Below are 72,089 nucleotides of genomic sequence, written 5' to 3' on the forward strand. Positions count from 1 at the left end.
ATTGTATTTATTATCTAATTGTTTATTTGAATTCTTATTCTGGATTAGTTGGAGACATACACTAGGCTATATCAGCCCCACCAAAAATATTTTTCACCAGCCGCCACTGATATATACTCTCCCTGTGCAGTTCCTCAGTGCTGGTTCCGTCTTTTCCTGGCTCCTCATGTATACTTTCCCTGATGTCTCCAAGGTTCTGTTTGTTTTTTTCCTGTATTTGTTATGTTGAATTTTTGGATTCCTGCCTCAGTTGACTGTGAGTACTTAATTAAATCTAAATCACCTCTGCCTTTAGGTCCTTAAAACCTCAAGCCAAACATTATATAGAGAGTGTGTGTGGAGTTTGCAATGCCTTCATAGCAAAAATGGCAGGGGAGCATTACATCTCCTTGTGGAAGTATTTTGCTGAGTGTGGAACTGATTCTTACTCCACCAATATTTAGAACTGATGTCATGACTTATGACACAACATTAAAAAATTATGTTTTTCCGTTTTCCTAAAGGACAATAATGAAATGACACTGAGGCCAACTATTCCTGCCACTGGTTACAAAGCTGAATGAGGATCAATCTTTTTCCTCATCATGAACATGAGGAGGATGGTAAGGGATCTAAATAAATCTCCATTTTTAATGTTAGAGAACTGCAGTTTAAAGTGACATACAGCAGTAGCCATTCAAAACTTCCCCACTTTCCTTGGCTGGTTCCCTTCAATTCCTTTTTAGATCACTGGAAAAATGGTCTAGAAATAAGTAAAAATGTCTTAAATTAAGTGTATTTACCCTTAATTTGAGTAGGTAAATGAGACAGTTTGCTAATGGGATGAGTATTTTCACTCTTATAATAAGATAAATAGATAATATTCTCTTCAAATAGGACAAAGCAATTGTTTTTTCTTATCTTAAGTGTAAATTGTCTCGTTCCGTTGGCAAAATGTCTCACTTTCCTCCTCAACTCAAGAAAAAATGCTCTTATTTTAAGAAAAAATAACTTACGTAGATTTCAATTTTTTTGCAGTGTAAACATAGATATTTGTACAAAAATATTATTTCTGTCATGATTTATGGACATCAAGATCTAAAGAGAAGCGTTATCTCCTGGTCAGACTCTGTAATATGCACGCCCAGGAGAAGGCCAGTGGCTGGAAGTTGGAGGGGATTTTGCTGCCATTCGGCTGGCTTTTAACTGGGAAGGGCAATTTTGAACGGCTGCTACTTATTGTGGTCAACAAATGCTCACTATGCCTGCTGATTTTTTATTTTTTTTTATCTTTCCCTGTCTACTGTCACAAATGTATACATTTGGAGTTTTAGTATATCTACTGTGACCCTGAGAGGAACTTTAATATTTGGTCACATATAGATTTTTATCAACATTGTAGAAGGTGTATTTAAATAGAAAATGATCTGTACTTTTAAAGCCCTTTTCCAAGTCCAAGGACCTCAAAGGCGCTTTCCACTACATTCATTCATTCTTAGATCCTTCTATCTAAAACCCTGCAGAAAAACCTGAGCTGAACAGAACAGAGAGGGGGTCATTAAACCATTTAACGGTGAAGTCCAAAGTTGGCCTTAAAAGGCAGCTGTCCCGTTTCTCTAAATCTAAATACTAAGTCACTAACAGGCCTTTGGAAATCTAAGTTAGGTAATGATGTATTTTATATTATCTAAACGCTGGAGTATGATCTGGACAGACTGTGAAAACAGAAATAGTCAGTAAGATATTTATATTTACCTGCAGTGCAAAATTATGCAAATCTGCAAAAATATTCACAACATGGATTTTAATTACTGTATCAATAGTTACTCTGTTAATCCACAGAGTAAATATACTCTCATTGAGGGTTGTATTTTTTTTAACAAAATTTTTCAGTTGTGATGCTTCAATAAAAAGTAAATTCACTTTCATAGAGGCTGCACGCTGGCGCAGCTGTTAGTAAAACTGCTATGCAAAAAGAAAGTCATGAACTTAAATGGAATTTTGTTCTTTATTCTCAAAGTTTGCATGATCTCAATATTTATATGAAGGATCTCTCTGGAAATTCCAGCTTCCTCCCTCTGCCAAAAAACAGGCATGTTAGAGTAATGAGCCTCTCTCTGTACCGTTGTTAGAATGTGTGTGTAAGAGGCCAAATTTTTCGTATGTCTCTGTTGGATAGGATACCTGTTCTGCGTGAACTTGCCTCTCCCCCAATGTCTGTCTGAAAAAAAAACAAGGTATTGTTATGAGAGGCTTAAGATAACCTGATATAAGTTCAGACACAAACTTGCAAGTAAAGGTGCATAGCTTTGTGGTTTCACTGTATTCAAATATTTACACCAATAGCGCCCTCTAGTTGCATACAAAGTTTTTGACTGATTGCCACATACTCCTGGTGTATTGTTTGATTTTGTGTTTGTGTGTTTAAATCTAGTTTTTCCTCAATTTGTTATTAAAAAAAGGCCCTTTGTGTATATCTAAAATAACAATGGATATACAATACTGTGCATACGCACAGGGGTAAAAAAGGAAGTAATGTGGCTAAGCTAGTTAGCAACCGCCAACAGAGATCTGAAAGTTCAATTCAGTTTATTTCTATAGCGCCAATTCCTAACATGTCATCTCAGGTCACTTTCCAGTTCAACCAGATCATCCAGTCAGATTGATTCAAAGTTTTCTATCTAAGGAAAACCAGCTGATTGCATCGACTCATTGACTCTTCAGCAATCCCTCACACTAAGCATGCTTGTAGCGACAGTGGAGAGGAAAACTCCCTTTTAACAGGAAGAAACCTCCAGCAGAACCAGGCTCAGTGTGAGCGGCCATCTGCTGAGGCCCACTGGGGTTCAAGGAGACAGAAGCAGACATAGAAAAAGAAGCATAGATACAAAAGGCAACTGTCAACCAGCTTCACAGGCGGCCCCGTCCAGGAAACACACAGCCAGGCAGACGAGCTCCGAGCCAGCTCCCATGTCAGAGGATGAAGAGAGCACATCCAGTTAGTCACAGTCAGAGAAACAGGACTACACTGGAAAACAGGCCAAGCTCCAACATCTAGAAACAAAGGTGTTGATGGCAGCAGCACAGCTGATATTTCTCTCCAGGATGGAGTCACAGCCAAACAGGAACAGACCAGATGAAGCTACTATGAGAAAAAGCAGAGAGAGCAGAACGTTAGAGATTGAACTAACAGATTCTGCAGAGTGGGAGAATAGAGATAGAATGAAGCAGAATGATGAAAAAGGGGTCCCTATGTCCTCCAGCAGTCTAAGCCTATAGCAGCGGAACTATAGAGATAGCTCAGGATAACCTGAGCCACTCTAACTAGAAGCTTAATCGAAAAAGCTTGTAATCTGTGAGGCAGACACCCTGTCTACTTATTTTTAAGGGTAGGATTAAAACTTTATTTTTGAAAAAGCTTATCAAAAATACATAAATAAAAAAATAAGGAAGAAAATCATACAATTCAGTGTGGAAAGAAAATAGCAGATTGGAAGAGGGATAACTCTAGAATAGTACTCCGAAATTAACAGCCAGAGAAAATAAGAGTTAATTGGAGAATTTATATCCATACAGTGTAAGTGAAATATATTATGTGCATATGTAAGTGAGGTACAAATTATGACCTGAAACATCACACCAATGTGTTTTTCCATTTTATTTTGTTTCCCAGCTTTTGGAGCAGATCCTGCCTACAACCCAAGCCTCAGCGAGCTCTGAAAACACTTCATATGGTCGGTCAGATTTAACAGACACCCCAGAATGGCAGATGATCTACGCCATCGCACCTCCTTACATCCTCATCCTGTCGATCTTAGGGCTCGTCTTCAACAGCTTCGTCCTAGCAGTGTTTGTAGCCCAAAGGGACCACCTGACGGTGGCAGAAACCTACCTGAGTAACTTGGCTCTGGCAGACTTCCTCCTATTGTGTGGCCTCCCTTTCTGGGCGATGAATATCCTGAACAAGTTCAAATGGTCATACGGAGATGCTATGTGCAAACTGATCAACTCCATTATAGTCATCAATTACTACACCAGCATCTACACCCTGGTCATGATTAGCATCGATCGCTACCTAGCCCTTGTGAAAACCATGAAGGCGAGGTGGTTAAGACGGAATCGGTATGCTAAGATGATGTGCTTCATCCTGTGGCTGTTGGGGCTGTTTCTCAGTCTGCCAACCATGATTCACAGGAAGATAAAATTCATTGAGGAGCTCAATACAACTGCCTGTATACTAGATTACGCCAATGACAGTTCTTGGAAGTTTTCCAATCATATTCTGATTAACGTGGTGGGCTTCGTGCTTCCGATTCTCGTCATTGTTTTCAGCAGCTGGAAAATAATCAAGGCTTTGTCTCAGAGGACGGAAAATGCAGCTTTCCATGACTTCAAAGACACAAAGGCTATGGTGCTCATTTTTGCCGTAACGCTGTTATTTCTACTGTGTTGGTTTCCCTTCCAGGTTTTGACCCTCCTAGAGACCCTCTGTGATCTGAACGTTTTGGATGAAACGCTCTGGTCTAACACTCTCGACATTGGATCACAGGTTTCTGTATATCTGGGTTTTCTCAACAGCATGCTAAATCCCCTTCTCTATGTCTTCTCTGGGCAGTATTTTAAAAGGAAGGTTAATGCCATCTATAGAAGGGCTAGACATCAGCGCAGAGGATCAGACATGACTACATACCAGCGATCGGTGGTGTCCACATATGTCAACAGAACAGAGCAAATAAGACATGTGGTCCTTTTAAATCCTAAAGATCACATAGGACTCTAACACATTAATTGCATCATTGCTAATTAGGCAGCACTGCAACATACCTTTTGCTCTAATCTTTCGAGAAGCAATGATGTAAGACCTCTTGCCAGTAGACAGATGGAGATAGGCACAAGCACGCCTTGCGATCCCATGATGGTGATGATATGAGACAAAGTTTTACGTTTCCACAGTCTATGACGGCCTGCATCTTGGACTGTACACATGCTTTGTGTTTCTAATTGTTTCATTTGCTTGACATTTTTCTTTCCAACAAACAAATTAGCCTTCTGACCATAATGAAGTCATTAGACTTCCCTGTAGCACACTCAGCGTGGAGGATTGTTGCTGCAAAAAGGGCAGGATTTTACTCTGCTTGTACTCAGAACCCGTAATGCTTGCATTCAAGACTTTCTCTCTGATACTCTCTTGCGTTCATCAAATTTTTGTCGCTACTCTCATATTTTAACGGTTTCTTAGGGATATCTTCCTTCTCCTCATGACTAAACTTTATCACTGCTTGAGTCAGAAATTAGCTGGCAAACCTGTTGCCCCACCTGTGGAATTTTATTTTGTTTTTGTTTTTGGCAAATCCAGTGACTATTCCAGCCAATAAAATAAAAGTGATGATCTTCATGAAGAATGCACTCCCAAACATACTTTCCCTGCTTGTAATCCCTGTTTCCTCTCTCTCTGATTGAAGCGTTATCATAATCTTGCAGCTTTTTCAGCTGATAAAAGTCTTACATAGTTTGGGCGTGTTTTCTTCCACTGAGATAAACGATGGTTTTACAAAAAATATTAGAATTAGTAGCTGAAAAAAAAGGAAAAAATACAAGCAAGAGCATCTTTTTCCGTGGTTATTTAAAGAGAACTATAGCAGGAACAAAGGGAAACAAACACCTTATGTAGTGTTGTCATTCTGTTGGTTCACTGGTTGCTAGGCAACACTGCTAATCCAATCAGGGAGAGAGGAAACAGAGGTCCTTTCTCAATATACAAAGGCTGTGTCTGATCGGCTCACAGCAATAATTGTGCGTTCTCATGCACTCGTGTGACATCCTCAGCCTCAGCCCCAACACTGTTCCAACTGTTAAGAACACAAAACAGAGATGCTGTCCTCATGGAGCTCAGAGCGTTTAGTTAAAGGTTCACTTTTCTGCTGCTATGTCCTACAAAAAGTACAGTTTCAGATCTTTTAAGGTGAGAACATTATACTTTTCAATTCAATTCAGTTTATTTCTATAGCGCCAATTCACAACACATGTCATCTCAAGGCAATTTCCAGTTCACCAGATCATCCAGTGAGATTGATTCAAAGTTTTCTATCTAAGAAAAACCAGCTGATTGCATCGACTCATTGACTCTTCAGCAATCCCTCACACTAAGCATGCATGTAGGGACAGTGGAGAGGAAAAACTCCCTTTGAGGCCGACTGGGGTTCAAGGAGACAGAAGCAGACATAGAAAAAGAAGCATAGATACAAAAGGCAACTGTCAACCAGCTCCAAAGGCGGCCCCGTCCAGGAAACACACAGCCAGGCAGACGAGCTCCGAGCCAGCTCCCATGTCAGAGGACAAAGAGAGCACATCCCGCCAGTCCAGTTGTTAGTTTTTAGCCTTAACATTTGGTCCGTTTACTGATTTAGCCTGTGATAAATCAGTAAACGGACCCTACTGTTTCACAAGTGGAACAGTAGGGAAACAGTACGGCTATCGCCATAGTGTACCGCTTGTTTCATGCATATAAATAGGTTTATTATAATTATGCAGGGAGTTTCACAGATTATATGGACACTGCAATGTAAATAGAACAGAAGAGGAAAAACTGAAAAAAAGTAGAAAAGATGAAAGAAAGAGGAGATAAAAGTGAGATAATGGTAAAACATTTTCAGTCTGCTTCATCACCTGCAAAGAGATGTAAAAAGAACAGCACAACCAACGGACATGGTATGAGACATACAATAAAGCAATCACCTAGATACTATCGCTGAATTATTATTATTATAGTATTATAAAAGTTCTGATGTTGACACGACCATGACAAACTGCCTCTTGGTAACCGCTAACTCCATCCAGGGCTAACGTTAGCCCATCTACAGCAGTCTGCTATCGACCTAGTTGTGTGGGAAGTACGCATTGATGCCTATTTATTCACTGGATAGCCAATTGTCGCCATGTTGGTACTCCCTATAAATATTTTTATATATATATATATATATATATATATATATATATATATATATATATATATATTTTTATATAAAACTGTTTTCTCACCCCTCGCGGGGTGGTATGTGTCATCCTCAAGCTGGGGTCCTCTACCAGAGGCCTGGGAGTTTGAGGGTTCTGCGCAGTATCTTAGCTGTTCCTAGGACTGCGCTCTTCTGGACAGAGACCTCTGATGTTTTACCTGGAATCTGCTGTAGCCACTCTCCCAGTTTGGGGGTCACAGCCCCCAGTGCTCCAATTACCACTGGCACCACTGCTGCTCTCACTTTCCACATCTTTTCTAGCTCATCCTTCAGCCCTTGGTATTTCTCAAGCTTCTCGTGTTCTTTCTTCTTGATGTTGCTGTCGCTTGGGATTGCCACATCTATCACTACTGCCTGATATGTATATATATATATATATATATATATATATATATATATATATATATATATATATATATATATATATATATATATATACATACAACAGCAGTGAGTTTGATGGATCAGTCTAACTCACTGATCTCTATGAATAAATAGAGATCAGTGGTCTAAGTAGGGAGTACCAATATGGCTTAAGCAACATGTACTACTGACGGTCTATAAGCAATCCAGTGAATAAAAAGAGATTATGGCGTTATTTTATTTTTCTTTTTTGTACAAAACATTCATCTGATTTGCATTAATCTGACTGACTTGTTTTATTTTATGTACTTTATGTACTTGCTGAAATAACATTCTGCTAAACAATATTTTAATAATGTCTTGTATACAGCCTATTCACTATTTTTTTATTATTATTTTAATGTACATTACATTACATTTTAATCATTATTACCCTACTTAAAAAAAAAATGTAATTTATTATTAAAGGTTTAATCTGGAGACTATTAATAACAGGAGGTGAACTGCAGCTCAGCGTGTGATGATGTCACAAAAAGGCTCATGTTCCAATTCACACAGATTTATTATATGTGCTTATTTTGATGTAAGTTTTTCTACAGACCTGAAGTTTTAGGTTTATGCGTTATAGTTTCTTGTGTATATTTTGTTTGTTTGTATTCAGTCTATAGAATTGCAACAATAGAGGTTTGTTTTATTGGTAACACTGCAATAACATCATAACCACCATTTTAATAAATGGTAATTATGAACAGATTGTGTATTAATGTTTGATAATAATTTATAGACTGCATCTATACCACTTATAGAAGGTTAATAATTAATGCTTCTCTGCCAAGTTAGTTTAACCCCAACATTAGTGGCCTTAATACCTTACTAAATTATCTATTTACCGTTTATAAATTATTTAGATGCATTTTAAAATTGAACCAAATGTTAATTAACTATCTCTTAATCATTAATAAATGGTCCCTTTAGCTTTTATAAATGATGGTTCTGATGGTAATTTTAAAGTGTAGCCATTTTATTTTCTAATTCCTTTTCCCACTGTTTATTTATCTGCACTACTGGTATTATACTGTAAATGTACACAGTGTGTATATATTGATTAACAAATTAGCTGGAATAAAAAGGTGTGCTCTATTGACATCCTAAGCCCCTCTGTGAATTGATATGCTGTCTATATTAAAACAATTTAGAAATAGAGCTCTTTGATTAGAGAGGCTTTAACATAATGCTACATAATTGGGTAGTTTTAATCCACACGTTTTATGACAGTAGAAGTAATGGACTAAAGCAGTTTTTTCTGATCCTGTGGTTCCTAATAAAGTTTTATAACACTTGATTAATTTATGTGTGTATGTTTGTTTAATTGTTTTTTTTTTCATTTTGAGTCATCTTTATTTGATGTTTTACTGTAATGTAAGAATCATCCATACAATATATAAAAAAGAAGGATATTGTTGTACTTCTAACTGCTAAATAATCAGGTATGCAAAGAGAGCGAGCGGCTTTCTGCATCCTCCTGCATTTCTCATATTCTGTATACACCATCTTCTATAATTACACAGCCTCCTGATCCCCGACTTAAAGCTTCCATTAGAAATCTCATTGTTCCTTATGTTCCTAACGCAGCATTTGGCTCTCTGTCTGCAGGTTTATTAGTGGTTCCCAGAATATCTAACTGTAGAATGGGAAGCAGCCCTCTTAGTTATGTTAGGATAATTATAATTGATGATGTGTGTTTATTACGTCTTAATATTAGCTGCCTGTTGCGTGTTAGAACTGATGTTTTCCACAATAGTTTATCTAATTAAGACAGTTCCTCTGTCCGGTTATACAGTTATAATCTCCATTCTGTACGTGGCAAATATTTGGGGGTGGAAGGAGAGTGGCGTCCTTCAGCTAAGAACAAAGTGTTATTGTCACGTCTTGGTTGAGGTTTAGAGGACCCAAATGCAGAGGCAGAGAGGCTGAGGTGAATACTTGTAGTTTTAATGAAAAAATGTTTAACAAAGGCAGTCCAAAAATCCAACTTAAATGTAACAGACCAGAACCATGGAGACATCAAGGGAAAACACGTAGAAGGAGCCAGGGAGAGACGAGGGGAGACGATTGCAGCGATGACAGGACCAGCAACAACAGAGGAACCAACAAAGAGTGAGAGCAGAGGGAGAGCATATATAGCTGACAGAGACAAAGGGAGGGCTAACGAGCAGACAAGGAGCAGGTGTGAGGAGACAACGAGGGAGCCAAGGGGAAAGGAACACACACACACACACACAAGAGGGCAACAGAGAGCAGAAAAACAAGAACTAACATAAATCTAGAAATTACAACAAAATAGGAATTAAACCAATAAATCTAGAAAACAAGAAGCAAAGTAAAGCACAACATAACCAAAACCATGACAGTTATACTGTATTTTGATAAGGCTGGAGCTATGGATGTCTCCTCATCCGCTAACGTATATGATGTAATGATGTGATGATGTGGCAGACTGGAGATGTATAAAATGCCTCTTAAATTGTTTATCTGGGCCACTTTCTGAGAGGTGAGCCAAGGGGTGAGCAGCTGCCTTCTGTAAACTCTAAACAACTTCTCTGATCTCAGAGTAATATTACAATTTCTATCAAAAACTGTTGTCATGTCTAATGGTTATGTAATACATATAAGTTATGAAGAGTTATTTAAAGAGTTTGTTCCTAGTGATCTCTTTTCAGGAAAAAGAACCGGAGAAAGAAAGCTCCAAGGTGAAGAACCAGAGCCTTCTTTTACAGTTACCAGGCTCCTCTCCTGTGGACAATGTTGTGCCTGTTCATAGATGAAAATCAAATAGCTCACATTCATTGTTCACTTTTTCAAAAAATGAACTAAGTTCACAAACTTATAAATTAGATATTTAAAATTAATCTGGTAAATGAAGCCAATATCCTCCACAATAGATCTTCATGTTTTACCCTTTAAATGTCTGATCCTAATAGAGAGAAATGGAAAATACTAGATGCAGTCAAGGTTTACTGGATGTGCAGTAGAGCCTTTATTTAGCCAAATCACACAGAACTTCAGAATCATTCAGGGACATTCAGGCCATTTCTAAAATTTACGAGAACGCGAGTACGTACTTAAATGTATAATGTTATCGCCTCAAACGATTTCAAAACGTACTTTTGAAGAACAACAGCAGCAGAAAAGGGAATGTTTAACTTAACAATGCGAGCGCTGTCTGGAATCAAGCTGCGGCCGCGGGGCATTCTGGGGAAGCGGTCAGTCTGAAGAACGCACAAGTCTGCTCTGATGCATGCTCGATATAGAGGGCGGGGCGAAAACAACATCCGGGGATTTGGTGCGTTCTCGATCTGGCGTTCTCGAGAATTGGAACGGCACTCGGGCTGAGGCTGATGACGTGTCACGAGTACACGAGCACACGAGAACGCTCAAGAATGCATATTGAGAAACGGCCTCAGGTTCTGACAAAAAGTTCTGGATAAAAATGATTTCTTATGTTTCTCATTCACTAGCAGATATTTCCCAAGATAGCTTGGATGCTTTAATTCCATGTGTCGCTTTAAATTTGAAGGGGACATGGCTGATGTACGGACTTGTTTGTTAAGTCTCGGAGGAACTTTAAAAAGAACACACGAAAAAAAAGATTGTGTTTTTGAGGTTGGGAAAGATTGCTAGATGCACTTGTAACCAAGTAGAGAAAACGACTTTTCTCTTCCTACTCTTTGTAGAATATTTTAATTTAGAGTTTTAATTAAAAAAAAAAACACAAAAAAACGTTTATTTTTCACGAACAAGTTGCGGTCATTTTTGCACTTTTGAGCACCATCTAGAGAGGCTGTATGACTAGGTCTCTTGCGGTTTCTCGTGCTGAACAGGGGCGGATCTAGAAAGATATTTATGGGGTGGCAAGAGGGGCCAGGAATTTTTGAGGGGTGGCAACATATGGCATTTGTTTACACTGAATTTAATCACAGTTATTACAGTTTGGTGAGAATAGTATGCACAGTAAGTGTTTCATGTGAAACAGTTCATATTAGAAATACATTGTAGAATGTGATCTCCCTTAATAGGAGATAGAAGAATGATAACACTACTTCTAATGGGGCCTTATCACAGGAAAGGTATTAAGGTGAGACACAGGTGCTGAGTGGTAGATGTGTGACATTGATTGTCAGAGAGGCAGCTTTGCAGCATTTGCACAAGAAGAAACTATAGAAAGAAAAAGTTTCCCATCAGAGATCTATGGACTGAGCTGGACTAAAGTGAGCAGAACTACACAGTAGAAATAAATGGGTCAAGGCACCCAAACAAGATACCAGACATCCATGTATTGATTACTCTGAACACACATTTACCCCATTTGTTCCTCAGTAACCTGACATACAGCAGTTACGGCAACATGAAAGGGACATTTCCCTTGCATTGTATGTAGATATGCATGTAGATATGCTGTAGATAGAGCTGCTGTATCAAAAAAATCAACATAAATGTTACATGTTACATCAAAATCACCACTAATCTGAAAACAAGCAACATAAAAATATGTTTTTGCTTCCAGTCTGAAAATGTACAAAAAACGTTGTGAGTAGGTTCATACAGGTCATTTCTGGATAGGTTCATACTTTATATACAAAAAAAGAAACAATACTGCTTCATGTTAAGCAGGATTTACACCAGTATCACATTTTTAACTTTACTTTACTTTACTTTACTTTACTGTCAGATGTAACAGCTCTGTAAAGGCTCACCAGAGAGCATAACATAAAGTTAACATGACTATAACAGCTGAATGCGGCGATTTCCATGTTGCTCAGCAAAACGCTACACAAATGTATTTAGATCCAATGCTTTTGTGCGTTTTGATTCAATGCTAGGTTCAACCAAACTTGATCGTCTCTTTTCTGTCATAATTGACCGCAAATATGTCTTTATGAGCCTCAGACGTGAGGCCTAACTAACATCATAGTTAGAGAAATAACGTTCTGCAACCTGATTTTAATCATCTGTAAATCAGCATTGCAGCTATGCTAGCAACATTGTGCTTTCATTATGATTTCATTTGTCGATAGATAGTTAATCAGTTTTTACCTGTTTCTCCTCTCCCCATCACCCCTGGCTCCCTCGCTTTGCCCCATTCGGTTTTCAAAACAATCAGTCTCAGTCGCTCTCGCGTCATCTCGTGCTGCATTCACTGCAGTCCGACAATGGAAATTAGCGGTCGGTAATTCTCAAATGATCCATAATTTATAAGCCTCGCCACCCCTACCGCCAACTGGGGTGGCAGCAGGGGTGGCAAGGCTGTCATTTAGGGTGGCATTTGCCACCCTATGCCACCCCAGTAGATCCGCCTATGGTGCTGAAACCTCAACTTGGTGAGTTGAAACCCTATATGTGCCATGTTGAGATTAGCTCATGCTAATGCTAATCGTGAAATGTTGAAATGTTATAGTTTAAAAGTACTGGAAATGCTAATTCTGGTTAATGTGTGGTTTCATCAAGTGAAAATTGAGTTCTCAAAACTTTAATGAAGCATTTTGTGATTATTTTCTACTGTTTATTGGTTAATCTTACTGTTTATTTCATGTTAAATGTACATTATTATTACTTACTTTGTGAGTTTATAGAAATCCTAAGTAATGCTGAGAAAACATTACTGCATTTCATGTCATGATTAACAAAACCTGAAAGATGAGTTAAAAATCAATCATTTAATTGGTTTAAGATGATTTATCATAATTTCACAGTTAATCTAAAACAAACAGATAAAAGGAGAAATTCATTTAATTGTTTTCTGTGAGTTAAAAGTTATTTCATAAAAGTTTTCATGTAAAACAAAAGATACTGTGAGTAAGGAAAACATGCATGTAAAATGTTATTATTTCTAAATCATAATATGGGAAAAAGAAGATAAAAACTTAAGCTATAGCTGTGTGAGAGAAGAAATATTGAGCTGCATACAATGATACCATAATTGTTGTGCAGGCTAGGTTTTTTCTGATGGTTACGAAAGCTGCGAATCGGATTCCTGGATACCTGATGTTCTCCGGAAGGGGATGCAAGCCTGTACCCAGAACTGAACCGAACTCTCATCTGAAGATCCTCATCCTCACGTGTTAACAAAGTGGTAACAACTCACACTGACGGAGAGGAAAAGAACTGAACTATAGAAGGCCTTGACTAACGACTAAAACAAACAAACAGTGAGCTCAGGGAATGGGGATTTGTTTTGTTTCCTGTTGCCGGTTTATTGTTATTGAAATTGTAAATGTTCTATATTTTTTTCTATTTTGCTTACCAATAACAATTATTATTGTTGCGCAACTCCTGTCTCCAGCTATTTCATTCTGCACTCACTTCAGTTTCATTGTACTCCTGCCGAACCTATTGACTGGTCCACATGTTTGCATTCCCATAAACTACTTAACGTCCGTCAGGGGTCACACACTCCAGTACTACCATGCATGTTTACTTCCGTAAACACAGAGCACACTTGGTTGTGACATCATTGCGTCCTTTAAAAAAATTGGATTTCACAAAAAAAAGGACGTATACTTTGTGCATCCAGCTCAGTGCTTAATTCCGCTTAATTTCTTACTTCCCACGAGCTAGTTTACTATTGTTGGGGCTCAAAATGGTAGAATCCCATTAAGACAGAAAGAACACTGGAGATGATTCACCTTATTTGTCCTCCGGAAGGAGAAAAAGGTTTATTGACTAGTCGAAATTCAACAGCTGTCTTATAATACCATACAGCGCTAACATCTCACAGCTAGTTTACCCTGAAATGGCGCAGTATTTATACCTTTGTATGTACACGACCAAGTGCTATTTTGAAATCTAGCTGGTGTGTGTGCGTGTGTGGTGTTTTGGCTCTGGCTTTCCCAAGTATGGCAAGCCAAGAAGGTCACTTTTCGCATTGAATTGTCGCGTTAAGATTGAAATTAACCCGCAAAAAACGCGCGTTCTCCCGAGATTACGCCGCTTTTTAACCTTTAACCAACAAGCGCCGTTAGAACGCACGTTAAATACACGCGTTCTGACTCAGACAACGCGCGTATTTAACGCGCGTTTTCCTAATATGATAATGATGTCCTTCCTTCTTTTCCCACAGCCAATGCATTTGAACTGGTTGCATCCAATCGCTGAGTGTGCGCATGATAGCCTGATATGCACTTGGAAATCTGTGTAAAAATCTGTGTTGCGTGCTCTGAGCTTGTTTATCTAAATAGGAAAAAGATGTTATTGCCAAGATTTCTTGGTGCATGGATCTCCTCTTACCTCTGATTTCCATTGTTTCTGTGTGCAAGGGTTCAAGCATCCTGTCCACTGTATTCCTTGTGTGTATTAGGCCTTTTACTACAGAAGAGGATTAGGGCCACTGAAAAAAAAAAAAAGTTAACTGATTTTTAAATTTTATTTCAGTTTACCATGACATAAAGTCAGAATTCTGACTTTTTCCCCATACTATACTGAAATAAAATAAAAAAAATCTGTTAACTTTTTTTTCCAGTGGCCCTAATCCTCTTCCGTACTTTTACGGAATCATGTTTATATGTTTTCTAGTTTATGGTTTAATTTTATTTTGTGTTATTCTATTTGTTTTTGGTTATATTTTGGAGTTCTTATATATTCCTTGTTTACCCTCAGTTGCCCTCTTGTGTCACCCCGAAATCCCACATACTCCGTCTGCGCTCCGCCCCGCTGCGCTCCAGACCGCCTGCTCAAAGCAAAGCCTACAGCCGCCGCTGTGGCTCCGTCCCCTCCGCTCTGAGTTCCTTGGAGATCGTAGAGGGCATGCGCCAGATGAACCAGGGTTTCCGCGGATCATTAAAAATAATTACAATTCATAATTCTTTTTTTAATCAAGGCCTTAATTGGCACTAAAATTAATTAAATATGTTTATCGTTGCATTTATGATTCTTTAATAAAAATGTTTCTAAAAACAATTTCGTCAGATATATTATATCGCTATTAATTTGCGTGGAACTGTTTATAAAGCCGTATGTTTGGAAAGGAAGCTCGAGGCGGAGAAAAATCTAGGGAATATATATACGTATATATGTGTGTGTGTGTGTGTGTGTGTGTTTACATACATACAGGAGTCATGTAACTGTGCTTACAGCTCCATATTTCATGTACACTAATAACTTGTGTACATGGTTCTTGTTGATGGCATTAAAATCATTTCAAATAGCATTAAAATAGCATTAAATTAGAGTCAGTCATTCCTGTATGAACCCTGTGAGCGCTTAATTTAATATGACATATTAAAAAAATCCCACCATATCCAGCATATGTTCAGTTTCTGCCCAAATATATATATATATATATATATATATATATATATATATATATATATATATTTGTAGATTTTTGTAACGGGGATAAGGATAATTCAAAACTGCTTTTTTTTTTTTATGAACTTGTTCTCTACAACTCAGCATCTCTTTTCATTCCTGTAATAAGAAGCTTCTTTTGAATGGATTTAATTAAACTTTAAGTCCCTCGGTATAAAATAAATATTTTAATGGAGATGAGAAATCTGCTTCCTCGTTGGTGAATAACCAATAGTTTGGATCCAATCATTTAAATAAACGGTGTTAGTTTTTTTTTATATATATAAGAATTGTGCTATAATTTCTAGTCACCAATCTGTTGCTGTTATATTTTAATTTGACGAACCGGAATTTGTCGATGTTCTTTTTCCTGTTTGGTGCGATTGCAATTGCGGATCTTGACCTGGCCGGACCGGAGCAAAAAATAGCTCGGCTCCGTAATTTGTCGGTGACGGACGGAGAAGACGTACGTGGACGGAGACCTGCGGAGGAGTAGCGGTGGATGTGGAACAGCTCTCATTGATTTCCATGAAAGACAAGCGCTTCGCACGACGTACGTCAGCGGGGCAGAGCGGAGCGCTGACAGAGTATGTGGAATCTGGGGGTCAGTCTCCTTCTCTTAGCTCCCTTCTAGACTCCTCTGCCCTCACCTGCTCCCAATCTGCTCATTAGCCTGGTCTCCCATTTATACACCTCATGGTCAGTCACTGTTTGCTGGTTCCTTGTTGTTTCTTGGCTCCATGTGTGTGTTTTCTTTGATGTTTCCTAGATTTTGGATTTCTGTATTTGCTATTTTGGATTTTTGCTGCTTTTTGGACATTCAAACTACAAGAACTCAAAAGAATTATACGAAATATTATATAGCACCTATACCATTTTATTTTACAACATAAAACATATTGATGCTTGAATGCTTAGTTTGCTTCTTTGCTTTCTTTTCTGTATCCAATGTAGAATTATTATTGTGGGAATTTCCAGACTTAGCTGTAAAAGCAGTAATGCTGACATAATGATAACAGCAGTTGTGAAGCTGACAATTTACCCATTATTGGTTCCTAATCAAACTTTAATGGATAATTTCAGAAAAAGGTTCTCTTAGAACCCTAAATAAAAAATATAAATGTAGAAGAATGATAAAGTTTAACCTAAAAAAAGAATAACCTAGCTAATATTTAGGAATATATAAGAGCTAAAAAAATTAACAGGATGAAATCATTTGTGGAAAGTGTTTCCTTAAATAATTACAAATTCAAGTATTAATTCTACCTTTTATTCAGGAGAAAAAACAAAATTAAAAATGTTATTTATGCTAATTTTTCTGTACTCCTCCTCACAGATGAGACCTGCTTACATGGGGCTGAACTATCAAATTCTTTCCACTTTTTAAATTATTTTTCATAACACTTTACATCTATCGGTTATCATTTTACAAGCTGTAGCTTAGGATTCCTGTTCAGTTTTTCTTGGAAGCTATCAAAACATAAATTTAGAATTTTCTGAAGTTCACTCCTTTATATATTGGTACATAAATATTTTTGTATTATTTGATTTTTTTCAGTTGATTTACAGTCAAAGTCTGCTTTAGATTTTGGGCGATGGATGTCAGGTATAAAAAGACAAAAAGCAAAACATTTATGTTAAGTTGCATTTATTTATTTAGATATTAGCATTTCTGTTCAAGGTACAGGAATAAAATAATTATATTTTAAAGAATATTGATTAATAAGATACATTTCTATTATTAAAAAGCATTATTTCTGTACTTTGCCCACCAAAAAAAGTAACATATTATTGATTCTTTAGTAAAATATTAATTGCAAGAAGCAATTTGAAAGAAATGAAACAGTGGAAATTAATTTTCTTTTTCTACATGTGCATAAATAATACAGCTACAGTTGTAATTAGAACTATAATATGATAACATTTGCTTAAAAACCCAAGAATAGCTGCCGCAGCAGGGCCTCTTTAGGCCGGCTGTAGAAGTATTTGTAGAGCAGCTGTGAGCAAAACTCCAAGGAGAACCAATGCAGGGGATTTTGTCGGCATTAGAACACCATTTGTAGCTGCAGCTGGAAATGAAAAGAAAAAAAAAATCAAATTAGAGTAAAAGTTTCTAATTTAAAGTCTACTTTAAATAATTGTCTGTTAGTGAAGCTTACGTTGTGATGGTGTGGATGTACCAACTGGGGCCGGACTCGAGCTGTTTGTGTTTCCTATTAACAAAAATACATTTAGTTAGACAAGTGCATTTTGATTTAAAAATGTACATTCTAAAGGAAAACGGCTTCAGTAAAAGGCCTGTGACATTTTATCAAACCATTCATTATCAAACCATTGCTACACAAACTGGGAATCTATTTGATCATTTTCAGTCGATCAGTTTGATTTATGATTGTTTTTTAAGCTCGTATAACATCAACGGTTGGAAATCTAAAAAATTCCAATACAGAAATAACAATCTTTACTGTTTAAAAGGCTGCAGAAAAAAAGGGGAAAAATGTTTCTAGTGCACCAGGTTTGGCTCCAATGAGGCCAGTAGCACATTAGAGGGAGTTGCTAGGGGAGTGGCGGCCTAGTGGTTAGGGGCATTGCGCTTGGATCCCAGAGGTTCTGAGTTCAAGCTACACTCCCATGAACTGCCACTCTTGGTCACTGAGCAAGACCCTTAACCCCCACACTGCTCCCCTGGTGCCGCACAATGGCAGTCCACTGCTCCCACTGGGTTATGGTAGCAGCCATTCAAAATAGCCCTTCCCAATCAAACACCAGCCGAATGGAAGCCCTCTTCCCTGCAACTCCTAACAAAATCCCCTCCAACTTCCAGCCACTGGAGTGACCCCCACTTGCATATTTCTTTACTCTGATTCCACCCTTTCACTGAATTACAGGGTTTGACCAGGAGATGACGTTTTCACTTTAGATCTTAATGTCCACAAATCATGACAGAAAGAATATTTTAGTACAAATATTGATTTTTAAAAAGGAATTGTAGGAGACCAGCCAAGGGCCCATCAAGGAAAGGGGGGGAATTTAGAATGGCTACACCTGTAAAGTAAATTTTCTTGCTCTGTACTTGTGATAGTTGTTACATGTTCCTGTTTTATCTCCATCTCCTGATGGCTTTTTTGTTGTTGTTTCTTTTGGCACCTTTGACGGTTCACAGATGGAGGGGACAGGGCACTGGTCAAGCATTTAGCTGGGCTGGTGGTACACCTGGGGGTGATTTTTGTCTTTCCCTTCCTCAGCAGATGTCAGCTGGTTGAGGAACTCTGTTCGGAAATGTAAGGTAAGCCTAAACCACACTGTGTGTTCCTACAGGTGCCAGTTTTTTGTTTTCTATTCACTCTTTCCTCTAGTCCCAATTCGTACCATTTATTTGCGGCCCCTATCCTCTCGCAACAAGAAGAAAGAAAAATGTGCAAGAGTGAGAGGTAGTCTTTCATAACATAGTGTAATGACAATTAAGTTGAATTATGTTCTATTCGAGTATGGCCTACAGTTTAGATCACAACCTACCATCAACATATAAGAGAAAAAAATTCCTTAAGAGTAAAATTTCTATTTGTACCTTCTGTCACAGTTCCATTTGCAGTATTCTGAGTCACGTTGGTGCCGGTTGTGCTGTTTTGTGATGCAGCGGTGCTTCCATTCACGTTGGAGCCAGGTCCTGTTGTGGTCGCATCTACTCTGGTGCTGATTAGACCCACGCCCAGTGTGTCAAGATCAGACTGTCGCTGTAAGTTCACCCAGGTTCTAACCACCGTTTCATTCTCAAACAGCTTCAGATCTGGCAGGTTTTCACCCATGAGCCCTCGGACGTCGTTCACAGTTACATTCTGTGTTAAAAAAGGACACCAAGGGGGAGAGTTGTTTTGCTTTTCTGCTCCAAAACCAAATGTGATTTCCAAACCCAGAGATATTTTAAGCTCTTCTGAACTTACACACATGCAAACAATCATTATCTGTTATCACATGCCAACTTACTGTTATCACATTGACATCCAGACTTCTGAAGGTGTTGACACTCATGCTGATGTTCTGTGTTGATAATGCTCTAATATCTGCTTGCGGTGCTCCACCTGCCAACATGGAATAAAAAGCCATTTCTCAATATGTTTACTTGTGTGTTCTCATGTGCTCGCGTACTCGAAAAACATCAGCATCCTCAGCCCTACTACTGTTCCAATTCATAAGACCAAGAATACCGAGAACGGACAAAGTCCCCGGATGTTGTTCTCGCCCCTCCCTCTTTACCCAGCATGCATCAGAGCAGACTTGTCCGTTCTCGAGGCTGACAGCTGTCCCAGCATGCACTGCGGCAGCAGCAGCTTCAAGGTCACAGAGATCAGCGAGCTCACAGAGTTTGAAGTATTAAGTTAAAAGTAGGGATGCACGATATTGGGGTTTTGGCCGATATCCGATGTGCCGATATTTTAAAACTCATGTAGCCGATAACCGATATCGATACCGATGTTAAAGCTGGACAAAAATAAGTAGTCATTGAAAATAGCAGTTTTGTTATCCATTTCTGACACTTTGAAAAATAATATACTCAAATATATTTTCATGTGCTGATATCAAATTGATTTTTAAAAACGCGGTATCGATCTATTTTACTTTCAAAATCTCGTGAAATTTCATCGTTCTGTTACAAACTCTCGTGATATTTTGCAAATTCTTGTGAGATTTTGTTAGTAAAATAGATCGATACCGCGTCAATATATCAACATATAAAAATATGGCAACATTTCATGAATTTTCGGGGGATTTCGTAGCATAACGATGACATATAGCAATATTTCATTAGTAAAAGAGATTGATATGGTGTTTTTAAATGGCAATATATCAGCATATGAAGATATTGGGATATTTTAATGTATCAATATTTTTTCCCTCGTCTTTAGAAGTTTTTAAGTCTGTAAAAAAGAAGTTTTTGAGGAAGAAGTAGAAGTAGTATTTTTAATTTTTTTTAGACTATAGAAACTCAGAAGCTGATCAAATATCGGGTTAAATATCGGTGGGGTGGCCGATGTCCGATATTCAGTTTTAAGGCCGATACCGATAGGGGGCCGATTATATCGTGCATCCCTAGTTAAAAGTTCTCTTTTCTGTGTTCCATACATTTTGCTGTCTTCTTCTCAATAACATACTTGGCGAGGACAAGAGTCCGTACTCGCGTTCTTGTGAATTGAGAAACGGCAAGAGAGTTATCTCACTGAACTGTTTTCAGTTGGATAACTAGATAGTTAGCAGGATTTCTCACCTAGATAGCCTTTAACCAGGTTGTAAAAGGTAATGGGATTATCACGATAAACGCTGTAGGAGCTGTTGCTGATCTCATAGAGCACTCTCTTCTGCTCAGCTGAACATGATGACACATCTATAAGCCTGGCATTTCTGCAAAAGGAAGGAAAAAGGGGTGTTTGGTTTAACTCTAAACAACTTGTTTGTTACTTCTATGCATGCAGACACCAACCTCAGACTGTCTGTTGTGATGTTCTGTAGCGTTCTGCTTTCCAAGGAGCAAAGGTTGGAGCCTATTGCGTCCAGCTCAGCGCTGCCCAGTGAATTTCCAGATGTTTCCAGGTACTTGGTGATGATTTTTCGGCTCTGAAGTTAACATGAAGAAAAAGCACCAGATTAGAACCAGCCTAATGAACGTTTTTCAGGTGTTTCCAGTCTTTCTGCTGCACCTTCTCCTTCTCCCAGCTTCCATCTTCAGGTTCCAGGAGAGCGGCCAGAGTATCCAGTTTAGTGATGCTCCACCCAGAGATGTCGTCAAGTGTTGCCATGCGAGATACTGAGGCAAGCAGCTGTACTGCCTGATCAGGAACTCCAGATGGGTAAGTCTGTTAATGGAGAGATCATAAAGTTACTGTACAACAGCAACATGCTACATTTACACTGAAGTCTTGATATTTTAATACAATTTAATTCACATCTATGTATTTCAACCCAATGCAATGACTACCATGTCATGATAGCTGCTGGGTCAGTTTGTCCCAAGGTTTCTGAAAGCACACCATGCTGCTTGTCTCTAAGTTACCTGGTTGAGCTTCCTCAGAATGATTTTCTGGAATTCATCATCATCCACTTTCTGGCAGATAGCATAGAGGTTTTCTTTCAGCACAGAAAGGTCCAGGCAGAGGTCAAACTGCATCGAATCATAGCCAAAGGGGAACGCTGGGTCGCTAATGGTCACCTGGGTGATCTCCTCTGAATTACAACCTTTTAAAATAAATAAGGGAGATTGAGGGGTTTCTGTTTGCTGCTTGTTTGGCAATAAAAGGAAATATTTGTTTTACAAATTACCTCAAAGTAACATAAAACATTCATGTAAAGTCATTACAATGTTGGTAAACTTAACTCTGGGTCTGAAGACAAATGTATTCATAGAATATAAACTGTTTACCTGCTGCTCGCTTTGCCAAACGAGTACTGAGCTGTTTGAACAGCCTCTTTAGCTTCCTCTTCTGAGTTCTTCTTCTTCTCAAGTTCGGCATGAAACCTTTAAGGAACCTTCTCTTTGTTTCCTGAAATACGCAGAAAAAATGCTTTGGAACCTGATCTTTTCAGACGGTGAAGAAAATACAGGTCTCTCTTTTCTGATAATAACAATTTTAAATACACTTTTAAGACACAGTAACAGTAAAGCAGCGTAATATGAAGACATACACGGTCTAAGTGCCCCCAGAGGTTTGTTGAGAAGTACAGGGGAAGAATGTCGAGGTCCTCTAGTGTTTTCTTGGTCCAGGTGGTGATATTTCTAAAAATGGAAAACAAATAGTTTTTATAATTTAAGCCACAAAAACTTGGACAGAAAAGCAAATAATTATTTTATGTATGTGGTTCCAGTGTCACATGATAAGTCCAGGATAACATTTGGGTAAGAAAATCTTTTTAAATACAATCATCTTGGGTTAAAGAGTCTCTTAAAGAATGTGGTATTCTGATATGTGCGTGGGCTCAGAATTTTTCATACCCAGATGGTTCGATGGGCATATTTAACAGAAACACTGGATTTTAAACGTTCTTGAGTCTGTATCCCATTAAAAAGGAAAAAATTCTTATTACATCACATCATTTAGAATCTTTTCTTATCTTTTAGCACTTTTCTGGATGTTTCTACTTTGAGATTTGAAGGCCTCTTTGCCATAACCCTGTTCTGATGCTTCCTCAACAGATTGGAGGACATAGGGACCCCTTTTTCATCATTCTGCTTCATTCTATCTCTATTCTCCCACTCTGCAGAATCTGTTAGTTCAATCTCTAACGTTCTGCTCTCTCTGCTTTTTCTCATAGTAGCTTCATCTGGTCTGTTCCTGTTTGGCTGTGACTCCATCCTGGAGAGAAATATCAGCTGTGCTGCTGCCATCAACACCTTTGTTTCTAGATGTTGGAGCTTGGCCTGTTTTCCAGTGTAGTCCTGTTTCTCTGACCGTGACTAACTGGATGTGCTCTCTTCATCCTCTGACATGGGAGCTGGCTCGGAGCTCGCCTCCCTGGCTGTGTGTTTCCTGGACAGTTCCTGTGGAGCTGGTTGACAGTTGCCTTTTGTATCTATGCTTCTTTTTCTACGCTGCTTCTGTCTCCTTGAACCCCAGTGGGCCTCAGCAGATGGCCGCTCACACTGAGCCTGGTTCTGCTGGAGGTTTCTTCCTGTTCAAAGGGGGTTTTTCCTCTCCACTGTCGCTACCAGCATGCTTAGTGTGAGGGATTGCTGAAGAGTCAATGAGTCGATGCAATCAGCTGGTTTTCCTTAGATAGAAAACTTTGAATCAATCTGACTGGATGATCTGGTGAACTGGAAAGTGACCTGAGATGACATGATGTGAATTGGCGCTATAGAAATAAACTGAATTTAATTGAACTGCATTTAAATCGGCTCTCTGGCTGGATCACTCCAAAAGGTAAAGATTTTCCTCAAACAGAAGAAATATGTTCAGAACAATGTTGTAATTCTAGCTGTATGCTGTACTGAGTAATAAACACTTTTATGGACTCTAACAGGTTAAAATGGAAATGGAAAACTGAGTGACCTTTCCCTCTGACCTGCATTTTAATTATTACTTTTTGTTTACGTTTTTTTCTTTTTTTTTACCACATGCAGCATGCAGGTCAGGGAAACATGCAGCAAAGGGATTTGAGCCCAGCAGATAAAGGAATAAGGTTTCCGTACATCGGTCACTCTATCTTAATGCCCTTTGGGTTCCATATGTGAACCTGGCCTGATTTCCCTTAGTAACCGCTATTTAAAACAAAAAGTTGTCCTAACATAGACCTGGTCTTTCTCAGGACAGCTTAAGAAAAAGTCCCTAAATCATAGACTTCAGCAGTGATTATTTTCCCCATGCAGACTAGATGAAAGAATACTTTTTTGTACCCATATTGTGATTTTCCACTGAGCAGCTGCGCTTCCACAGCCATCATTTGGCTGTCAGACAGGTCTTTGCAGGCTTTAAGTTTTTCCAGGATGAGAGGATCTGAGTTCTCGATGTCGGGTCCTTCCAGGCTGCAGGCCATGTTCCCCAGAACCTCCACGTTGTCTCTGTTCAGGGCAGCCCCACTGATCCCCTAAAGCAGTGAAAGGAGTTAGTCAGGGAAAATATGACTTAATGCTCTAATCAGCTGCATATGTTTAACATTTTCTAATATAAATTAGAATATTATGGTATGTCTATTGGCATATGGTTTTTTTCTATCTTCATTATTAATTTTACTGCTACTCACCAAGCAGGTCCCAGCTTCACTAAACTTCTTTGAGCCTTTGTTCAAGATGCTGGAGGCCACAGTGAAGTCTGCAGCACCCAGGGCCGAAAGGTAGGACCTGCAGTTTCCTTTCTGGATGTTTCTGGTGCTGTTTGGTTGTAAGATATTAAAGGGAAGAAATATGAACTATTTTAAGCAATTGACTCAGGCTGCAACTAAATATTATTTAGCAAATCGATTCATCTGTTGATTTTTTTTTTTATAATAATTGGATAGAAAAAGATTTTTGACAAAAGTAAAACAGGTGAAAATAAAAGTTTTCCACTTAAGGAATTCTGGATAGTACGACAGAGTATTAGGGCCAGGCTAGAGATTATTGTTTTTTCTATTCCGAGAATAAAGTCATCATTCAACAACCCGTTTCAGAAAGAAAGCTTGGAGCTCCGCCCAGCAGATGACAGCCAAGCAGCTCCACCAATCAGCAACCAGAGTCCACTTTGACATCCTGCCCAGTTTGATGCTGCTGCTAAAAGATTTCCTGATTTATCAAACCGATGCTAAAGTAGAACTTCACATGATGCTCCACATTCCTCATTTTAGGGAAGAAAGGGCTTCTTGGAAGAGTTGACATAAAATACGACTTGTTTCTCGTAATTTTAGGACTTTATTCTCATGATGTTACGAATTTATTCTCGAAATAGAAGAAAAAGAAAAATGTCTAGCCTGGCTCTAATACTCCGTCGTAGGATAGAGCATATTGAAAGAAAAAAACATCTGTATTTTTTTTTTTATCTCAAATGTAAAATGTTTATATATTTTTGTTACAATTTTGATATAATTCCTGCTCAAAGTGGGTCGCTCTGTCAGCTAAAGGCATGTTTAACTGTCTCTATACTCCAATTAATGATTAGTCGATTACTAAATTAGTTGATGATTAATTAATCCAATTAATTGTTTTAGCAATACAACTGAAACAGTAATGAAGTGACTCTAGACTCACTTTAAGTAGAGAAGCATGTCTGAAGGATAATCTGTGAAGTTCTGGGAGATGTTGTCACTCAGCAGGTTGTACATGCAGGTCAGCTACAGGTTCCAATGGAAAAAGATTTGATATTAGAATAAAATGAATGGACTGTATTTACAGTTCAGAGTTTATCGATAGTTTTGGGATTCATTAGCAGTTTTTTTTTTATTTTATTTTTTACAGTGGCTGCCTTGGAAATGTTTCTACAGAACTTACCTGTGGTTCCTCCAGCTCCACCTTATCTCTGCCTTTTCTTGGCCTACATGCACGAATCAACTGTCTGATTCGAGATCTTTTCATTTTACTAACTGTGCCACATGTGAAGCCTTGCAGGAAATATCGAGAAAGCCTTTAGAAAAAAAGGAAAAGCTCAGTAATTAAAATCACAGGTACATTTTCAGGCAAACGAGAAACTTAACAAAACTTGTTAGGTTTGGTCACTTACTGCTCAATATCGAGGTCTTTGTCACCCAGGATCGGAAAGAATATGGTGGACTATAAGAACAAGACACAAGTCAGTCAAATATTAGAGAAAATTGATCTGTTTGGTTGAACAGAGAATGTGGAATGATCAAGTTAAGGCTTCAAGGTAAAAAGGCTAAAAAAAATGAGTGCTGCTCATAGTATGGAGAAAGTTTTGGGCATTATCTCTTTGCAACTATGTGGGATAGTTCAGAGTGTTTGGCAAAAGCAGCTTTCTTATCTAGAAAACAATTACTTTTGCTTGCGGACTTGTTTGAACATCACACAACTATCTTAAATTTATCTTCATTTAAACAGGATATTAATATTTCATCTGCTTCAAAAGCTTATTCTTTGGCATCCTTATTACTGCTGACCTCAGCCGGGATAAATCTGCTTCACGTTATTATTTCTTCTGCGATAGAAGAAGACACAGGACTGACCTGATCGGATGTCCATGTCTTCTTGTTTAACACGCTGATGTCTGCAGCCCCATCAGGGAATATCAGCATCGTGGGAGGGATCTCAGTTGCCAAAGAATCAGGGACATTATTTACCACCTCAGATGGACTGGAGACCCCAGAAATGATCTGCATGAGAAGAAGAGTCCAATGCATCAGATGTATTCACTTATAAGACAATGGGGGGAATTTATAACTACATTGATTTCTTATTTGACCAAATAAGAGGGCCGTTCAATAAGTAATGCCCCTGCTCCTCGTCCAGATGTTAGATCCAGCTGAAATTTTTAGGGATGCACAATATAATCGGCCCCCTATCGGTATCGGCCTTAAAACTGAATATTGGACATCGGCCACCCCACCGATATTTAACCCGATATTTGATCAGCTTCCGAGTTTGTAAAGTCTAAAAAAAAAATTAAATAAAAATACTACTTCTTCTTCTTCCTCAAAAACTTCTTTTTTACAGACTTAAAAACTTCTAAAGACGAGGGAAAAAATATTGATACATTAAAATATCCCAATATCTTCATATGCTGATATATTGCCATTTAAAAACACCATATAAATCTCTTTTACTAATGAAATATTGCTATATGTCATCGTTATGCTACGAAATCCCCCGAAAATTCACGAAATGTTGCCATATTTTTATATGTTGATATATTGAAGCGGTATCGATCTATTTTACTAACAAAATCTCACAAGAATTTGCAAAATATCACGAGAGTTTGTAACAGAACGATGAAATTTCACGAGATTTTGAAAGTGAAATAGATCGATACGGCGTTTTTAAAAATCTATTTGATATCAGCATATGAAAATATATTTGAGTATATTATTTTTCAAAGTGTCAGAAATGAATAACAAAACTGCTATTTTCAATGACTACTTATTTTTGTTCAGCTTTAACATCGGTATCGATATCGGTTATCGGCTACATGAGTTTTAAAATATCGGCATATCGGATATCGGCCAAAATCCCAATATCCGTATCCGTAGAAATTTTGCATGTGCAATTATTTTTTATCTCTATAGATTAAGTGTCTAATTACAGCTCTCAACTTATTGTGGTTTCTGATTTACAGGTGTTTGAACTGAGTCAAATCGGAAATGGCAGCCTGTTGAGTGGCGAGCAGTGCAGCCTGCTGTCAAGAAAATAAGTGTTATTTCGGATTAGGCTTCTCCTTATCAAACCTCCCCTGGATGTTATGGCGAAAGGGCCCAGACCTGCCAGTTCTGCCCCCCCTTACCCGCAAACATCTGTGAATGCATCCAGAACTGTAGTGCCCGGTTGATAAACTTCCATCTTATCAAGGACAATGTCCTGTGGACAGCATTCATTGACAAATAGAACTCATTTAACTTACAAACACAACTGATGCTCAAAATGTGAGATTGACTTTCATGTGGCTACAGCCTCCGATGTGAATCTCTGCTTTGCTTCCTTTTTTTTTGTGATGAGGTTTTTTTTTTATATATCTCAAACTGTATCCTGTCAAGGATAAAGTTTTAAATATGCTTTTTTTCCTCTCTCCCTCCCCAATGTGGCTCCTATCTTTCCACAGAGATAAAGGCAGCATTATAGTGGGGCCATTGGCAGCAATAAGATGGAGCTAACGGCAGCGTTCTGCCATATTGCATGGCCTGAGTAAATAGTTCCCAGGGCCAACCCCAGCCCCAACCAGATGTATGTGATGAATGTGATGAACGGTTTGTGCTTAGTTTACAGTAAAGGAATTGATTGATTAATTGATCATCACCATAAGCTACTTTTTTTTTAAATCAAAGTTCTCCCATGGTGTACATCCTTTCAAATACAAATCCGGGATCACTACTCGACACTCAAAAGGCTCAATTTCAGACTTGACTCACTTCAAACAGATGTAAATCAGAAACCACAATTAGTTTAGAGCTATAATTGGCCACTTAATCTATAGAGATAAAGATAATTGCACAGCTAGATCAAACAACTAAAAGTGGTTCAGGGGCATTACTTATTGAATGCCCCTTGTATGTGTATCTCTCATATGTATTTCTGCACATATACAATGGAGGACCAAGTCATTTTGAAGACTCTTTCCATGATCTTAACTACAGCCGAAGTGGCAGTTGTTTCGTTTTTAATCACACGATGATGCTCAGCGGATGAATTCAGACAGGCTTCATGATTAACTTTGAGAAATGTTTACCTTTCTGACAAAGGTCTGCTGGACAACCTTTGGGGCTTTCAGCATGTTGGAAACAATCGCTGGGTTCTTGGAGGCAGTGATGGCTTCAGAAGCCGACATCTTCTCCACTGACTCTGAAGGAACACCAGCAATAAGAGTTCCCAGGGACACCAGGGAGGCTGCGGTGTTTATCTGTCAATCATATGTAAACTCATTAAAACCAAGATGTATTTTGACACTGATGGATGTAACAGTGATACAAAGAGACCTGGCTTGTACCTGAAAGCCAATGGAGGTGATGGACTGGACGATGACGTTGGCCTGGTCCTGTCCCCACGTCTCTACTGAGCCCAGACTGGACAGAGAGGAAACCAGGACTGTGGAGGACACTGAGAGGATCTGGGTTGTTGTCAGGCCTGAAGACGCACTTCCTAGATCTTGGAAGGTTTGCTCTGTGATGTTCTGGATGTTGGATGCCAGAGCTGCGGATCTCTGTTGAAAATAACAGGCATCAGTGATGGCAGCAAACTAAATTTCTATTCGCAGCAAACCAGCGTACATTGACATATATTACAGAAACTAAACAGTAGCGGCTTATGAAAATTGCCCTTCCCAGTCAAGTGCCAGCCGGATGGCAGCCCACTTCCCTGCAGCTCCCAGCAAAATCCCCTCCAACTTCCAGCCACTGGCCTTCTCCTGGGCGTGCATTTGTTTTTACTCTGTCTCCACCCTTTCCCTGAATTACAGGGTCTGACCAGGAGATGATGCTTCTCTTTAGATCTTAATGTCCACAAATCATGACAGAAAGAATATTTTAGTACAAATATTGATGTTTAAAAAGTAATTGTAGGGGACGAGCCAAGGACAAGCCCAGGACCAGCAAAGGACCCATCAACGATAGTGGGAAAATTTTTATAATGGCTACTAATGTTGGTGGTACTTTTAAAATCAATATAATGGATCATTTTGGTTTGCTATTTAATAAAGGATCCTTTGGTGCTCTGCTCAATACTACAAAAACGTCTTGGTTTATATGAACCCAGATCTATAGGAAGGGTTTTTTTTATTGTAAAATAATTTCACCAGTGTCCGAAAGCATAGCTCAGAAGTCGTCTGCTAAACATCTAGGGTTTAAACTGCTCTAGATAACATTTGCAGTTATTTCTGTTTTCCCGTATCAGTAAGACCAACAGAAATCTTAAAATGGATGAAAAAGGGTTGATTTGGTACCTCAGGATTTTCTGATCCATTGCAGAATATCTTTAACTTGTCCAAGATGACCATGGTCTCTGCTTCATTTAGAGATGCAAATGCTGAGCTTGGGATTTCCGGGGAGCACAACCAAATTCCAGGAAGCCTGAAAGATAGGTGGCATGTTCAATGATCTCAGTAAAGTGAAAGAAAATCAGTTACACATGTATTTGATTAAAACACTGGATAATTACATCATGAGTTGGAAGGATGAGTTGAACTGAAAGAGCTGCAAGATGTAGTAATCTGTCACATTTTGTGGGATAGCTGGGTTGGTAAAGAGCTCCAGATTAGCCTTGTCGCCCAAGAAGACATTCAGCTTAAAAAAAAAAAAACAAGTAAAATGGGACATTTAAATTAAACCTTAAGATCCGGAATGACCAAAACCTGCATTTTGATTGTTTATCAAGAGGTTTCAGGTTTGTATGAGAAAATACCTGAGAGGTGGAGACAAAGCTGGTGAGATCATCCAGCGTGATGAATGTCACAAAGCTGCCGATGTAGTTGAAAAACCAGGAGGTGGAGTTAAGCTCTGGGTCTCTGGGATCGTAGCACCTGGCTCCAGATCCTGTAGAAGAACAAGGATTGTTGATGTTGGAGGAAATTCCAGTAATCTAATTCGATCTTCTTCATTTGTCAATATGCCATGACACAAAAAATGTAACTTTTAGTGTCTTATGTGATGATGAGTCATTCATCTTTACATTTCTGAATGATTGATCTCAAATCCATACACACCGATGAATTAGAAACATAAGAATTCAATTTAAGAGAGTGCTTCATATATTTATCCCATGTCACACTTTTACTCCAAAGGCTCACCAGCTCTCAGGTAGCTCCTGATGGTGCGGTACACATCTTCCCGACCAAACTCAGAACTGTTGTAGGTAAAGTTGTTTCCCATGAAAGACACCCTGGGGAGCAGGAAAACATTTTAGATCTAGTTTTATGTGACCCTTTGTTCAGGATCTGACCACGTAAGGAACAGACTTACAGTCTCTGGAAGGAGAGACATGAGGCGTTCTGCACCACAGTGAAGTTCAGAAGGTCCTTGGTGAGGAAGCTCAGGTAGTTTTTCAACCGTACGTCGAACCACAGATCAACCTCAGACCCTTTGTTACTGCTCAGAGCCAAAGGCCACACACAGGGGAGGATGATCCTCCTCACGCTATTTGGGAGGTCCTCCTGCAGGAGCCGTAGCCATTAATCACTCAGTGAAGAGAACACAAACAGTAGCAGCCATTCAAAATGGCTCTTCCCAGTCAAACGCCATCTGAATGGCAAGTAACTTCCAGCTGCTGGCCTTCTCCTGGGCGTGCATATTTTTTTACTCTGACTCCACTTTTTCACTGAATTACAGGGTCTGACCAGGAGATGGCGCTTCTCTTTAGATGTTAAAGGGGGTCATAGAATGATTCTATAGGGTATCTGGTCCTTCAGGTCTCTAATAGGGTGTGTAACATTGGTTGGTCTGAAAATGGCATATTAGCTGTTCTATGAGCCCTAATGCAGCCTGGTTAAAAGCCCTAGAATGAAACCACAGGTTACTTCCTTTTATGGTTTGATCATGAATATTTAGATTAGCTATGCTCTGATTGGTTGGTTTATAACGAGCCAAGCTGCTGAGCAAAGACGCATCATAGCAACAAGCACTCACTCACTGAAACATCAGATTGTTGATATGGTAGGGTGACCAGACGGCCTCTTTTTCCTGGACATGTCCTACTTTTCAGACTTAAAAAAAATGTCCCGGGGGAATTTCAAATTTGTCCGGGATTTTGGTCGACTGCAGTGCAGCAGAATCGAGTCGTCAGTTCTGGCGCTGGTCCGGGAACCCTGGTGGACGGGGGCAGGGAGCCAGCGGGTGGCCAAGCAACCGAACCCGACCCGTTGGCCCCGTGCTTCTCCCCCGCCTGCCTTACCCTCCCCCCAGCCCCCCTCTTCCGGCTGAGGACAGGCGGCTCAATGAGGCTGAGGTCCGGTCCAGTCAGCGGCCCAGCAGCCAACACTTCATACCCGCCCCCACCGGGGCGTGAAAAAAGTAAAGGCCAGAACCAAATAAGGCAACATCCCCGAATTGACATCAACTCGGTGCTTCATTTGGATTCGCCTGTTTTATGGTGAATTGTGAGATTTGCAGAGAAAGGAGGTGTACTCTGAACTATCGTTATTCATCTATGACAATGGAAACTCTGTTTTTCATTCTATGACCCCTTTAATGTCCACAAATTATGACAGAAAGAATATTTTAGTATGAAGATTGATGTTAAAAAAGGAATTATAGGGGACCAGCCAAGGACCCATCAAGGAAAGAGGGGACATTTTGAATGGCTACTACTGTATCAACAGACTAACTGACCAGAAAGACATACCGTTTGTAGGAAGGCAGCGGTGTTGTTGTAGTTGCTGAAGATGACACAGATGTCTGAACCATTGTCGATGACATCAGGCTGACTGAGGAACTGATGCAGCTCCGATGGGCTTATGGTATTCAAGAGCTAAGAACAGAAAAATTAGTTTGTTTTTTAAACCTCTGTTGTATTTCAGTGCCTTGATGCTTAAGTCGATCTGCACCTATAATCCAAGGAATTTTGCTATTTTTTTTCTTTTACCTCTGACTTGCGATTTGGTGGCAGAAGAGATATGAATGTTGAAACGTCTGGAAATCCAAAGCTGAGGAAGCTGTTTTTCAGGAAGAGATAAAAACTTCCACCATCGTAACACTTCAGGGTCTCTGGATCTGTTTTGTAAAGAAAATATAGTTTTTTACTGCCATATATGGGGTCAGACAAACAACAAACTTTGCAGCAAATAATTTTTTGTTAATATGGTGTGCAGACTTTTCATAGACAAACCTTGGAGGAGGAGGAGGATGTTTTTGTAGATCTCTGCTTTTGTGTTGTTGCTTATCTGTATTGTGTCAAGCATGTTTATCCTGCATAAATCACATTGAATTAATGAAGTAGACAATATTTAAACAAAATTCACCAATTCAATCACTGTTTTCTTGCAAACTGTTTTCTTACATCTCTTGTTTGATGGTACAACTCCTGTTTGCAGCAAAGCCAAAAACTTGGTTCACCAAATTTGGAGAGAGATCAACAAGCAAGGGCTCCAGTCGCATCAGCCATTGCAGGAAGTCTTTATCACTGACAGATGAAAGGTCACCTCTCTCAAAGAGCACATGGAGGAAGGCAGATTTGACCTCCTGTGTGTAGTTGGCAGGCTGGGCCTGGTGGAAAATTTGATCAGGGTAAAACAAAAAAGGTACTAGAATCAAACAAGATGCTTATAACTGTAATTTAACTCACTAGAGAAAAAAAACATCTTCATGCTAATATTTTTGGCTTTAGAAACAGTTGCATTACTGGCCCTTAAAAAGTAAGAAAAAAAGCGCCATATAATATATGATATTATCAAGAGTAAACTGCTCTTATGGTGTTAAAGAGTTGAAATTGTTTGCTACGATCTTATTATTGTCACTTAATTACTTGTCTGAAGGTAAAAAGCTAATTGGATTTCTCACATCTAGCTTGTACTAAATGCAACATATGCTAATTGTATTATATTAAATTGTGTACAGGAGGCAACATTCATGCATTAATACGAGCTACCCTTTACTGTTACTGGTTACGACGCATCTTATGAATTCTATTTGCAGACTGCAAAAAGAAAGCATATGTTTTGAGTTTGAGCATTACAAGTTTTGAGTACAAGAAGATTAAATTCTTTTTACAAATTGAAATGTTGTGCTCTTGGGTTTTGGCAGTAGAAATCCTCCATATACACACTGGACAGGTTGCCAGTCCATCGCAGGACTGATAAGGACACTGGATCCAAAATATCACATTTGACCAGTGGCAGCTGGCCAATAGAGGGCGCTAGGGCGCTGCTCCACCCACCCAATGACTCTGATTAAGACAAATATATATTTTTTTTATAATTTTCAATGATTACATTTTTTGTTAAAATGTAAAAGATTTCGAAATATATTTATATATATTTTTTAGATGTGCAAGATAAATATTTAATCTTAAATGACTAGTGAAGCGTCATTTCATTTTTCGTCGGATTGGTGATGTATTTCCGCCCTAGGGCGCAGGAATCTTTGCCCATTGACTCTTGTTAAAAGTTGTTCATTCCCAGCAGCTCCTCTGCAATAGAAAGGTATAGGAGAGCTCGGGGCGTGGCTAAGCTGCCACCTGAGGTGACAGGAAGTGTGATTGACAGGTCGAGTTGAGTGAAGACGCATTGGAGAGAGAGACAGAGAGAGAAATGGTGCAAGGAACGTCCTTTTCCAGGACCTGGTTTAGCTCCAAGGCTTGGCTAGCTGCATGCAGCGAGGCTAAAGCTTTATCCTGCTTTCACTGCCTCCTTTAAATCAGTCCTAGCTGTCTTTCTCCATACTGGCTCAGATCCTGATGATTGATAAAGCACTTTTTAGAAAAGACAAAGAAGAATCAATAATCTGGGATTCACATGAAAAATATTAGAGAATAGTCTACTTGTTCTAGATGTTTGTTCATTTGCAGAGTTGCTCATAAATACATGCATTCTCAGAAAATAGTTTTTATATATTAAAATAATATAAAGCTGAAATTTTTTAGGTCTGTAACACGATATTGGACAATAGAAAACACAGAGTTACCTTCAGAAAGCCTCAGAAGGGCAAAATTTATGTACAAAAACCTGTACATGAAATTATGTTTTGTTTTTATAAAGTGCTTTTATAATGTTTTTTGTTGTTGGTATTCATATAAATATACTGGTGTGATAACTTGGTATCTGTTTGATTGGTTCTTGGTTTAAGTCTATTTTGAATTTATAGCCCACCCAGGGAAAACTCCTGCCGCTCCTGCTTTTAAGGCGTCATCTTATTGTTATAAATTATTAACAAAAACAAATATTGACTGAATATGAATATCTTGGTCTGTTTTAATAATTCTTGCGGTTTATAAGCCTCTTGAAAAGCACCTGGATTCATTTGTTCAGGAGTAAACTAGCAGCGATACGTTTAGAGCAAGATTTACATAAAAACAAATAGTTTTATCACTGTGAAGTGACCAAGATGTTGGTTTTGTTTACCTTAACCGCTGATGAGAGGGAATCAAAGAAAGCAGCAAAGTCTGGTGGCTGGATGACGCTCATGATATTTGTGACATCTTGTGTTCCATTTAGCTGTGAAGGGATTGCTGCAAGTTCCTTTAGCTGACTGAAGGTGAGAAGATCCGCCACCTCAGGCTAGACAAAAAAAAAAACAGGAACCAGTTTAGAAACATAGAACCGAGTTCTGAACTGTTTGCTGCAGTTTGGCAGCAGACCTTTCGTTATAGAAGCCACTGAAGTTCTGAAAGCGATTATTCTCCTTCTGCTGCAGATAGATTTAGACATAGACTCAAATTTATTTATCTATTTATTTCAAAATATTGAGATTTTAGATATTTTTTAACCCCTTAGCCGGATGGCTCCGGTACAGGGCCCAACTGACACCGGTTCATGTTTATGTATTTATATAAATCGCCCAAACACAGTCACATGGTGTTTCATCCACACACATTTCAAAATGGGGCTTTCAATTTTCTGAAACATGTTTCAAAAATTTTTTTTTACAAAAATAATTTGTTGTTTTATAGCTGTGTAAACAAATAGAATTCCACCCGACATGTCTGACTATGCCCGAATAATGCAACAGCTCGTATTCATTTTTAGCCACGCCTCCTAATGGCCGGCATCATTGGAAACTAGAGGGTCAGACCTTTCCAACGACTAACTATTTCAGGTGATGCTAAAGGCATGCGTAACATATGCTTACTGTGTGCGTAAAAAGCTCTCAGAATATAAGCATTGTGCTCAGTTCACTTTACGCACGGCAGCTTCAAGTTTGCTCTGCTCCGTGGATCCCGTTTCGGCTCACTTTTCCCTGCATCATTTTATTTTAATAAACCATGATGGCACAGAAGAGGAAAGTGGCCGATTTGGAAGCTTTGGAGGGAATCTTGGACCAGTGAAGGTGAAATTGAGCAATCATCAGACAGCAGCAGCCTGGATTGTGAAGAGGAAGAAGATGAGGACTTGCTGCTTCGTGATCCGGTTTATGAGTGAGTTGCATGGACTTTATTTTTTTATTTGTAGTATCTCTACAATATCTACAGCATGTCTCTGCTATTTTTGAAAAAGAGCTCACATTAAAATAAAAACAGTAGGAAAAATAGCACCGAAGCTGTATTTGTAAAACGCTGCTGTATATATATTTCTCCTCCCTAACCGTCTATTGTATGCGAGATTGATTCAGGGAAAGTTATACGAAACTTTTATAATACCCACATCTCGCCAATACATTTTTATTGTGTGTAATTATCTACTTTGTTGTAATAACTACTTTTATTTATTTTTATAGTCCAGATGACCATCACAAATACAGCAGGCCAAGTCCCCTGCTGAGATCATTCTTTTCAAGGTGATATGTCTATTCTGCAAAGATCTGAATAGATGCATATATTATTCCTGATGTATCATAATTTCCTTAGATTTTTGTTCCTACTATGATTGGAAGTCATTGTCAGATGTAACTACAGTGTTATTGTTGTTTGCAGAGGAAATATATTTTTCAACATATATTTGATTGCTTTTACAGCAATGATGCTCCAGAAAAGAAGAAGTATCTTCAGATTGAAACATTTTTAGCACATTTATTTGCATAATAATTTGTCTGAATAAATATTTTTGCACTTTTTCTTGGCAGAAGCTTTTGATTCTAATTTCTTCTTACATTTCTGTAAAGGTTTTGGATTCCTAATCCTTTTTAAATTAAATATCCCTGTTTGGTGTCAAAAATTGTACAATTCGTCTAATTTTCTATTCAGTTAGGTTATATTATTGTGTGTTCAATGCTAAATTCCAATAAAACAACGAGTAAATCCTTGGAGAAAAGGCTTTGCATTCAGATTCCCTTTTATGAATGGGAAAAATGCATTTGGCACAATTTGGCCACTTTTGACCCCACTGTGCCAAAATCACATTTCCACCTAGCACACTGCTCACTAAAACCTTTGTGGAACTAACATGCTTCAACTTATTCATTCCAAATTTGTTTGAGTCATAGTCAAGATCTATAAAGTCTGAAGGTAAATCCAGAGTTTTAAATTGGGTTTCATGGTGTAGATGGTGTGTTTATTTGGAAAAAAATTGGTGAAGCTAAATATTTTCATTTTTTTTTCTTTGTTTAATCACCTTTAAATCAAACATGGTGACATTTAAAAAAGTGGTTCCACTTAAAAAAAAATTCTCGCTGCCTTTTTGTCATATAAATACAAACAATTGTGTTTCCAATTTATAGTTTGGGAGATGTACTTGCTTTAATCCACATATGTAATTTCAGGCGGAAATAACTCTTAAGACCATCAGGGCTTTAGGGGTTAAACATAACTTTTCATAAATTATTGCTGTGACATAAAATTTAAAATATTCTAGTGAAAAGAAATACATCACAATAACGACCAACAATATGATAAATGCCCAACCTATATAATATCGATGAGAAAAAATATTTATTTATGCTCTTCATCTACCCATAGAATCATGCATCTATGTAGGGGTCAAGAAGCAAGGCTTTGGGGTTGTCTCATCACCTTGTTTTAAACATGTTTGAAAAATCAAAATATATAGTAAGTCTGAGTCTAAAATGCAGTACTTACTCCTTTAAAGTCTTTCTTTAAGGACAGAAAATCCTTGAAAGAGGCCTGAAGACGGAACTGACCAAAATTTTCCTCAAGCCAGTCTCTGTTGTTAGTGTCACCCCCAGAGTTCACACAGGAAAATCCTAAGCATCAAGATATCAAATGTTTAGATGTCCCTGAACATGAAGCACAACATCTTTTCATATACACCAGACAATGTGAAGTTACACTGTCATTAAATATAGTTCACCTGAGGACAACTGGACCTTTAGATAGTCCAATCCGAATCTTAGAACTTGTTGGCTCTGTGCCTCAGAGAGCTGGATGATTATGTTGTCGAAACCTTTCACACTGAAAACACAACAAATTATATTAACTCAATGAAGCGGTTAAAAAATTTCAATTTCAATTCGGTTTATTTATATAATGCCAATTCACAACACATGTCTTCTCAAGGCACTTTACAGTTCACCAGATCATCCAGTCAAATTGATTCAAAGTTTTCTATCTAAGGAAAACCAGTTGATTGCATCGACTCAAAATAAACATTTGTGAGGACTGGGTTAAAGTTTGACTCACATATTTTGATAGGAGCTGCAGGAAATGTTTCTTGGAATGATTTCAAATGTTGCTGAGTTGGCACTTGGTAGGAAGAGAGGAAGATACACCTGGAACCATTTTGCTATGCCATCAGAATTCAGCATGTAGAAGTTTGGCACGAGGGCTGTAATTGTTAAATTTAGGATACTGTCCCGCACACTGGGACTAACTGCAGTTTGGTTTGGCTGAAAGAAAAACAATGGCAATGAAACAACAATTCAAGACATGTTAAATAAAAAGAAAAAACTCACTATATCCGTGTGATTCATTGGATTTACCTTTGATAATCCATCAGCAAACACAGTAAAGAAAGACTCAAGGTCTTGCAGAGATGCTGAAGCAGTAAAACGTTCCAACACAGTAATAACCAGACTGGAATTGGACAGGTTGTCAGGTTCAAGAAGAAATTCAGCTTTTTGTCCGGAAGAGAACGAATCCAGGATAGCGACCTGCAATTAATATAGATATTGGAGGGATGATTGTAAGTGAACTAATTATTTTCTGGATACATTTGCAAATATATTACAGCAATTATGAAACACAAGTCAGGAGTTTACTTGAGACAGGTTGAAGAACTTCAGCTCAGAATATGTTGCGTATTGACCAAATGGACCCAGGTTTTCTTCAATCCATTGGGCATCACTCTCGATTCCTTGTCTGCAAACTGAGGAACATGTATGCATATTTGAACATTTTTTTTCTTCAAATGTGTCTGTTTTTTGTTCAATAACTCTTTTAAGGCTTTTTTTGCATTCTACAAAGCTATGGCAAAGTGACCAGAGTATTGAAGACGGCCCTACCTTTTTGGTTGATGACATCAGCAGAGTCTTTTAGGTATTTCAGTAAAACATCAACGGTTGCCTGTAGTCTTTGCTGAGGTATGGCAGTGACAACTTTCCCCATTCCTCTCACACTGCAAAGATTGGCACAAATCTTTCAGACACCGTTCCTTAAGAGTACTCTTTATTTTTTTGAGAATTCAAGTCTTGGTTGTTCTTCAAATGCAACTCACATGATACGATAGTTTGTGCAGTTCATGCCGGTAGTTACACCTCGGAGCATTTCTGGAGTGAAACTTGCAAGGACAGGGACCAGTTTGACTTGGAACCAAGCTTTAAAGTCCACAGCAGTGAACAATTGGAAAGAGGGACTGATGATCATGTAGGTCCTGTTCATGATGCGATCCCTCACGTCAGCTTGGAACTCTGGGGCCTTACACATGATTAAATGAGAGAGATCAAAGACCGCTAAGTTGCTATATTAGAAGTCCTCATACAGTATTTTTCAAAGGTTGCAAAAAGGGTAAAGTTCTATCAATTCTTTTCTATATCATAACTTGGATGAAACATATAAGCATTTGAATTTTCAAAATGGGGCTTGTTTTTCCACTTGATTGGTTAGCTTACCTGCTCCTGCTTGGTAAGCTGTGTAAAGAATTCATCCACATTTTCAACAGCTTCTCCCTTCTCCAGTCGATCAAAGACTCGATCGATTAACTTTGTGTCATTTCTGATGTCTGAGCTCTGCAGTAACTGTGCTACTTGGGAGGGAGACAGTTCTGACAGGACCTGCTCCTGCAAAAGTACAGGAAAAGGATTCAGGTAGAAGTTCTTGTAACACTTCAGGGCAGAAAAGTCTTGAGCCCTTACAAAACCAGTCAAAGCCGCTAGCTACTCACGCTGGAGAAGTTGGGGTTAAGGGCTTGCAAATCCTCTATGCTTGCAAAATCAGAGAAAATTCCAAGATTGGTCTGTAGCCAGAGCTGACTACCATTGGCAGATGACACACAGCCTGGGTCTGCAAAAATATCAGGAGGTCAGAACACTTTCTCGTTTTAATGGATTGCAATCAGTTGTTTACCATGTATGACCTGAGAGCTTGTCTTTACCTGGCAAATCTTTTCTGGAGAGGAACGGTTTGATGAAGTGGGTTAAGACTAGTCGCTTCCTGTCGTCGTCCATCAGGTGGCTTTGGTTGCTGAATGCCTCAATGCTAAAAATTTTGGGCAAAGGATTTCAACATCAAATGAATTTACAAATTTCTTGTAGATATTGTGCATGATCATGCAAAATGTCTTGCGTGTACTTACACAATCTGATATGTCTGGCAACTGAAGTTGTATGTGCCAAGGCAGGAGAGGAAATTTGTTGATGGAGAGGCCAGGAACGGACGGAGCTCAAACTGAAACCCCCTTCTAATTGCATCCTCACTCTTCAGTTGATCCTGAGTAAAGTTTTTGACCACCACCTCTCCCAGAGCATCAAGAGAATTGGAATAGGCTGAGTTCATGGTGTTGGGGGCCTAAAAATTGAGCAAAAATTGGTTGGATGTAGAGATGACACTAAAAAGGCAATAGTATTCTGAAATGATCCCACTGGATATACCATGGTGGCGAACATGCCCAGAGCCTGGCGGAGCACGGGAGAAGTTTTTTGGAAAAGAAGCTGCCAAACTTCCACCTTATCTGGCATGTTGCTCTCTACAGAGCATTTCAGGAGACTGGCCAAGTTGCCTGCTGTGAGTTGTGATGGCTAAAGAAGAAATGAAGCAAGCTTTGAGTTTCTGAGGTTTTACCAATATATAGTACAGCCAGGGCAAAATGTTGCCTTGGATTTACTGCTAGCACATGAACATCTTACCGTGGTACAGGCATGTTCAATGATGGTAAAATTGCATACACCTGAAGTGGAATTGTCATCTTGCAGTGTTTGCTGGAGTTGAGTGCTGTGCAAAACAGTGATAGCATTTCAGCCTTGGTTACATTTTGTAAACTTACTTGATGTATTTGTATCAGATAAGACAGTCCTCCTCTCACCTGTTCACTCCAGAGCAGATGAGCATTTCTATGAAAAACAGTAAAATTTGTGAATCAGAAAAGGGTTTTTGAGAAATTTGTTGTTTTTTTTATTCTCAATTTATAAACCAGTGATATTCAGCAGACTTACCATCAACATGTGTCTCTTTGCACTGTGGACAAACAAACAACAATCATGAGATTAGTGTCAAATACCACTCAACATAATTCAATCTGGCTATCACTTGTCTTATAAAAGTAATGTGCCACCATCTAGTCTGTGAAATGAAACTGATGTAGGGTGTGTATTCTGTGAAATACAGCTTTGAACTTGGGCTTACCGTCAAGGAATCACGTTTTGCACAGCCTGTTGAAAAGACAATTGAATTCAGATATAGTATCAATGTGCATTTTAAGCCATCAGTGGTACTAGGCTTTTCTGAGGAAAGATGTCAGCAAAGTCTTCTCAATGCATACCTGGGAAGGTCTTCTGTAGGAATTCCAAGCTAGATCTCACATTCATTGATATGGGCAGTGGAAGGAATTTTAGGCTTTCTCTTAGACCCGTGACACTGAGAAGAATGGAAAAAAAAAGGTATTATTGGGACAGATAGGGAACCAGGGTTTGTTTGTGGATTAAAACTGAAGATTCAAATTATTATCTTAAGGCTGATGTCTTACATAGCTTTGTAGGATTCACAGCTGATGTTGCTAGGTATCACCCGAAGGCTCTCAGGGCGGAGGCTTGCTGTTACAGGGAGCAAATAGACTTGGAACCACAGCTTGTAGTCTCCTGCTTCAAAGGAGTCTAATGTTGGAGCGAGGCTGTTCAAAGTCAGGTTTAAGATGGTCTCTCGTACAGCTTGATTTTGGATGAAGGTGGTGTTTCTCTGCAAAGCAAAGAATCCCATTTGTAGCTCAGCAAGGGTTCTTATAAAATCCTAGAGACTATCAGCAAGGTCTGTGGCAAAGCTTCAGACTCAGGTTTTATGACAACCAGGACAAAAGATTTCTTGGCCATCATTTAGCGACAGCCATTCGAAACATACGATTTTTAGTTTACAATTGACCTCTTTGAAACACACAGCATAAGTCCAAAGCAGGAGTTATATGGCATTTACTTTCAAAGATATTTTAAAAGGAGATACTTTGGGAGAAATGGTGAAATTTGACTTTGGCATTTACCTTCTGCAGGGACGTTGTGAACTCTTGGAAAAACTGACTAAGCTGCTCTGTATCCCCGGACTCTGTCAGGTTTGTAAGGACCTCCCTCACAAGGGAGGCATCTTCCAAAGCACCACTTTCTGGATCTGTCAGTAGCTCAGCTTTCTGAGCGGGGGAAAGAACATCCACAAGCGCTGCCTGATGACAGAATGAAAAAGAACATGTTCATTTCTTTTCTATTCCGCTTGTCACAGCAGCCAGTGTGTGTACCTGCCGCAAAGTAGAGATTTTGCTGTTGCTTTTGACAAACATCTGGAGTAGGATTGTTCACTCACCTGAGACAGGTTGAAGAACTTCAGCTCAGAATATGTTGCGTATTGACCAAATGGACCCAGGTTTTCTTCAATCCATTGGGCATCACTCTCGATTCCTTGTCTGCAAACTGAGGAACATGTATGCATATTTGAACATTTTTTTTCTTCAAATGTGTCTGTTTTTTGTTCAATAACTCTTTTAAGGCTTTTTTTGCATTCTACAAAGCTATGGCAAAGTGACCAGAGTATTGAAGACGGCCCTACCTTTTTGGTTGATGACATCAGCAGAGTCTTTTAGGTATTTCAGTAAAACATCAACGGTTGCCTGTAGTCTTTGCTGAGGTATGGCAGTGACAACTTTCCCCATTCCTCTCACACTGCAAAGATTGGCACAAATCTTTCAGACACCGTTCCTTAAGAGTACTCTTTATTTTTTTGAGAATTCAAGTCTTGGTTGTTCTTCAAATGCAACTCACATGATACGATAGTTTGTGCAGTTCATGCCGGTAGTTACACCTCGGAGCATTTCTGGAGTGAAACTTGCAAGGACAGGGACCAGTTTGACTTGGAACCAAGCTTTAAAGTCCACAGCAGTGAACAATTGGAAAGAGGGACTGATGATCATGTAGGTCCTGTTCATGATGCGATCCCTCACGTCAGCTTGGAACTCTGGGGCCTTACACATGATTAAATGAGAGAGATCAAAGACCGCTAAGTTGCTATATTAGAAGTCCTCATACAGTATTTTTCAAAGGTTGCAAAAAGGGTAAAGTTCTATCAATTCTTTTCTATATCATAACTTGGATGAAACATATAAGCATTTGAATTTTCAAAATGGGGCTTGTTTTTCCACTTGATTGGTTAGCTTACCTGCTCCTGCTTGGTAAGCTGTGTAAAGAATTCATCCACATTTTCAACAGCTTCTCCCTTCTCCAGTCGATCAAAGACTCGATCGATTAACTTTGTGTCATTTCTGATGTCTGAGCTCTGCAGTAACTGTGCTACTTGGGAGGGAGACAGTTCTGACAGGACCTGCTCCTGCAAAAGTACAGGAAAAGGATTCAGGTAGAAGTTCTTGTAACACTTCAGGGCAGAAAAGTCTTGAGCCCTTACAAAACCAGTCAAAGCCGCTAGCTACTCACGCTGGAGAAGTTGGGGTTAAGGGCTTGCAAATCCTCTATGCTTGCAAAATCAGAGAAAATTCCAAGATTGGTCTGTAGCCAGAGCTGACTACCATTGGCAGATGACACACAGCCTGGGTCTGCAAAAATATCAGGAGGTCAGAACACTTTCTCGTTTTAATGGATTGCAATCAGTTGTTTACCATGTATGACCTGAGAGCTTGTCTTTACCTGGCAAATCTTTTCTGGAGAGGAACGGTTTGATGAAGTGGGTTAAGACTAGTCGCTTCCTGTCGTCGTCCATCAGGTGGCTTTGGTTGCTGAATGCCTCAATGCTAAAAATTTTGGGCAAAGGATTTCAACATCAAATGAATTTACAAATTTCTTGTAGATATTGTGCATGATCATGCAAAATGTCTTGCGTGTACTTACACAATCTGATATGTCTGGCAACTGAAGTTGTATGTGCCAAGGCAGGAGAGGAAATTTGTTGATGGAGAGGCCAGGAACGGACGGAGCTCAAACTGAAACCCCCTTCTAATTGCATCCTCACTCTTCAGTTGATCCTGAGTAAAGTTTTTGACCACCACCTCTCCCAGAGCATCAAGAGAATTGGAATAGGCTGAGTTCATGGTGTTGGGGGCCTAAAAATTGAGCAAAAATTGGTTGGATGTAGAGATGACACTAAAAAGGCAATAGTATTCTGAAATGATCCCACTGGATATACCATGGTGGCGAACATGCCCAGAGCCTGGCGGAGCACGGGAGAAGTTTTTTGGAAAAGAAGCTGCCAAACTTCCACCTTATCTGGCATGTTGCTCTCTACAGAGCATTTCAGGAGACTGGCCAAGTTGCCTGCTGTGAGTTGTGATGGCTAAAGAAGAAATGAAGCAAGCTTTGAGTTTCTGAGGTTTTACCAATATATAGTACAGCCAGGGCAAAATGTTGCCTTGGATTTACTGCTAGCACATGAACATCTTACCGTGGTACAGGCATGTTCAATGATGGTAAAATTGCATACACCTGAAGTGGAATTGTCATCTTGCAGTGTTTGCTGGAGTTGAGTGCTGTGCAAAACAGTGATAGCATTTCAGCCTTGGTTACATTTTGTAAACTTACTTGATGTATTTGTATCAGATAAGACAGTCCTCCTCTCACCTGTTCACTCCAGAGCAGATGAGCATTTCTATGAAAAACAGTAAAATTTGTGAATCAGAAAAGGGTTTTTGAGAAATTTGTTTTATTCTCAATTTATAAACCAGTGATATTCAGCAGACTTACCATCAACATGTGTCTCTTTGCACTGTGGACAAACAAACAACAATCATGAGATTAGTGTCAAATACCACTCAACATAATTCAATCTGGCTATCACTTGTCTTATAAAAGTAATGTGCCACCATCTAGTCTGTGAAATGAAACTGATGTAGGGTGTGTATTCTGTGAAATACAGCTTTGAACTTGGGCTTACCGTCAAGGAATCACGTTTTGCACAGCCTGTTGAAAAGACAATTGAATTCAGATATAGTATCAATGTGCATTTTAAGCCATCAGTGGTACTAGGCTTTTCTGAGGAAAGATGTCAGCAAAGTCTTCTCAATGCATACCTGGGAAGGTCTTCTGTAGGAATTCCAAGCTAGATCTCACATTCATTGATATGGGCAGTGGAAGGAATTTTAGGCTTTCTCTTAGACCCGTGACACTGAGAAGAATGGGAAAAAAAAGGTATTATTGGGACAGATAGGGAACCAGGGTTTGTTTGTGGATTAAAACTGAAGATTCAAATTATTATCTTAAGGCTGATGTCTTACATAGCTTTGTAGGATTCACAGCTGATGTTGCTAGGTATCACCCGAAGGCTCTCAGGGCGGAGGCTTGCTGTTACAGGGAGCAAATAGACTTGGAACCACAGCTTGTAGTCTCCTGCTTCAAAGGAGTCTAATGTTGGAGCGAGGCTGTTCAAAGTCAGGTTTAAGATGGTCTCTCGTACAGCTTGATTTTGGATGAAGGTGGTGTTTCTCTGCAAAGCAAAGAATCCCATTTGTAGCTCAGCAAGGGTTCTTATAAAATCCTAGAGACTATCAGCAAGGTCTGTGGCAAAGCTTCAGACTCAGGTTTTATGACAACCAGGACAAAAGATTTCTTGGCCATCATTTAGCGACAGCCATTCGAAACATACGATTTTTAGTTTACAATTGACCTCTTTGAAACACACAGCATAAGTCCAAAGCAGGAGTTATATGGCATTTACTTTCAAAGATATTTTAAAAGGAGATACTTTGGGAGAAATGGTGAAATTTGACTTTGGCATTTACCTTCTGCAGGGACGTTGTGAACTCTTGGAAAAACTGACTAAGCTGCTCTGTATCCCCGGACTCTGTCAGGTTTGTAAGGACCTCCCTCACAAGGGAGGCATCTTCCAAAGCACCACTTTCTGGATCTGTCAGTAGCTCAGCTTTCTGAGCGGGGGAAAGAACATCCACAAGCGCTGCCTGATGACAGAATGAAAAAGAACATGTTCATTTCTTTTCTATTCCGCTTGTCACAGCAGCCAGTGTGTGTACCTGCCGCAAAGTAGAGATTTTGCTGTTGCTTTTGACAAACATCTGGAGTAGGATTGTTCACTCACCTGAGACAGGTTGAAGAACTTCAGCTCAGAATATGTTGCGTATTGACCAAATGGACCCAGGTTTTCTTCAATCCATTGGGCATCACTCTCGATTCCTTGTCTGCAAACTGAGGAACATGTATGCATATTTGAACATTTTTTTTCTTCAAATGTGTCTGTTTTTTGTTCAATAACTCTTTTAAGGCTTTTTTTGCATTCTACAAAGCTATGGCAAAGTGACCAGAGTATTGAAGACGGCCCTACCTTTTTGGTTGATGACATCAGCAGAGTCTTTTAGGTATTTCAGTAAAACATCAACGGTTGCCTGTAGTCTTTGCTGAGGTATGGCAGTGACAACTTTCCCCATTCCTCTCACACTGCAAAGATTGGCACAAATCTTTCAGACACCGTTCCTTAAGAGTACTCTTTATTTTTTTGAGAATTCAAGTCTTGGTTGTTCTTCAAATGCAACTCACATGATACGATAGTTTGTGCAGTTCATGCCGGTAGTTACACCTCGGAGCATTTCTGGAGTGAAACTTGCAAGGACAGGGACCAGTTTGACTTGGAACCAAGCTTTAAAGTCCACAGCAGTGAACAATTGGAAAGAGGGACTGATGATCATGTAGGTCCTGTTCATGATGCGATCCCTCACGTCAGCTTGGAACTCTGGGGCCTTACACATGATTAAATGAGAGAGATCAAAGACCGCTAAGTTGCTATATTAGAAGTCCTCATACAGTATTTTTCAAAGGTTGCAAAAAGGGTAAAGTTCTATCAATTCTTTTCTATATCATAACTTGGATGAAACATATAAGCATTTGAATTTTCAAAATGGGGCTTGTTTTTCCACTTGATTGGTTAGCTTACCTGCTCCTGCTTGGTAAGCTGTGTAAAGAATTCATCCACATTTTCAACAGCTTCTCCCTTCTCCAGTCGATCAAAGACTCGATCGATTAACTTTGTGTCATTTCTGATGTCTGAGCTCTGCAGTAACTGTGCTACTTGGGAGGGAGACAGTTCTGACAGGACCTGCTCCTGCAAAAGTACAGGAAAAGGATTCAGGTAGAAGTTCTTGTAACACTTCAGGGCAGAAAAGTCTTGAGCCCTTACAAAACCAGTCAAAGCCGCTAGCTACTCACGCTGGAGAAGTTGGGGTTAAGGGCTTGCAAATCCTCTATGCTTGCAAAATCAGAGAAAATTCCAAGATTGGTCTGTAGCCAGAGCTGACTACCATTGGCAGATGACACACAGCCTGGGTCTGCAAAAATATCAGGAGGTCAGAACACTTTCTCGTTTTAATGGATTGCAATCAGTTGTTTACCATGTATGACCTGAGAGCTTGTCTTTACCTGGCAAATCTTTTCTGGAGAGGAACGGTTTGATGAAGTGGGTTAAGACTAGTCGCTTCCTGTCGTCGTCCATCAGGTGGCTTTGGTTGCTGAATGCCTCAATGCTAAAAATTTTGGGCAAAGGATTTCAACATCAAATGAATTTACAAATTTCTTGTAGATATTGTGCATGATCATGCAAAATGTCTTGCGTGTACTTACACAATCTGATATGTCTGGCAACTGAAGTTGTATGTGCCAAGGCAGGAGAGGAAATTTGTTGATGGAGAGGCCAGGAACGGACGGAGCTCAAACTGAAACCCCCTTCTAATTGCATCCTCACTCTTCAGTTGATCCTGAGTAAAGTTTTTGACCACCACCTCTCCCAGAGCATCAAGAGAATTGGAATAGGCTGAGTTCATGGTGTTGGGGGCCTAAAAATTGAGCAAAAATTGGTTGGATGTAGAGATGACACTAAAAAGGCAATAGTATTCTGAAATGATCCCACTGGATATACCATGGTGGCGAACATGCCCAGAGCCTGGCGGAGCACGGGAGAAGTTTTTTGGAAAAGAAGCTGCCAAACTTCCACCTTATCTGGCATGTTGCTCTCTACAGAGCATTTCAGGAGACTGGCCAAGTTGCCTGCTGTGAGTTGTGATGGCTAAAGAAGAAATGAAGCAAGCTTTGAGTTTCTGAGGTTTTACCAATATATAGTACAGCCAGGGCAAAATGTTGCCTTGGATTTACTGCTAGCACATGAACATCTTACCGTGGTACAGGCATGTTCAATGATGGTAAAATTGCATACACCTGAAGTGGAATTGTCATCTTGCAGTGTTTGCTGGAGTTGAGTGCTGTGCAAAACAGTGATAGCATTTCAGCCTTGGTTACATTTTGTAAACTTACTTGATGTATTTGTATCAGATAAGACAGTCCTCCTCTCACCTGTTCACTCCAGAGCAGATGAGCATTTCTATGAAAAACAGTAAAATTTGTGAATCAGAAAAGGGTTTTTGAGAAATTTGTTGTTTTTTTTATTCTCAATTTATAAACCAGTGATATTCAGCAGACTTACCATCAACATGTGTCTCTTTGCACTGTGGACAAACAAACAACAATCATGAGATTAGTGTCAAATACCACTCAACATAATTCAATCTGGCTATCACTTGTCTTATAAAAGTAATGTGCCACCATCTAGTCTGTGAAATGAAACTGATGTAGGGTGTGTATTCTGTGAAATACAGCTTTGAACTTGGGCTTACCGTCAAGGAATCACGTTTTGCACAGCCTGTTGAAAAGACAATTGAATTCAGATATAGTATCAATGTGCATTTTAAGCCATCAGTGGTACTAGGCTTTTCTGAGGAAAGATGTCAGCAAAGTCTTCTCAATGCATACCTGGGAAGGTCTTCTGTAGGAATTCCAAGCTAGATCTCACATTCATTGATATGGGCAGTGGAAGGAATTTTAGGCTTTCTCTTAGACCCGTGACACTGAGAAGAATGGGAAAAAAAAGGTATTATTGGGACAGATAGGGAACCAGGGTTTGTTTGTGGATTAAAACTGAAGATTCAAATTATTATCTTAAGGCTGATGTCTTACATAGCTTTGTAGGATTCACAGCTGATGTTGCTAGGTATCACCCGAAGGCTCTCAGGGCGGAGGCTTGCTGTTACAGGGAGCAAATAGACTTGGAACCACAGCTTGTAGTCTCCTGCTTCAAAGGAGTCTAATGTTGGAGCGAGGCTGTTCAAAGTCAGGTTTAAGATGGTCTCTCGTACAGCTTGATTTTGGATGAAGGTGGTGTTTCTCTGCAAAGCAAAGAATCCCATTTGTAGCTCAGCAAGGGTTCTTAACCTCATAAAATGCTAAAGATTCCATAATAATTCAAATCATAATTTAGCAGCTTTTTAAACCTGGAAAAAAATCATAATTTCTTCACAGTTATGTTTTTTTTTTTTTTTTTTATCTTTATCAGCAATTAAGCATTTCGGACATAGACATGTTCTTTCATTTCCTAATTGTGTTGATTTATTTTATTTTATCCTCTTATCTTTGAAATCACTTTTATTAATTATACCAGACATAGGAAATTTTGGTTCAGGTTTCAGTCCTTACCTCTTTTCTTAGCTGCGAAAAAGCCTGGAAAAAATTTCCGAGTTCTTCATTAGATGCTGCCACATCTGTGAAAACTTTTCTGACAATTTCGACATCCTCCAAAGCATCGCTTTCTGTGTCAAGTATTAGCTCTGCCTTCTGTCTGGGTGTGAGCTTTTCCAGCACATCTGTCTGTGGCAACATAGATTTATTTATTTAAAATATATTGAAGACTGATTTTAATCTTTTATGCTCATATGTCTTTTTTTCTGCAAAAGATAAATTAGTTTTATGTGTGGAACTTTACTTACTGCTGAAAAATTGCTGTTGATACTTTTAAGTTCTTGCAGTGTTGCAAAGACCACAAAATGCTTGAAGTTTTTCTCCACCCATTCTTTACTTCCTTTTACATTCTCTGTGCATCCAGGATCTGTTTGAAATTAAATAATAAGATATTTAAAACATGAATATATATCCAATCCAATCCACTTTACTTATATAGCACGATTTAAAAGGTTTCCAAATTGCTGCACAAAAAAGATAAAATAACTAAAATAAATAAAAGTAAATAAAAAAAATAAAAGCACTGCCAGCACAGGATAAAAATATGCACGTGTATACATAAAATCAACACTCTACATGGTGTCAAAAGCCAAAGAAAAGAGGTGGGTTTTAAGAAGAGTTTTAAAATGACACAGAGAGGTGGCCTGTCTAATGTGCAGCGGCAATCCATTCCAAAGTTTTGGACCTGCAACCAAAAACGCTCGATCCCCTCTGAGCTTAAGCCTTGCTTTAGGCACATTCAGGAGCAGCTGATCAGCTGACCTGATTGATCGGCTGGGAGTGTAGGGGTGCAGCAGCTCAGAGAGGCCATTCAAGGCTTTAAAATATAAGTTTAATATGAAATAATACAATGTAATCTAAACTATCGCTGGGTTTTTCATGTGGTTAAGAAAGAGGCTTTTTTTTTTTTTTTTTTTTTTTTTTTTTACACGTTATGAGTTAAAAGACAAAGTTTGAAAATTACAACTGACTAATTTTTGTAGGACTTAAAAAATATAGGAATATGCAGATACTGTGGGAAACAAATGCCAGCATTTCTCTTCCAATCCCGCAATGAGGGGCAGAGCCTTTGCTAAGCTGCAGCTGCCCCAACGACAGTACGACAGTAAACAACATACACACAGCTAACAGTTTAAAAGGAGAAAAAAAGATGAAGAAAAGGGCCAAGCTCACTCAAAGAAACAGGCACTAATCAAAATATTGTGCAAAAAAAATGTACGATTTCAACAAACAAAAAACATTTAAAGAAGAAATAACTAACACAAGTGAAAGTAGCAAAATAAAACACACAATTGACCAAGGAAAGTAAACTTGATTAAAAAAGAGGGACCTAAAGCCTAACAGTAACCAAAGAAGAAACAAATTTCATATAAATCTTGATCCCTCGTACTTTAAGTAGAGATCTTTTCGGTAACACCTCAGACTAGATTTACACTAAAAACCATCCGTATTCCTGAAAGGCATTTCTTTTTTTTTTCTTTTTTTTTTTAAATCAATTCTGGTGTTCAGTCTTGTGCAAGTTACTTAAGTAAAAGATGCCTGTTTAAAAGAAGACTATATGGTTAAAGAATACATTAAGTATCGGTTGAGGTATTTTGATTAAGTAAAAGTAAAAAAACACACGTTCTAAATTGTACCAAAGAGAAATATATAAATACGTTTTTGCTTTAAATTATGCAAATATACCTTTTAAAAATGAATTTCTTAAAGAAAAAAAGACATTTCTATAGACAGAAGATCTTCTGCCTTTTGTTTTGGTAAAGAGAACCTATAAAAACTCGCCCGGTTTAGTTAAGTTCTAAAACTCCTTTCTTCTAGAAATTTAAATTTTAGACATTTAAATTTCAGACAGGATAATGTAAATTAAACAGAAAAGTAATGCTCGAGCAGCTAAATAATTTTAGAGTTCTGGTATTCAAAACATTAAAGCTGCATATAGCATTCAAACTGATATAGAAGCTGAACCATAATCAAGATGTACATTTATAATCTAACAAACGGGGAATGTCTTGCATCTGAGTCTGACCTGGCATCTACAATGTTTCACAACCCTTTATCCACATCTTTATCAGTGTTTTTATATAGATTAAATGGGCTCCAATTGGACAGATTCCATCTTGATTTTCCCTGCAGCGATGCAGCTGTCACATCATGTCATTATTAATGTGTATAGGAGTAACGAGGGATTTGGGAGAAAGTAAAAAGTTGGAAGAAAAGATATTTGTGACTATATGTAAGTATTAAAAGTCAGAAAATAAATACTCATGTAAGGAACTTAGTAATATACTTATATACATTGTATATACAGTATACTGATTTACTGACACCTTTTGTCAGAGGTCAAATGGAAGATTTCTCATGGGAAAAAACAGTTGGGGGCGGGGCTTACAGCTCATTATGTGCAGAATCAGGTTTAGTTCCTTTTATTGTGTGCTGCAACATTGGACCATGAACAATGTTACTTCTGTTTGTGTTTTGAACAAAACAAAAAAATAAATGAACTTTTCTATTTACCGTCCATTGCTTTTTCTTACCTGCCAAGTTGGTTCTGGTCAGATAGACCTGGAGGAAGTTATTGTAGATTTGTTGTTTCTCTATTGTTGAAGAGTTCTGAAGTTCTTCACTGAAAGACTGCACCCTAAAACATGTCAAAAATTAGACCCCTTCATTTCTATATGTTATTCTTTCTTGTACATTCAGAACATGATGAGCTTTGTCTAACCCAGATGGAACAACCATTTTCAGTGTGAAGCTATTGCACTGACCAGACAGAAGGATGTTGTTTTTTTGGAAAATTTTGTTTCATTCTTAACTTTTTTTTTTTTTTTTTTTTTTTACCATTTAATTTAATATCGTTCTCCATTCTGAACCTAAGTAACCTAAACCTAAATCTAAACCTAAAGTATTTCTGATTCTGCTTCCTGGTTGATGGGACAGGTGTTGTGAATGAAACGGTGCATCTATTTATGTTTACTACAGTGTGTTGAATTAATTTTACTGTGGATTAAAAGACTTCAATTAGTGGAAAAAATTGCAGGGGGGAGTACAAAAAAAGTTTAAAAAACAAAACTTTTGGGACCCCCATACAGTACCTCCGTGGACCCCCTAAGGGTCACGGGCCCCCTGTTGAAGACCTCCGATCTAACTGGTTCAGTTAATACAATACTACTGGTTCTGAATGTAAAATATGCTTGTATGACTTCTTTTTTTTTTCTCTCTCTGTACAACAATGACATTCACAGCAATATTATCATAGGTTCCCTCCCCCTGTTGGTTTTTTCTTGTTTTTTTCTGTTCAAAAGAAATTCTTATGGTTTGGCAGTTTTTTCTTTTTGGTTCCTTTGTTTTTTCAGTGATGACTAAAACAAGGAAACAATAGTTTCAATTAGATTTATCACAACTATTGACTACAGGCCTCGTTAATGAACTTACAGTTCCTGGAAAGAGCCGCAACTGAAGTTTTTGTTGCCAAGCTGGATCAGAAACCTTTCAGTGACTAAAGGCAAGAGAGACGTCATCTTTAGAGAGAACCACAGCCTGATGAACACGGGATCATTGTAGTTTTCCACATTGAGGCTGTCCAAGATTCCAATTTGTTCCAAAACATCAGAGCCAGATTGGTTGGTCCCCTGTTAGAAATAAAAGTTTATATTTGACACCTGATAGAAATGTCTCCTGTCTCATACAGAAAAAAGTGTTAGAGAATCTTTGGGGCACATTTTCATAAAAAGTGAGTTCACCAGATTACTGTGCTATAGATTGAAATACTAAGATATATGAAGAAATGTTGAAGAAAGAAAGAATTAACTTAAGTACCAGGTCTGAAAAGACTTTTACAGACGACTCAACAATTCCTCTGATGTTTCTTTCCACTTCCATGAACGAGTCCTCTGATAGGCTTGCATTTTTCTTCCGTTTACAAGAGAGCTCCCCTATAAATGAATCCACTGCTGCAAATATCTGCAAATGTGAAAGAACAGCAATATGATGGGTTCATGTTGCCATTTAGCCACAAGAGGGAGCCAGTTACCAACAGTTGGTGAGAAGGATGCCTACGCTGCGACTGGGGTCCAGAAGGTTTGTTCCTTGGCATGATTCCTGAGGAAAAGGGCTTGGAGTGGAAGAAAAAAAATATGATTCAATGAAAAAAAAATATATATATATATATTTATAAATAAAAAATCATGATCAGTTGGGGGGGGACTCACCTGTTTTCAGGTGGAAGGACACCTGAACCAGTAAGAACATTAGAACAGTTTTATTTCTTATTTTATATTTGCTGCTAAAAATAAGTTAACTTTGATACATTAAGAAAATTCTGTTCATACCTTGTGTTGTGTTGGACTGTAAACAGAATTTTCATAGAGTATTAATTTAAAAATATTATACACATTCATATTTTACAAAGAAATAGAAAAAACTGGCAAAAACTTACGGCTGCAGAGGCAACGGATGTGGCAAATACTGCAGAAACAAAAACAGATTTATCAACAATTTTTACCTTTTGTCCTCAAAATACTTTATGTTTAGTTGCTTTCTCTTGGTTATGCTCACCGATGCCAAACGCTGAGAGAAGCAGAACTTGTGACAAAGTTCTTGGCCCCCCCATTGTGGGTTGACAAACTCTGCTTATTTTTCTTCTCCTTATTTCACTTAATCAACATTTTAAATGAAGATGAAAAGTCTGAAATCCTAAACAGTGGAAAACATTGTTAGGCAAGCTGTTTTTTTTTATTCTACTAACAATCATTTATTTTCCTCACGAAAAATAAAATTCCTATCGAATATACCTCTACTCTCCAGTCTATAACCAGTAACCAATCACCATTTTAATTTTTTCCTTAAATGCATCTTTATGCAAAATAAATCATTGACCTTATGGTATGAATTCATTTCTCCTACAGAATTACATGAGAAACATGTTAAAATCTGAACAGTTTAAATAATCTCTAAATCCAATTAATTTCCTTACGCCATTAATTTTGAAACATATTAAATATTAGAGATTTCTATTTATATCTATAATGTTTATAGATATAAAGGAATGCATTGCAGTGATTTTCTTTTACGTTAAGATATAAAGTTAAAGAAATAGACGTGCTAGAAGGTTACCTGTCTGTCTCCTTTGCTGCGTTTGTGGAAAGTGAGGATCGACCTGCAAGGTGCAGTATGGCCTTCACTGGGTGGAGAATGTTAATTAACAAACCTGAACTAAAGCATGCTCACTAAGTCCAGCATGTTCTGTTGGATTCCTTCTAGATTAAATCATTTCCAGCCTGTCAATCAGCTTTATGGCTTGATGAACACTTCAAAGACACAAAACAAAATGCAGCAATTTTTCAATCAGTGCAGAAATGCAAAAAGATCAACATTTTATACTGTAGTTTTTAAATATCACCCCTTAAGTGTTGCAACCGCTTCATTTTCCAAAATGACTCAACCTATTTTTGAAGACAGAAAAGGCTAACTTAGAAGTTTCCTTACTGAAGGGGATTTTCAGATTAGAGAAAACATAGGATTCCTCTGCATTTATACATTCGATAAATTAAAAACCTGTTTCCTGTTCTTTTTTTTTTGTTTTTTTTTATTGTTATTATTTTTTATATAAAATAAAAAAAAACAGTTTCCATTATTAGATGTTTTTTTTTTGTTACACTTTACAATAACCATCAAAACCATTATTTATAAATGACGCGGAGACCATTTATTATTGATTTATAGATATTTGATTATTTTCCGATTAATTGATAAACTGAAACTAAACCATTTTTCAAAGGTAAATAGATGATTGATCAAAAATGTACATTGAAAATAAAAGTTAGGTTGAGACAGCTTTCAAGTCCGTCGATGTCAGGGTCAGGGATATAGGATCTAGTTACCTTTTATAAATGGTTTAGATGTGATTTCTAAATGATTATCAAACATTCCTGAATCTATTAATCATTAATACATTTTCTCTTAACTGTTTATAATTGATGGCTATTGTAACGTTTACCTTTTTTTTATTTAAACTGAAAATAGTAATAGTAACAAAAACGATCTGCTATGTTTAACTAATGTCAGTTTTCCTTTGAAATCCTAGAGCCCCAAACTGCTCCAAAGTACTCCAAGTGCATGAGTTGGACTAGTACACTCGTATATTTTCAGCTTTATAAGGATATTTTAATTTTTTTATGCTGCATCGATATTTGCAGATACTTACAGGCTTTTGGCAGGTCATTATTGCAGCCATTTGTTTAGATCACCTGAAGCGAATGCATTGATGCTCTCCTTCATTTGCTGTCCATTGTTAATGTTTTGTCGGATTTGTGGATAATTCGTTCTTTGTTTCATTTGAGAGGTGTGACATTTGTTAGCAATGTGTCATTTTTTTTCTCATGTAAATCGAGGAAGAAAAAGAGATGTTGGTGCAAAGAAATGGCCCCAAAATATCGGCAGCACATATCGATGGTTAGAATAATGTCAAAAGAACCGATATTGGTGTTGGCTTTAAAAAAAACTGTTGGTCAAAGTCTAGTTAATCTTTTTCCACTTAAGTCGTGTGTAGGAAGCACGTCTGTCAAAGAGAAGCATAACAAAAGCAGGAGATCATGGATCTCTGTCAGAGGACCAAGTGTTCAATCATTTCCATATTTTTTATGTTCAAACCTTTATACTGTGATTCATCAATTGTAAAAAAAAAAAAAAAAAAATCCCAAAATGATGATGTTTAGGTAGTTTTTTATTTTTATTTGATTGACTGGTTAAATAAGACAGGGAGTCAAATTGACTTTATCCCAGAAGTTCCAATCATCAACAACCTTTAAAACTGATTTGTTCTAAAATGTTCCAGATCTAAAAATAAACTATTGAATGATTGGTAAATAGCTGATAAACAAATGGTATAATTACTCTTAGTCTTGCCCTGCCTCTGCCTCGGTGCTGGGAAATCATCACTTACATAAAAACATTTTTCCTCCAGGTCACATGAGTGCATGAAATGTTCGTACAGACTGGGAGTTAAGTTTAAAGAAGGATCGTTGTACAGTAATGTGCATTTCAAAGGCCAGTCAAGCAACTCTGACTCACTTCTAATATCCTTATGAAATAACCAAGAGGTTCCTCAAAAAAAAAATTTAAACCCACAAGAAAGTTTTAAAGCCGCAAACTTCATGGAGTTTCTTTATTCAGTGAATAAAAAAGACTTTAATTAAACATCTGACTATTGCCTCAAACATTTTCATCAAAAAAAAAAAAAAAAACAAGGCTCATGTAATGAGCAGCAACTAACCTGCCAGTCAGCAATGTAGACACTTCTCAGCCACACCTGGTGTTGACACACCCTGAAATAGCAGCAGACCAGAAATGCACTGCTTTCGTTCATGCTGCATATTTACTTTGTGCTTATTGCAATCATTTATTGATGTACATGTTAGTGCAGGGGTGCTCAAGTCCAGTCCTCAAGAGCTACTATCCTGCACGTATTTCATGCAACCATTTTTAACACACCTGAATCAAATGAGTGGCTCGTTACCATGCCTCTGATGAGCTAATGGGGGATTGAGGCTTTAGATTCAGGTGTGCTAGAGAAGAGATGCATATAAAAGTTACAGGATGGTAGCTCTTGAGGACTGGACTTGGGCACCCCTGTTTTAGTGTATAGCCCTTCTGTCAACAAACACACAATTTTTCAGGTATGTTTTGATTAAATGTGTGTTTGACTACATAACTTTAACTAATAACTAGGTTTAAAATCCCCATTTTGCTTCTTGGTGTGGAAGGAATACCTAAATCCAACCATTGTGTCTATTAAATATAAACATGATAAACTAGGCAAAAGCATGAGCATCTGAAGTGATAGATTAGGATGAAAATCTGCCTCCTTCTCAACTCTTACTTTAGCATTAATCCCCTAAATCGTTTTGAGACTTCCTAACAAACAGTCCTCTGTCAGTACGGGTCGGACAGAACACCTTTGATGTCATCAGTCTAAGCACAGGCTGCCCTCAGGGCTGCGTCCTGAGCCCCATGCTGTTCACTCTGATGACACATTACTGCGTCCCCAGGTTCACCACCAATCACATGGTGAAGTTTGCAGACGACACCACGGCTGCGACCTGGACTACAGAGAGGAGGTGGAGCAGCTGGTGGTGCAGAGATAACAGCCTGATCCTGAAGGTGGAGAAGACCAAGGAGATCATGGTGGACTCCAGGAAGAAGCGGCCTAACCACGCTCCACTGCTCATCAACAGCTCAGCTGTAGAGGTGGTCAGCAGCACCACATTCATCACAGACACCCTCACCTGGACTGGAAACACCACCTCACTGGTGCAAAGGGCCCAGAAGCGCTTGGACTTCCTGAGGACGAGGAGAGCCCACCTAAGAGGCTTCACAGCATTCAATGCAGGACCAGCAGGTTCTGCAGCAGCTTCTTCCCCACCGCCATCACACTGATGAACTGTTAAAAAATAAAACTCAAGTCACATCATGTTACAGACTCTGATAACCTGATAATCCCAAACCAAAATACTTCATATTTGCATCATATATAATGGTCTTCAAATGCTCTAAACTTCCATATCAATGTGTTTTTGCACCATTTTGTTTCTCCCACACTGTTTACATTCGATCACTGATGCACTTTATGCAATGGAAATGTTCATTTTACTGCTAAGCTGCTGCTCATTTACTGTCTGAAAGCTGTTCAAAGCCAGATTTTGTTTTTTATACACTGTCTACAAAATGACAGTAAAAGTTCTCTAAGTCCTGTCATCATCAACATATATTCAGATTACTTTATGAACAAAGTGCCCTGCAGAAGCTCTAACACTAAGGCTGATATTATACAAACTTGATTTGTTAGTTGTTGTTAAACTCTTGCATAATACTGAGTCATAAAATGAGTCATAAACAGATCATGACAAAGGAAATTCACAGAATCCAGCTTTGGAGTTCTCCAAACATCCGATAAAAGCATGTCTGCTTCAAGTAAAGATAAAACAGTAAGATATCACAGTTTGGCTTAGAGTTTATGTCTGAGAAACAAATTTGGAATTGGGGCATATTTGCTTTTAAATCATTTCAAGCTATTTGTTGTACACATTATCTGGTCAAATAATATTTGATTAAATTATTTGCCGAAATCAGAAATCAATAAATTTTTATATAACTGAATCCATGATTGTTCCTTATGGAATAGTTAGAGAATTCACCAGTTTTCTTCCCAACCTTTTATGATTGCACTTTGGAGTTGGGATTAACTTTAATTTTTTTGGTGTTTCTAAAAGTAGCCTCATGGTCTTCACCTTATCAATAGCCAGGCATTAAAGGCAGGTTTAAGAGATTCAATATTAACTGTAATCTAGAGCAGTGATTCTTAACCAGCAGATTATAAAGCTATAGTTTCATTTGCACTTTAATTACTTGAATGTATTTATTTTATCACCCACTTTTTATTGATTTCATGATTTATTTATAATTATATATATATATATATATATATATATATATATATATATATATATGATATATAAATGATATATATATATATCATTTATTTTATTAATTTAAAGTAAAAATGCTACTATTGGTCTTTTTTTAATATGATTAAAAAGCCTGAATTGATCCTTGAAATTTTTTCTTATCACAGCTTGATTTGGTCCATGAATTATCAGCCTGTTCGGTGTCTTGATGTATGTGTGCAGGTTTATGTAAACTTTTTATAAAAGTTTTTATGATGATCCCCTTTTATCATGTCATTTTATTAGACAATTTTTTGCTTATTAAGCAATAAGTGGATTTGGTTTATTATTGAATACAAATCAAACTACAGTTTTAATATATAATGGGCCCCGGGCTACTTTGTACTATAAAAATTGGGCCTCAAGGTCAAAAAGGTTAAGAACCCCTGATCTAGAGCTTAGTGATAAAAGCAGCAGATAAACCTTCATTGGTTTGCATTGATTTAGATAGAGACTTGTACAGTAATATACTCAGACAAGCGCAGAGCTCTATAGTGAATTAGGCTCGTGAGACCATCCTGATCTCGCAAGCTTTCAAGATTTCACTCGCAGATCAGTCTGGCTACTTTCCGTTAAAGAAAATTTGGAGCCGTTCACCAAACGAACGTCCAATCAGCGTTGGCTTTGAGGCGGGTTGAGGTGTGACGCAACGAGAAGCGCGACAGTTCAGTCTAAAGAACATGGCGGCTTCAGCCGATGAAACTAGCGTTAGTGTGGCTATCCAGCAAGTTTTATCGGAATTACAGAGTATTTCTTCACTGAAAGAAGAGCAAAACACTGCTCTGGAGGCTTTTCTCAGAGGAAAAGATGTTTTTGCTCTTCTCCCGACTGGTTTCGGCAAGAGTAGCCTGGCTTGTGGTTGTGTTTTCGTCGTCGCTCTGTTAGTACGTCATATGCTTCGTTGATCTGATTGGTTTATTTGGCCCGTCTATCACCAACATAGACCAATCAGCTAACCAGCATTTTCGCCCCTTCCCAAAATTACTTCAACCGAAGGTTTCCAGATGGATATGTGGAGGATGATCGATTGCAGTACGGATGACATCACAGTGCTGCAGTTTTGAGCTAACAAAGGCATTCAAAGCCTTTTAAAGAATTGTCCACAATAGAAAATACTTTACTTTTGACAAGAGCTTGTGAATTAACGTGTTTGGTAGCTTAAATATAATGTCAAGTATCAATCAAAGGGTCATGACTAGGGATGTCCAGATCAGCATTTTAGGCCTCCGATCCTTATCCGATCGTTTAACCTCATATAAAAACATAATTTGTGTTTTTAATGATTATTGATAACTTCAAATCTTGGCCTGTGGTTTTTCTGCATAGAGTCTGCATGTTCTCCCTGAGCATGCTTGGGTTCTCTCTGGGTACTCCGGCTTCCTCCCACAGTCCAAAAACATCACTGTAGGGTTAAGTGGCTTCTTTAAATTCTCCTTAGGCGTGAGTGTGTGTGTGAATGTGTGTTTGTCCTGTTTGTTTCAGTGTTGCCCTGCGATGGACTGGTGACCTGCCCAGGGTGTTCACTGCATTTCGCCCGTAGATAGCTGGAGATAGGCCCCAGCACCCCTCGCGACCCAAACTGGGATAAGCATGATGGAAAATAGATGGATGTGTTTACTGTTGTCTAAGACAAGCTAACTTGGTGGGCTACATGATGCACCATGCTGATATGTTCCAAAAAGGTTAAGAATCAGAGAACTAAAGGTTTTTATATCTGATTAAGCAAACTGTTCAATACAATATTATTTTACCAAATTCAATTTAACTAAATGCAGTTTATGTATGTAGCAACAATTCCTTTACAGTTCACCAGATCATCCAGTCAAATTGATTCAAAGATTTTTATTTAAGGAATAATGTTTTATCATATTTACCTGTTTGGTTTTATAATGTGAATTGGTTTGAAGAATTCTGATGAATAGTTAAGTTTATTGTAATTCAACACATCAACATATTTCTTACAACAGCTATGGGCTAAAAGTTCAATATATCCATACAGACATATTTCCCTGCTTCGTATTGAAAACCAGATAATATCTTAAAAAGGCCACAAATGATGTGAAACCTGCAAAAACACCAAGATAAACCTTTACTTTCAGCTAGAAGCAGTAATGCTTGAGAGAGGTTCAGGTGTTAGTTGTGAACTTGGAGAAATGAATTAATGAATAGCTGGGTGTGCCTCAGCAAACTCAAAAAAAGCTTCAGAACTCTTGAATGCCAAAAGAAAGAGAACACCAGGAGATTGAAGACAAACAATACACCAATTGATATGCATGAACAGCAGGCATTCTCATGCAAAGAAAACATACAGTATCAAGGGAGGAGCCTCAGAAGTCGTCATGTTCAGCATCTCTGGAAAAAGGTCCTGCCCTTCTTTTGCCCTTCTAAGAAATTTCTGAATACCATCTGATCTTTACTATGAAACAATTAGAAGATATTCCAAGAAAACCAGTGATTGAAGGTGTCTCTGGGATACCCCAACCATCAAGAGCTCAAAATGATAATACAAATAATATTTGTTTTTCAAAATAGATTAACAAAACTAAACCAGCAATTACTCTTGTAGTTAAAGACATGTCAAATCTCAAAAATGAATTTATCCAAACAAAGTTAAAGTACAGATGTCAGTCAAATATCTGACCACACCTGCCCAACAATAAACAAGGTGTGCCTCAAATATCAGAGGCCAAATAAGGCGACTCTGCACACATTTTATGTTGTCACCATGCTAGAGAGAACTGGAGTTACTAGGATACAGATATCACAAAACAAGTGATCAAACAAACACTGTCATCTACAAGGTGATTTTATAGAAACAGTCACCGAGGCAATTTTCAAAGCAATTAAAGACCATGGCTGTTTTCTAAATCTATATAAGTAATTTCTTCTTAAAAATAAGTGCATTTGAGGCTTCCGGCCGGAACACCGTAAAGATGGCTGCTCGGTAGAGAGACTCCCCAAACAATCGGAGATATTACTGAATTACCCCAATTCAGCTGAGCAATATTGCCTCACGAAAGTCGGATAGAGGGGGTAAGACGATAACGAAGCCCCAAAGTCAATAAAACTTGAAGAGGAAGGACGAGAAATCCTGTGAAAAGGTACAGCTAACGTATCGTAGCCGTAAGCTAACAAGTCGAAATGGCTAGCCTGGACATTCTATTAGAAGAACTAAGAGGGTTCCGCGAGGAAACCAGGGAACATCTCTCGACTATTAAAGAGGAAATGAGAAAAACAAAAGCAAGGATTAGTGAAGTAGAGGAACGGTTGGAGAAGACGGAGGAGCGAACTCAAAACATGGAGGAAGTGGTAGCTGAGCTGCTAAAGCTACACATGAATATGGAAGATAAGTTGATAGACTTGGAGAGCCGATCCAGGAGAGAGAATATCAGGATCTACGGTATTCCAGAGGGAGCTGAAAAGGACTGTGAATCCATGGTTGCATTTGTGGAATCTTTACTTAAAGAGGGGCTCGATCTGGAGAGCAGCGGGCCGGACATGCAGATTGAGCGAGCACATCGGGCGCCGGGCCCGCAGCCGCCGGAGGGAGCGCCGCCACGGTCGTTTGTAGTGAAATTTCAGAGTTTTAAATACAAAGAGATGTTGCTTCGTAAGGCTTGGCAGCGTAAGGGATTTACCTGGCGTGAAAGACAAATAAATCTGGATCACGATTACCCACCAGCCATCCTTGGAAAGCGCCGAGAATACACTGAGGTTCGGAGAGTCCTGAAAGAAAACGGGGTTCCGTTTCAGACACTCTTTCCTGCGAGGCTGCGAGTGAAACATAAAGAAGGAACCAGAACCTACGACACCATAGAGGAAACCACAGAGGACCTGGCAAAAAGGGGATACAAAGTCAAAGTCATCAGATCTCCAACTTCCCTGAAGGAGCAGATCGATCGGCTGTCCTGGAGCAGAAAGGAGAGGAGAAAACAGAAAGGCTCTTCCAGCTCAGCAAGGGGAGAAAATTACAAAGAGCGGCTCCGGGCTTTCAGAAGAACATCTCCTCCCGAGACCTGAGACCTGAAGGAATTATCCTCTTTACCTCCTTGTTTTTTCCTCTTGGAGATAAGTATATAGAGGGCTGACTTAATTAAGACGGGACTTTTGAAAGGATTGTTTGGGCTCTACTCTTATTTGGGCGGTCGCCACTTGTAAGGGCCCTCCTCAACAATAAGGGAGAATTTTCCCTCCTGAGCTTCTTCCGAGAGGCTCTAGAGGGTCTAGTTAACAGACCCCTGCCTTGGATGCTGAACATGTTCTGTTTCTTTCATGGTTCCTGTTCACATGTTTGTTTCTGGTTCACCTGTTGTTGTTTTTTTTTGTTTTTATTAGTTCTAGCAAGCGGTGGGGGATTTTCAGGGTTTTCAGTGAAATGGGAGGAACAATTTCCTGAATGGGTAAGACACAGTTAAAGGTGGTTTCTTTCAATGTAAATGGCTTAAATAATCCGAGTAAGAGATGGAGAGTCCTGTCTAAGCTCAGGAAAGAAAAAGTTCAAATAGCAATGCTGCAGGAAACCCACCTAGGTGATTCTGAACACGCCAAACTGAACAAGATGGGGTTTAAATCTGTCTATTTTTCTTCCCACGGCTCTGGGAAACGAAGAGGGGTAGCCATTTTAATATCTAGCTCCTTGTACTATGAACATGTTACAGAACATAAAGATAGGGAGGGTCGTTATATTTTAATCACAGGAAAAATAGATGGCATCCCGATAAGTCTGATTAATGTTTATGCTCCACCTGGTAGTGATTGGTCTTTTCATAAAAAAATACTTGAATTAGCAGCAACAGAAAGTCAAGGTATAATGATTTGCGCAGGGGACTTTAATATTAGGCTAAATCCAAATCTGGACTCATCAAATGGGAAAACAAGTTTAAGAAATACCAGTAAAAGAATGAAAAGTATGATGGACGAACTGGGAATAGTGGATATATGGAGGGATAAGAACCCAACAAGTCGTGACTACACTCATTATTCCTCTTCTTATAATGTATACTCACGAATAGATTATTTCTTCATGTTTAAAAAGGATGTTCATAGATTAGAAAGTTGGGCAATCGGATCTAGTCCAATTTCAGATCATAGCCCAATCTATATTTCTCTCCTGCTGGCTGAAAAAAACAGATCCACGCTCTGGAGACTGAATACGAACTTATTAAATAGTACATCCTTTAAGGAGAATATGAAAACTGAAATCAAACGATATCTGGAAGAGAATGACAATATACAGGTGCTGGTCATAAAATTAGAATATCATGAAAAAGTAGATTGATTTCAGTAATTCCATTTAAAAAGTGAAACTTGTATATTATATTCATACATTACATACAAACTCATATATTTCAGATGTTTATTTTGTTTAATTTTGATGATTACAAATGACAACAAATGAAAATCTCAAATTCATCATATCAGAAAATTAGAATATTGTGAAAAGGTTCAAAATTGATGGCCCCTGGTGCCACACTCTAATCAGCTAATTAACTCAAACCACCTGCAAAAGCCTTTAAATGGTCTTTCAGTCTAGTTCTATAGGCTACACAATCATGGGGAAGACTGCTGACTTGACAGTTGTCCAAAAGACGACCATCGACACCTTGCACAAGGAGGGCAAGACACAAAAGGTCATCGCTAAAGAGGCTGGCTGTTCACAGAGCTCAGTGTCCAAGCACATTAATAGAGAGGCGAAGGGAAGGAAAAGATGTGGTCGAAAAAAGTGTACAAGCAAGAGAGATAACCGCACCCTGGAGAGGATTGTGAAACAAAACCCCTTCAAAAATGTGGGGGAGACTCACAAAGAGTGGACTGCAGCTGGAGTGAGTGCTTCAAGAACCACCACACACAGACGTATGAAAGACATGGGTTTCTGCTGTCGCATTCCTTGTGTCAAGCCACTCTTGAACCACAGACAGCGTCAGAAGCGTCTTGCCTGGGCTAAAGAGAAACAGGACTGGACTGCTGGTGAGTGGTCCAAAGTCATGTTCTCTGATGAAAGTAAATTTTGCATTTCCTTTGGAAATCAAGGTCCCAGAGTCTGGAGGAAAAGAAGAGAGGCACTTCATCCACGTTGCTTGAAGTCCAGTGTAAAGTTTCCACAGTCAGTGATGGTTTGGGGTGCCATGTCATCTGCTGGTGTTGGTCCATTGTGTTTTCTGAGGTCCAGGGTCAACGCAGCCACATACCAGGAAGTTTTAGAGAACTTCATGCTTCCTGCAGCTGACCAACTTTTTGGAGATGCAGATTTCATTTTCCAACAGGACTTGGCCCCTGCACACAGTGCCAAAGCTACCAGTACCTGGTTGAAGGACCATGGTATCCCTGTTCTTAATTGGCCAGCAAACTCTCCTGACCTTAACCCCATAGAAAATCTATGGGGTATTGTGAAGAAGAAGATGCAATACACCAGACCCAACAATTCAGAAGAGCTAAAAGCCACTATTAGAGCAACCTGGGCTATCATAACACCTGAGCAGTGCCACAGACTGATCGACTCCATGCCACGCCGCATTGCTGCAGTAATACAGGCCAAAGGAGGCCCAACTAAATACTGAGTGCTGTACATGCTCATACTTTTCATGTTCATACTTTTCAGTTGGCCAACATTTCTATAAATCCTTTGTTTTTATTGGTCTTCAGTAATATTCTAATTTTCTGATATGATGAATTTGAGATTTTCATTTCTTGTCATTTGTAATCATCAAAATTAAACAAAATAAACATCTGAAATATATGAGTTTGTATGTAATGTATGAATATAATATACAAGTTTCACTTTTTAAATGGAATTACTGAAATCAATCTACTTTTTCATGATATTCTAATTTTATGACCAGCAGCTGTAGAGGTGGGTCCAGCAATACTTTGGGATGCATTGAAGGCGGTAATCAGGGGAAGAATCATAGCCATCTCCTCCTACGAAAAGAAAATTAGACAATTAAAACAAACCCAATTGGAAGTGGAACTAAAAAAAACTACAGAAAGAACATTCCAAAACCTTCAAGAGGGCAACAAAAAATAAAATTGAGATAGTGAAAAAAGAGCTGAATGATTTAAACCTGCAAGAAATACAAAAGAAACTTTTCTTTACTAAACAGAAAAACTATGAGGCTGGGGGAAAATCCCTGAAGCTCCTAGCATTTAAACTACGAAAACAACAAGCTGATAGAACTATTCAAAAAATACAGAATATCCATACAAATAGGGTTGAAACAAGCCTGGCAAAGATTCATAAATGCTTTGGAGAGTATTACCAAATCCTATACTCCCAACCCAAATTGAATAATGAACAGCAAATAGATACATTCCTTTCTCAACTCACTCTGCACAACATTACAGCCGAGCAAAACGAACAATTAATATCAGAGATAACTGAGGCAGAACTAAGATCGGTGATTAAAAAGTTAAAAGGAGGGAAATCTCCAGGAACGGATGGGTTTACCTCTGAGTGGTACAGAGAAATGCAAGATCTATTAGTCCCTGTTTTATTAAGAGTTTTCAACAATGTTCTGGAGAAGAAAATAATTCCTCCTTCATGGAGAGATGCAATTATTTCATTAATCCCCAAGGAGGGAAAGGATAAGTTGGACTGCAGAAACTACCGCCCGATAAGCCTGCTTAATATTGATTACAAATTATTTACTGCCATAATTGCACAGAGATTAGAAAACATCTTACCAGTGATAATTCATAAGGACCAAACAGGCTTTATCAAACAGAGACAGACACAGGACAACATCAGAAAAACTTTGCACATCTTAAACCATGTAGTTCAACAAAAAATAGAGACCCTTGTACTGAGTCTGGACGCAGAGAAGGCTTTTGACTCGGTAAGATGGTCCTTTCTCTACAAAGTTATGTCCAGATTTGGGTTTCACCAGAACATAATTGATGTCATTTCAGCCCTATACAATAAACCATCGGCTAGGATAAAAATTAATGGAGACCTATCTGACCCCTTTGTTTTGGAAAGGGGTACGAGGCAGGGATGCTGCGTTTCGCCGCTTCTCTTCGCCCTCTTCATAGAGCCGTTAAGTCAATGGATAAGACAGAGAACAGACATAGCTGGGGTTCGCATGGCATCTGGGGAACAGAAGCTTTCATTGTTTGCAGATGATTTGTTGCTAACCATTACAAATCCATCTCAAACTCTACCAGTGCTTATGGGAGCAGTCGAGGAATATGGCTTGTTCTCGGGTTACAAGATAAATGTTACCAAGACTCAGGCTCTAACAATAAATTATAACCCACAGAACAATATTAGAAAACTGTACAGTTGGAACTGGGAGGCAGATTCCATAAAATATTTAGGGGTCACACTGCCCAAGGACTTTTCTAAGATTTTTGATGTCAACTATGGGCCCCTAATCTCAAACCTGAAGTCAGACATACAGAGATGGAACCTGACCCCTTTCTCAAATCTATACTCCAGAGTGGAATCGGTCAGAATGAACATTCTCCCACGCTTCCTTTATCTATTTCAATGTTTACCTATCCAGATATCAGAAAGACGTTTTATAGAATGGGAAAGAATGATATCTCAGTATATTTGGCAGGGAAAAAAGGCAAGGGTGAGGTATAGGACACTGCAATTAAAGAAAGAGAAAGGTGGACTGGGTCTTCCCAATTTGCAAGTTTATTATCTTGCAGCTCAGTTAAGACCAGTGTTCTGTCTATGCTCTCCATCATACGATGCAAGGTGGAAAGATATGGAAGGTAGAACAGTGGAGGGAATACCCCTAATTTCAGTATTAATGGATACGGAATTACAAGATGGGCTGAATATACCACAAGGTTCAATGTTACACACAATGCTGGATTCCTGGAGAAAGGTGATTCAAATCTGTAAATTGGGCAACCAGATAAAAATACTCAGATGGTGTGCCTTTGACTCTGCTTTTAAACCGAATAAGATGGATGGGAGATTTAGAGGATGGATCCAAAAAGGAATAACCACCTACTATACATTTACCAAAAAGGGGGTATTTCAGAGTTTTGAGGAGCTTCAGAGATCTAATGGGTTAGAGAGGGACGACTTCTTCAGATATTTACAAGTGAGGGCCTATTTCAATCAAAACATACGTAATGATTGGGAAACAGCCAAATCAAAATTGGTTGATGTGTTTTTGTCTTTGTTGAAGTCAGGTTCATGCAAGAAACTTGTTTCCATACTTTACAATGCTATTCTATCTTCTAAACAAGGCGATACGAATTATATAAGGAACAGGTGGGAAAAAGAAGGAAACGTAACTATCTCAACTGAAGTCTGGGAACAGATTAATAAACTACACTGGATGACTTCAAGCTCCAACACATGGAGACTGTTCTGTTGGAAAAACTCTGTTCGATATTTTGTAACTCCAGCTCAGAAAAAACATCATGGCAGCGGAGACGCCTGTTGGAGACTCTGTGGAAAAAACGGAGCAAATCACCACCACATCTTTTGGGGATGTCCGGTGATTAAAGATTTTTGGGAGCAAACGTGTTCCCACATAAACAACATCTTCACTAAAAATCTCCCGTGTAAATGTGAAATTCTGTACTTAGGAAACATTCCATCTGACAACTGGACTCTGGAAGATAAAAAACTGCTGTTAATGCTGCTGGCTGCAAGTAAAAAGACAATCACCAGAAATGGTTCAAACCTCAAGCACCTACAGTAGAGGACTGGTTTGACATAGTGCAGGACATTTACATGCTGGAGAAGCTAACTTTCTCTGTCCAAGGACGTAGGGAATCTTTTTTCAGGATTTGGTCTAAGTGGACAAACTATATAAAACCAGTAATCCCTGTGATCTAAACTTGTCTTATCACATGCAAATACTGTTGTGCTGTGTACTGTTCCCTTTTGGCAGGCTTATGTCCTGAATTGTGCTTTTCCCCAAAAATAAGGAAAATTTGAATTAGACCTCATGTTCCCACCCGCTCGTTTTTTTTTTTTTTTAAGTTATAGATGTTTGGTTATTATACAAAAACTCCGGATCGGCTTATGTTATTCTTTCCCATATTTCCACTGTGGTGGAAGTTTGAATGTACAAAGTAATTGTAACCTGCCTTTCCAAATAAAAACTTCAATAAAAAAAAAAAAAAAAAAAAAAAAAGTGCATTTGTTCTTGAATCGAGAAGGTTAAAGAGACATTTTGCCAATGGAACAAGACAATTTACATTTAAAATAAGAAAACGCAATTATATTGTCTTATTTCAAGTGCATTTTATCTAAATATCTTATTCTAAGAGTAAAAATACTCATTGCATTGGCAAATCATTTCATTTACCTACTCAAATTAAGGGTAAATACACTTAATTTAAGAAACTTATTTCTAGATTGTTTTTCCAGTGTATAGGCCCAGGTGCAACTGGTTCTGGTTTATGGTATAAAGACATAATTTTTGGTTCACAAAGATCAAACATTGCCCTGCCTTTTTGCTTAGTTATTTTATTACTCCATGTGAAAAAAAAAACACTGGAAAAAACGTTGATTGTCATTTTATACACACAGACTGCACAAAAACGTATCACTTTCACCCGGAATGGGAATCTGATTTTTTTCACGATGTCATTTTCTGAGTGAGTTTGCCTCATTGGAGTTGCATTTGTGGAAAATTTTATTTCGACTTTCCTCCAAAAAGCGAGCTGAGAAAGAGAAAGGTGAATGAACTAAAATCCCAGTTGTCTGAACAACAGTCATTTTTCTCCCAACATATTTCCAAAGTGAAAGCCGCCACTGAAGCATAGTTTCGGGTGAATCACATCATCCTTAATAAAAAAGAACTCCTTCCAAGACACTGACGTAGTAAAAGAGGCATTAATTGAAGCAGACGCCGCAAAAAGAGGAGCAATTAACATGACTTCCCATGAAAGAAAACACATGAGGAGAGGACATATTACAGTTGTTTAAAGATTTTATTGTTTGTTAAATTTTACAGCTTTGTGTCAGAGCAGAAGGCGCAGGGAAAGGCCTGTGTTCTGTGCAACTTGACCATGCACACTGTGGAGCGGTGGAGAACTGAGACTCAGGCAATGTGCAAGGAAAAACACAGATTTATTACATCTGCAGATGGAGAGACACTTCCAGTAAAAATGGCAGAAGTTCAACTGAAGCAACTCATTGCTTTCCTTTATCTACCTGCAACACAGCCAATCAGCTTTAAACTACACCTCCACGAAAGCCAATCAGCATCCAAAGTTCATCTTAAAAGGCCTCCGATACGCACCTGTCTGCTCCTGTGGGCAGGCGGTGGATGCGCTGTGACTTCATTCAGATGCGTTCCCTGTCTCATCTTAACCGGTCCGGCAGAAGACCGCCATGTTGAGCCTGGTTCTGTCAGAGGTTTCTTCCCAACGGCGAGTTTTGCTTGCTCATCATGGACAGGTTCTCTCAATCTGTGTTATCCAACTTGTCTTCCATCTTCCAGGAAGTGAAGCTCTAGTATCAGCTCACGCAGTCCACTGGATCTCCCCATAAAGCTCAGCAGACCGTCTCTCCAACCAGCAGTCTACAGACTGACCAACTCCATCTATCTCCACTCCACCACCAGTTTCAGGCCTGGGGGGAAACAACCTATTCTTTCTCTTGTTCATGCATATCTATCAAAATTAAGCCCTATGTTTCCTGCCGAGGTCTGAGCTCCAAAGACACAGTAATTGTATCAAGAAATTTCTCCTAAATGTCTTTTCTCTTCGTGTGAGTTTTTCTGATTGACCTGTCAGTGAGACTCTGCCCGGGTGGTTTTTCACCCCTGGATATATAGCAGTAGCCATTAAAAATTTTCCCCACTTTCCTTGATGGGCCCTTGGCTGGTCCCATACAATTCCTTTTTTAAACATCAATCTTTGTACTAAATTATTCTTTCTGGCATGATTTGTGGAAATTAAGATCTAAAGAGAAGCATCATCTCCTGGTCAGACCCTGTAATTCAGTTAAAGGGGGTCACTCCAGTGACTGGAAGTTTGAGGTAAATTTGCTGGGAGTTGCAAGGGAGTCTGCTGCCATTTGGCTGACTTTTGACTGGGAATGGCCATTTTGAACGGCTGCTACTGTATGAAACCTTCTTAAACACAGACATTGGTTACTCCCAAGAAAAACAACTTCAGTCCATCAAGGACATACATCTTTCACTAACCAGATGAAACATTTCAAAAACAGCTGGTTTCCTTTCATGCCATGAGGGAGGCTGAGGAAGCTCTAACCACGTATTCTTATCTCTCATGACTTTCCCTTCAACCCTGGCGACTGAGAACAGACATACATCATCATTTTATTTCACAAACCTTCATTAAGTAGATTGACAATTATTTCTCATAGTTTGACAAATGCTTTCAAGGCTTTTTTTGCCTGAACCAATTGCCACATTCATGTGCTATCCTTTTCAGGAAGATTTTGAGGTTGATTCGCTTGCATCAAAAATTGCAACAATGTTTGACCTGAACTCCTCCATTGATCTGACGGAGGAGGATTATGAACGCTCGAGTCACTAACCTGTTTTTATTGTTCAGTCCATGCCAAGAGAACAAGGTTGATTCCAGCCAGTCGTCTGCCAGCAAGACGTGGCGGGGGCAGCCCATAGAGTCCCAGACGCTGTAGTCCCAGAGGATGGGGAACAAGCAGGAGATAGGATCCGAACAGACAAAGGAACGCAGGATAATCCAGAGGACGAAGCCAAAGCCGGTGTCGAGGACATTCTCAGGATTCAGAGCCAGGAGATCAGAAGTCCGAAGAGGTTCCGAAGGGAAATCCAGGTCGGTGACAGAAAGCAGCTCCAAGTTAAGCAAATACGCATAAAGCAGCAAGAGTCCAAAGAAAGATCAGGAAAAAAGTTCAGATGGGAACAGGCAGGCTCAGTAGTTGAGAGGCAGAACAGGTCAGGATCAGGTAATCAGAAACACTAAGGTAACGTCAAATCACTCTCGCCAATGGCTTGAGAATATTCTGTTACTGATGACTGGAAGCAGGAAGCTTAAACAGAGACTGGACCAGGTGGAACAGATGAGCGATGATGAGGTGAATGAAATTAGTATTCCAGCCACTCAACAGATC

At 38.7% G+C, this 72,089-nt stretch overlaps 2 protein-coding genes across 2 annotated transcripts; one reads left to right on the forward strand and one right to left on the reverse strand.

Annotated features, from left to right (window-relative positions):
- Nucleotides 1-497: 497 nt before the first annotated feature.
- On the forward strand, nt 498-5,152 carry bdkrb1 (bradykinin receptor B1). Its single transcript, XM_038307070.1, has 2 exons — nt 498-602; nt 3,653-5,152. The coding sequence occupies exons 1-2, from the start codon at nt 585-587 to the stop codon at nt 4,757-4,759; spliced, it is 1,125 nt and encodes a 374-aa protein (XP_038162998.1). The 5' UTR covers nt 498-584; the 3' UTR covers nt 4,760-5,152.
- Nucleotides 5,153-17,333: 12,181 nt separating this feature from the next.
- Nucleotides 17,334-54,226, reverse strand: LOC119797802. Its single transcript, XM_038307015.1, has 86 exons — nt 54,105-54,226; nt 53,986-54,014; nt 53,879-53,894; nt 53,759-53,780; nt 53,607-53,661; nt 53,367-53,510; nt 52,983-53,179; nt 52,085-52,188; nt 49,799-49,917; nt 49,509-49,679; nt 48,993-49,201; nt 48,789-48,883; nt 48,653-48,678; nt 48,463-48,484; nt 48,333-48,360; nt 48,157-48,241; nt 47,902-48,048; nt 47,607-47,818; nt 47,406-47,509; nt 47,196-47,314; nt 46,924-47,091; nt 46,530-46,729; nt 46,318-46,430; nt 46,075-46,181; nt 45,761-45,937; nt 45,257-45,465; nt 45,053-45,147; nt 44,917-44,942; nt 44,727-44,748; nt 44,604-44,631; nt 44,428-44,512; nt 44,173-44,319; nt 43,878-44,089; nt 43,677-43,780; nt 43,467-43,585; nt 43,195-43,362; nt 42,801-43,000; nt 42,589-42,701; nt 42,346-42,452; nt 42,032-42,208; nt 41,528-41,736; nt 41,324-41,418; nt 41,188-41,213; nt 40,998-41,019; nt 40,868-40,895; nt 40,692-40,776; nt 40,437-40,583; nt 40,142-40,353; nt 39,941-40,044; nt 39,731-39,849; nt 39,459-39,626; nt 39,065-39,264; nt 38,853-38,965; nt 38,610-38,716; nt 38,331-38,501; nt 38,032-38,237; nt 37,703-37,803; nt 37,471-37,595; nt 34,862-35,017; nt 32,803-33,008; nt 32,632-32,711; nt 32,389-32,516; nt 32,149-32,274; nt 30,771-30,961; nt 30,599-30,690; nt 30,214-30,344; nt 29,971-30,095; nt 29,756-29,882; nt 28,805-29,017; nt 28,547-28,717; nt 26,337-26,483; nt 25,877-25,926; nt 25,648-25,780; nt 25,408-25,490; nt 24,429-24,555; nt 24,082-24,272; nt 22,374-22,464; nt 22,111-22,231; nt 21,745-21,926; nt 21,392-21,547; nt 21,175-21,308; nt 20,962-21,095; nt 19,683-19,777; nt 19,267-19,534; nt 17,858-17,911; nt 17,334-17,767 (listed from the first exon to the last, which is right to left on the reverse strand). Exons 1-86 carry the CDS (start codon nt 54,157-54,159, stop codon nt 17,664-17,666), a joined length of 10,590 nt encoding a protein of 3,529 aa, XP_038162943.1. The 5' UTR covers nt 54,160-54,226; the 3' UTR covers nt 17,334-17,663.
- Between the last annotated feature and the right edge of the window lie 17,863 nt (nt 54,227-72,089).

The sequence above is a fragment of the Cyprinodon tularosa genome, unplaced genomic scaffold (genome assembly GCF_016077235.1).
Source record: "Cyprinodon tularosa strain WSP-4 unplaced genomic scaffold, ASM1607723v1 ctg6, whole genome shotgun sequence".
NCBI lineage: Eukaryota > Metazoa > Chordata > Actinopteri > Cyprinodontiformes > Cyprinodontidae > Cyprinodon > Cyprinodon tularosa.

Excerpts from the sequence above, each read along its gene's own strand:
- LOC119797802 (XM_038307015.1), bottom strand. The coding sequence starts at position 54,159 with ATGGGGGGGCCAAGAACTTTGTCACAAGTTCTGCTTCTCTCAGCGTTT. Across the intron at positions 52,189-52,982 it reads TGCGGCTCTTTCCAGGAACT|GGTGCAGTCTTTCAGTGAAG; the intron begins GTAAGTTCATTA and ends GACATGTTTTAG. Across the intron at positions 19,778-20,961 it reads CCTGGTTAAAGGCTATCTAG|GTGGAGCACCGCAAGCAGAT; the intron begins GTGAGAAATCCT and ends CCATGTTGGCAG.